Consider the following 72089-nt stretch of genomic DNA (forward strand, 5'->3'; position numbering starts at 1 on the left):
CAGAAACTTCCAGTTAAATCTGCTGGATTCTTATGGACATCTTTTACCTCAGGAACTTCTTAGCCAGTTCCATCAACAGGCATATGTTTCCAGGTATTATTTCTTCAGCCTCACCTTGCTACTGACAGGGTCAGACTGCTGTCAAATTCATTGCACTTTATTTTGTTAGGAAATGGGGATCAGCAAGCCTCATCAGGCATGCACTTGCATGGGCCAGGTTACTGAAAGGATGGAGGAAGTCACTTGGCAATGAGAAGATTAGGGAAGGCTGGGCACCCAGGCCTGGTGATTCTTGAGGGCAAGGCTTATTACTTAGTATGCTGCCACTCTAAATGTGGTTATGGCTGCAGTAGCAGCAGTACCACCCCCACCCTGGAGCTCATTAGAAAGTCAGAACCTGAAGCCCAGCCCAGTGGTGCACACCTGTAATCCCAGCAACTTGGGAAAGCTGAGGCAGGGGGATTCCAATTTGAGGCCAGCCTCAGCAACTTAGTGAGATCCTATCTCAAAATAAAAAATAAGAAGAGCTGGGAATGTAGGTTAGTGGTAGAGTGCCCTGGGTTCAACACACACACACACACACACAGAGAGAGAGAGAGAGAGAGAGAGAGAGAGCGAGCAGAAAAGAGGGGTTGAGGTTAAAAAAAAAAATCAGAGCTTGAGCTCCAGTGCTGAATCAGAATCTGCATTTTAACAAGACACCCAAGTAATCCACATGCCCATGAAAGTTTGACAAGTTCCTTCTCCTAAGTAGCCCTTTCTTTTGTATCTCTGGATAGAAATACAGTATCGTGCCCATTGTTATTTTTGGTAGAAGGTAGTATTAATAACAGATACCACTTATTGCGTGCCTGTCACATGCCAGGTGTATTTTACACAGGAGGAAATTGAGGTTCTGGGTCATGTCCAAGGACCAAACAACTAGTGAATGATGGAGATGAGGCACCAAGCCAGATCCCTTATGCCCCCACAAAACCTCAAAATTTCCTTCATACAGTACTCCTATACAGTTGGTAAAAGTCAACCTAGACTTCCCTATGAGGTCCACAGGGAAGAGAGGAGAAGGGGCCTCCAGACGTGATTTCCCCAGAGAGGAAAGGGCCTAGCATACTTTTTGTCCTGAGGGAGTTTGCGTAAGCCCTCTCAGGAGCCAGAAATTACTGGAATTGGGGCTAGAGGCCAAGGGAAATGGGAGTAGGATCAGAAACATTATGAAGGGAAAACCCTAACTCTAAATTCTCAAGAGAAATTAAATTCTGATGCCTTAGCCTGGATTAAAGGGTGCAATAAACCCATGTGAAGCACTCTGAGTTGTGGCTAGTGTATTGGTCAATGAGAACATAATTTGGAGCCCCAGGCTGGGGCTCAGGACTACTGCATCATCGTATGCTGTAGCTGAAAGGGTCATTTGTGATGATTAAGTTCAATGTTTTATTTTTCAGAGAGGAAACAGAAGCCCAGAGAAGGGGGAGTAAGTTGCCAGAGGTCAGAGTAAATTTATGGCAGGTCCACAAATACTGACCCCAAATGCCACTATTTCAGCATTGCTAATGGGCACCTTTTCTGGACCTGGAGTCTCTGGTGTGAAATTGAGGTTTTGTTTTGTTTTGTTTTGTTTTGTTTCGGGTCTATTCATACAGAAATGCAGACCCTGTAAATAAGACCCAGAATGATCATAAGGCTTTATATCTCAGCAAGACCTTCACCTTGGAAAGGTTTTAATTCACTTGCTCCCAGCTTTAGACAATCAGCTGTGGTGCCATTTCTCTGGACCTGGAGGCTGCTCAGCTTGGCTGATCTGAGCTTTCCTTTTCTGGGACCCTGAGGACCTACAGAGATGGCTGGGTGGGGTCAACTCAGTCCAGGAAGCTCAGGAATTCTTTTAAGTGTATGTGTCTGGGGTATTTTTCTCTCTCACTTACGTGTATTTTTAAAAATTCTTTTTAGACACCCGCTTTATCTTTCCCAAACATCATTTCCTTGCTCCTTTCCTGAGTTCTAGCAGTGGCTGGGGGCCCAGCTTCCTTATTGGCCTCTGAGCTGTGGAGGGGGTGGACCAGGGCTCAGAAGAGGTGGGAGTCGGGAACAGGGGGCCTGTTTATGCTGTTGGAACTGCCTTTCATCCTTCCCTTTGCCACCAGGGTTCCTGGCTAGTTCCTGGAGCACTGTCTTCACTCCTATCTAGCTCTTCATACTGCCTTTCGTTCCCTAAGGCTGTGGTCACTTTGAAGCCCAACTAGGCCGATGACCACACATTGCCTTCAGTGCTACTCCTTCCTGTTCTTGCAACTGGGACCTGACTGTGTCTGAGCCCCTTGGATCACACTCAGGATCTTGGGCTGATGACTCCTCATCCCAGGAGGTCTTAACTGGAAGGCAGATGGGTGCCAGTTAAGGAAGGGACGCCGGCTGCGGGGTTTGTCGGTGAGAGTCTGAGCTAGCTGGATACCTCATTCTCTCCTAAGCCATCTCTCCGCTCTGGGCAACTTCATGGTAGGTACAGCCTATAGCCATGGCTGCCAAGGCCGCCACCCCTTTTCTCTTCTGCTTTCTTTCTTTAATGCCCTTTTCTTTTCGCCTCCTTAAGAAAGGTGTTTTGGTGTAATGAATGATAGAGTGTGTGTTCAATGCTAGTGTCTGAGCCAGCCTTAGGGGAAAGAGTTAAGTGCTAGGTCATTGCCCCCACATGTAGATCTGGGCTGCATGGTGGGTGGTTGGAATTGTCTTACCTCTTTGCTCATTTCTCATGATCCCTCCTTCCCCACTGCCCAGGAGGGGGTGGTTTCCAGTCTAGAACTACTGAGACCTCCCTTTTCTGACTGCTTCTTGAGGGAATGGTTTGGGGCATACAAGCTTTCTTAGTCAGACCCCTTTGGGGAGGAGGGGTTGTGTGGTATCTTAGTAGGAGCTAGGGGATCTGACTCTTGATCCCAACTCATCTGGTTACAAGCTGTGTGCTCTTGGCAAAGCACTTCAGTTTTATGCATCTCTGTTTCTTCATCTGTTAAATGGGGTAATAATAGTTCTTACCATATAAGGCTAGCATGAGGAATAATCCAGCTAATGTCTTTGTTGTTCCTAGTGCCTGGTACATCCTAACTGTTCAATAAATGGCCTCTGTGAGTTTTTTTAAGTTTATAAAATATCTATGTCAGGTACTGATTTCACACCCGGGACTACAATTAATTCAGACCATAGCTCATAAGAAGGAGATGGTCACTTTCCCCATTTTAGGGATAAAGAATCTGTCACTCAGGGACTGGGGTTGTGGTTCAGTGGTAGAGTGCTTGCCTGGCATGTGTGAGGCACTGGGTTTGATTCTCAGCACCACATATAAGTAAATAAAATAAAGGTCCATTGACAACTGAAAAATATATAAAAAAAGAATATCATTCAAGTGGTTAAGGATATGACTTGGTGGTAAAGTGTTTGCGTAGCATGCATGAGGTCCTGGCTGCACTCCTTGAATCCCCTCCCTCAAAAAGAAGAATCTGCACCTCAGAGAAATGACTTGCCCAAGGTCACATAGCTAGGATTTGAATATAAGCATGGACTAATTCTAAGCCTCATCAAATCGGGAATGATAAGTCAAAACCTGACAAAGTTTTCTCTCCTCTCCCAAACTAAGGTTAGAAGGCTCCAATTCCCTTTGTTAAAATTTTCCTTCTCTGAGCGGTTCATTTTCTCCTAGTGTCTCCAAAGCCCCTACTATTCCTACTTCTGAAGAAATCCCGAGGTTCCTTTTGTAAGCTACCTTTCAAAGTGTGGCAAGGGAGTGTCATAGCAAAAACTTAGTAGATGATTAAATCGAGGTGCCCTTTGTGGGAGTTCTCCTGAGCTAACAAACAGGACAAATTTGAGCTAATAACCATTATTATAGTACCTAGTACTTGCTGACCATTTGCCATGGACCAGATTGTTTCTCAGATGCTTGGAGAATACTTTCTCTAATCCCTCCAGTCACCTATCCAGGTAAGAACTATTTTTCCCTTTCTTAGATCAGAGAACTAAAGCTCAGATGATTCAAGTGATTCACGTAGAATCACACATCTCAAATTCTAGAGGTAGGATTTGAATCTAGATCCTTCTCACTTGTTTTTGTCTCATTGCCTACTAGCTAGATTACTCAGGACAAGCTCCCAGGAAGACATGACACTTGAGCAGTACCTTGAAGAACAGGTAGGATTTAGGTTAACAAAAGGGAGGGGACACTCTAGGCAGGGGAACGGTCATAGTGATAACTATTATTGTTTGAAGGGCTGGCCAGACCCAGTTCTAAGCACTTGACATACATTTTCTTACTTGATCTTTCAACAACCCCAGCGGGTAGATACTCGTATTTCTACTTTACTGCCAAGTAAACAAGGATTCTGAGAAGTGAAGAAACTTGCTTAATGCCTCAGAAGCTAATCAGTTGGGATTCAAATCAAGGTGGTCCAACTCCTGAATCTGTACTAGATTTTACTAGAAAATTAATGCTAAAGGCACAGAATCAGAAAGAGAGAGAGCTGGATACATGGTGTGATTGGAGCAAACATGAAAGGTTGAGCTGGGTGAGTAAAATAGCCTTTGAAAAACTAGTCCAGTTTAAATGTGAGGCAGGATGGTAGGAAATAGGGAGCCAGGGAAGATTCTTGAGTAGGAGAATGCCCTTGATTCAGTTGATGTTCAGTGTGGCATGATCATAAAGCAGCGACCAGAGGTGGAACAAGAAGAGACTGGCTGGCAAGCGGATGCAGTAGTTTGAACACAAAATCCTAAGGGCCTGAACTGGAACAGGATGTGGTGGTGGTGGATTCTGGAAGGAGTGGTGCAATTCTGTGTAAGGGTCACAGTGAGAATGGAGAGGGAGAGAGGGAAAAGGAGGGGGGGATGGGAGGGGCATTAGAGATACATCATAAAAGAAGACACAGTAGAACTCAGTACGAGGGGTGGACAGTTAGGGAAAAGGAGGTAGCAAGGCTGACTATCCACATATCCTGGACCCAGAGAAATTTCAGGAATCTAGGATGTGGAAAAAGGGCCCCAAATGGGACAGGTACCCTGGCCACTACAGCCTTAGTATCTAGAAGCATAGCCCAGAGACCTAGTAGTACACAGGAACATTACTGGGAGATGCTTGATGAATTTTTATTGACCATCTGACTACAGGATAGTCAAGGTCACTGCTGCTGACTGGTGGCTCTCATCTTTGTCAACCAACTTTCTCTGCCCTTCCTCCTGTACCACCTTCTCTGTTTCTGGCCTGTTAGCACTCAATCCATGTGCCCCCAGTAAGCCCATGCTCCCAGGACTCCCTCTCCAGGCCTTAGCCTTACACTACTTGGATCTTCTGTTTTTCTGCTGTGAGGAGGGACATTTGTAGCTAGGTTTGCAATCTTCCACTGCCCTATAAAGTAGAGAGCTGATTTATCCCACTCTATAACAAAGTTGATGAAAACAGGAATGTATATCTTATTTAAATCTGTAACATGAGTGCCTTGTATGGAGCCCAGCACAGTGAATGTGAATAAATTAGTAAATAGTGAGTGAATAACTTATCAAATAATCTATCATCCTCCCCCTCTCTCTGGTACCTCCTTATTTAACACCTAGTTCTCTTTGTAGTATTCTCTCTACTATGTATTTTCTCTACATTCTTTCTCAGAGTTTTCTCCCTTTCTGACAATGGTTTTCCCTCTCTCCCCCTTATCTGAAGTGTCTTCCTGACCCTTGCTCTATCATTTACTCTTGTGGACTGTCTGTCTGCCTCAGCATTAACCACACCCCATATATTTTCTTCCCCACTTTCAAGAATGGCATCTATTCATGTGAAGTATGCCAGGAGACAGGGACAGGTCCTGAATAAGCCAGTCAGTGCGAGATTTGTGGCTGTAGCCTCTGGTACCTGGCAAACCCCAGGCTGCACCTGGGGCCTCCGCCTCAGACCTGTTTTCCTTTATTCACTCCTGACAGCTGGGTAGCCAGTCTCCTCTGCCAGCCTAGTGCTGTGCTGTTCACCCCTTTGTCCTCCATCCCCTGGCAGGAGTTGGGATTCCCTGCCACCACTTTCCCTACAAATTCAAGTGTCTCAGCTCCATGCACATCTCATCTTTCACTCTCTCAGTGTCTTTACCATGTTTTATTTGACTGAGGTCTGTGTGTCTCACAAATCTATAAGTTCTCTAGGATAAAGAGAACTTTTGTTCATATCTGTACCCTTAGAGCAACATACATGCCACACAGTAAGTAAACAAGCAACAAGGCTTATTAAATGAATGAGTAAAAATTGGAGAATCCACAGCGCAGTGTTGATCCATTCAGTTAACTCAGTCACTTGACTCTTCCTTTCTCAGAGAAAAAGGGAAAGATTGGCCAGACTGATGTTTCCCCTCAAAAAGAAGTGGAGTTTGGCTCACTGTTCATTGGTCATTGGCTCTCATTTAGTCCACAAGAATTTATTGAGCATCTACTATATGCCCAGCACTATGAGAAACACTTAGGATATTCCTATAAAGAAAACAGCCCTGTGAAGCTGCCATGCTGTTTCTCCAGGGGTCACCCACTGGATAAAGGAGATTTCGGTACTGAGGGCTGACACGGGCCACTCAGATTCCCACACCAGCTCCTTGCAAGATGTTCTACCTCACTGAAGGGAAAGAGGGGGTGGGGTGAAAGCTGCCTGGGAAGTGATTTCAGCCCTGGTTCCCTTAGCCAACTTCCTGTCCCTTTCTCACTGCAGGAGAAACGCCCCTGTTAGTAGGCCGCACTCATGGCATGTGGCCAAGCTGCTGGAAGGATGCCCTGAAGTGGCCACCACCATGCATTTCCCTTCTGAAGCCTTCAGCTTGTCCTGGCATTCTGGTTGCAGCACAAGGTGAGTCTAGAGCCCTCCCCTCAAGGTTAACTGGAGTGTGGACAGCCTGGCCACTCCCCCTCCTTTGACCTGGTCCCTTTTGGATGTTTCAGAACTAAGAGCAGTAAAATGGGAAAAGGCATGGGAGTCCAGAATACCTGGCTTCTTTTCCCAGTGTTCTGCTAAGTCTCTGTGGCTTTGGGTTCTCCCTTTCCTTCTGGATAGAATTTCCTTGAAATACCTCATTTAGCTTGGGAGACACCACACTGTCCCTTTTCTCACCCTATTCACTAGCTGCGCTTTCTCAGTCCCTCTCTCTGATTCCTTCCATCCCCCTGCTCTCTTAATGTAGAAGGACCCCACAGTTCTGTTCTGGTGGTCTTCTCTATCTATGATGATGCACTTGGGCTTCTACCTAGTCCATCAGCTGATCATGGGGCCAAAGTCTCCAAAACAGGGACCTTCCTGATAACAGGGCCTACCTGCCTGGAATATCACTCGATACAGGCACCTCAATGTTATCTGTTGTTATTGAAACAGCCACTCAGGACACAGCCAACTTTTTGACCAGCTCAGAGCCAAAGTGTTGCTTTCAACTACTTCTTCCTTTCTGCAACTAAATCTTCCCTCCAAGAAGGAATTTCTGTTGAGGAGGCTCAGAGAAACTAACAGTTTTCTCCGACTCAGTGAGTTTATTTGGCATTGGAAGTCAGGGGCTCAGGGCAGAGGCAGGTTTGTTCTAGAATATACCGAAACATATTCTGAGCTTGGCTCCTGTTGGAGTAGGGGTGTGGTTTTGTTCAGCAGGAAGGGTGGTGCGGTGGGCAGCAAGTTCTCTTGCCAACAAGACATTGATGGATTCCTAGCCCAGAGTACAAGTGAGCAGAGTGACTAAGGGGCAGGCAGAAAGCAAGAATTAAGAGACACTGATGGAGGCTCCTCGTGTGCTGCTGCTCAGCTGTGGCTTTCTGGGCAACAGCATTTCTGAAATCAGCCTGCAACCCCTGGGTTCTAGTCAAAGGAGTTACTGGCATGACTTGGCTCTGTTTGGCTCTGTGTTTGGGAAATGGCACTCAAAATTCAAGATCGTGCTGCTCCTTGATCCCCCTGGTTTGGCTCTGCTGTAAGGGATGAGGGAGTAATGTTTGGGCAGAGGCCACCCTGGTATCAATACTGGTAGTAAAGAGGATGCTGATAATAATAACAACAATTGAGGCAGTGACTACTGCCTTGTAGCAAACCCTTGCTAGGCACCTGAGCTGTATTTATTATCTGATTTCATCTATACAGCAACCCACTGATATAGATATTACTCTTATTCCTGTCTAAAAGAGGTTATCAGAGAAGATCTCAGACATTGAACTCACAGATGCCTGGATTCAAATTGCAGCTCTGATTCTTTAAGAGCTTAGTGAACCTCTCTAAGCTTCTGCATTCTCAGTTGTAAAGAAGAGGATAGCAATCTCTTCCATTGGTCTTAAATGGACTATTGTAAAGTACCTGGCATATTGTAAAAGTCCTCAGAAAAGAATGGAGTAGGGCTGTCATTATAGCTTGGTGATAGAGTACTTGCCTAGCATGTGCTAGGCCTTGGATTTCATCCTTAGCACCTAATAAAATAATAATAATAATAATAGAATAGGGGAATGCCTAATTCCTTCCTGTCTATTCCACTAGTTAGAGCTAGGTGATCCTGGCAAAATCACCTCTTCAATAGTACTTTCTTTTGCAGTGCTTGCTTTATAGACATCAGTGCTTCTCAAAAGCATAGGTCTTATACCAGCAGCACCTGAGAAATTCTTAGCTCAGAATCTAGCCAGACCTAAAACTCAAGGATGAAGCCCAGTGGCTGGTGTGGTAATAATACCCATCAGGTGATGCTGGTACACACTCAAGTTTGAGAACTGATGATTTATGAAATGGTCTGACTGAAATTGAATCAGCCCTTTAGGGCCCTTTTTTAATGCTGATATTCCATGAGTGTGTCTCCTGGCAGAGAGCCATATACTGATTCCACAGGGACAGGGACAGCCCAGACGCAACTCCAAACTTACTCATGGCAAAGAAATAGTGCATAGCCCCCATGTTTTTCTCCCACTTTTAGTCTTAAGGATGTTTGCTCATCTTTCTTCTATATGTCATTTTGTCCCCCCAGTTTACCATGTCCCTATGGCACTCCACTGTCCATCTTCTTTTGCATTTCACTTTTTGCCTTATTGCCCTTTCATTTGTGACATGGGTAGCTCTGGGATGCCTGCCTTCTTCAATGGCAGGGCTGATCAAGGTGGGAAAGGGATCTGGTGGCTCGGCTAACTAACCAGTGTACCCTGTGTCTTACAGTGACGTGTGTGTGCAGTGGTGTCCCCTCTCCCGGCACTGTAGCACCGAGAAAAGCAGCTCTATTGGCAGCATGGAAAGCCTGGAGCAACCAGGCCAAGCCACCTATGAGGGCCACCTCTTGCCCATTGACCAGAACATGTACCCCAATCAACGTGACTCAGCCTATAGCTCCTTCTCGGCCAGCTCAAATGCATCTGACTGTGCTCTTTCCCTCAGGCCAGAGGAGCCAACCTCCACAGACTGCATCACACAAGGCCCAGGGCCAAGTAAGGTCCCCAATGTCCGGCCTAATGTGGCTGAAACCTCAGGAGGTAGCCAGCGCACCAACGGGGGCCATTTGACATCATCTCGCTCACAGGAAGGCCACCACCCAGGGTCTGCCAAGGGGGTAAGGGGCCCACCACAACCTCCAGTGAGGCGGGACAGTCTTCAGGCCTCCAGAGCCCAACTCCTCAATGGAGAGCAGAGCAGGGCTTCTGAGCCTGTGGACTCCTTGCAACAGAAGGAGAAAGGGAGTTTAGAGACAATGATGGTTCCCAGGAACCCTAACAGGTTCTGCTGCCTCAGTGGACAAGAGCAAATGACAAAGGAGGGCCATCAGAACTGTGAACTCAGCCAGTCTCCCGAAGCCAGCCAGCAGGGCTCTGAACATCTACTGACAGAGGCTTCAGCCAATGTTCTTGGTTCTCCCAAAGCCTGTGAGAAAGCTTCCACCAGAGTTTCTAGCCCACTCAGTGAGGCTTCAGCAGAGCTACCTAAGACTTCCTCCTTTGGCCGCTTTCCACACCTCACAGGACCCACAGGGCATCGCCACAGTGCCCCTGAACAGCTTCTGGCATCCCACCTGCAGCATGTGCACCTCGATTCTAGGGACAGCAAAGGGACAGAGCTTCCTACTGGGCAGGATGGACACCAGTGGACTTTGTCCCCTTTGCACAATAGCCACAAAGGGAAGAAAATTCCATGTTCCCCTCCAGGAGGAACCCAGGACCAGCCCAGCAAAGAAAGAAAGACCAGGCCAATGGACGATAGGCCTTTGGGTTCAGGACACCAGAGCCAAAGCAGTTCTACACATGGAGAGACTGATGGACACCCTCCAGAACAAGGTTTCCTAGACCCAAGCAGAGCAAGCAAAGCAGGCAGTGAATTGGCCAGCCAGCAGCCCTCTGCCTCTGGCTCTCTCATTCAAACCAGAGATTGTTCTTCAAGCACTAAAGTAGCTGGCAGCACAGAGACAACTGAAGAAGGGGACAGTGAGTCCAAAGAATGTGGCCGGGTGGGCGGTAGGCGAAGTGGAGGTCCCCGGGGTCGCTCAATCCAAAATCGGCGGAAAAGTGAGCGCTTCGCTACCAATCTGCGCAATGAAATTCAGAGGAGGAAGGCCCAGCTTCAGAAGAGCAAAGGCCCCTTGTCACAGCTGTGTGACACTAAGGAGCAAGTGGAAGAGACCCAGGAGCCTCCCGAAAGTCCTCCACTCCCTGCCTCTAACTCAGCTCTTTTATCTTCATATAAAAAACCTCCTAGCCCCAGAGATAAGCTCTTCAACAAAAGCATGATACTCAGGGCTCGGTCTTCAGAGTGCCTCAGCCAAGCTCCTGAGAGTCACGAATCTAGGATAGGCCCAGAGGGACAAAAAAGCCCTGGCCAGAGGTCTGGCCAGTCCTCTTTGGGCCTAAACTCCTGGTGGAAAGCCTCTGACACATCCTCAGACTCTGAGAAAGCAAATGCTCATCATGGAGTCCGTGGAGGTCATTGGAGATGGTCTCCAGAGCATAACCTGCAGCCACATGTGGCACTAGCCATGGAAGGCCCTTCCAGCCCAGGTGACAACAAGGAATTGAAGACTTCTCCTGTCCAAGCTGGGGAGGAAGCCATCCTTTTGCCCTTTGCAGACAGAAGAAGGTTCTTTGAAGAGAGCAGCAAATCCTTATCCACATCTCATTTGCCAGGTTTAACCACTCAGACCAACAAGACTTTTAGCCAGAGACCAAAACCTATAGACCCCAACTTTCAGTCAATGAGCTCCAGCTATCGGGAATTGAGGCGCCATCCCATGGACCAGTCATATCACTCCACAGACCAACCGTATCATGCCACAGACCAACCATTTCATTCCATGTCACCCCTTCAATCAGAAACTCCTACTTACTCAGAATGCTTTGCAAGCAAAGGTCTAGAAAATTCCATGTGTTGTAAGCCACTGCACTGTGGTGATTTTGATTACCACAGGACCTGCTCTTACTCCTGCAGTGTTCAGGGAGCTGTAGTCCATGACCCTTGCATTTATTGTTCTGGGGAAATCTGTCCTGCCTTGCTAAAGAGAAATATGATGTCCAACTGCTACAACTGCAGGTGCCACCACCACCAGTGTATCCGGTGTTCAGCTTGCTATCATAATCCTCAGCATAGTACTCTTGAGGACAGCAGCTTGGCACCTGGCAACACTTGGAATCCCAGGAAGCCACCAGTGCAGGTGAGGACCTGATTCTAGAGTGGGTGAACTTCATTATTGTCTGTGTGAAGAGCAAACTAGAACCTTTTGAAAATATGATAGTTGTAATTCCTGGTAATGAGATAGCCGTTGTTTCCACCAGATGGTTGCTTAGTAACCTTGGGCAAGACCCTTAGCCACCAACATCTTAACACACCTGTGCATCTTGAGAGTTAGATACAGTAACTTTTGGTTCACAAAATGAACAGGACTGGGATTCTATCCTGTGAAATTGGAATCTGGATGACCTTAAGTGAGTCATTCAGCTACCACAATTTGAAGTTGTTGTTTCTCCTCCTCCTCCTCCTCCTCCTCCTCCTCCTCCTCCTCCTCCTCCTCCTCCTTCTTCTCCTCCTTCTCCTTCTCCTTCTCCTCCTCCTCCTGGGGTCACACCTAGGGGTGCTTAACCACTAAGTCACATCCCTAGACTTTTAAAAAAAATTTTTTTTTAATTTTGAGACAGGGTCTTGCCAAGTTGCTCAAGCCTCACTAAGTTGCTGAGGCTGGTCTTAAACCTCTTATCCCCTTGCCTCAGCCTTCTGAGCCACTGGGATTACAGGTGTGCACCACAGAACCTGGGTAAGTTTCATGATTTTTTTAAAAGGGAAAATAATGTTTATTTCCAGTAGTAAGAAAAATCTTATCACCTCATCTCCAATGCAGAAGAAAATCATGGCTGCCTCATGGATCCATTTTGAGGAGAACCCAAGAGCAGTTTATAGAGTGCTAGGCCCAGGGCATGATACAGAGCAGCACTAACTGCCTTTAATTTCCTATTTTAAAATTATTTGATGCAGCAAAATTGGAGACCCAGGTCTAAACTGTGTCTATCGGAGACCCATGTCTAAACTGGCTGCTGTTCTGCCCTGGTCATGACCTATCACTCTAACACAAGGCCTTACCATCCCCCAGGGTTCTTCTGGGAGGACCTCCTAAGTCCTTACCACCCACTCACTGCCAGATTCCTTCCCCCATGACATCCCTAGTGACACATTTTGGCTGTTAAACCAGAAGTCCATTCCTGTGTCAAATTGTTGTTCATAGCAGATCTTTCAAATGACTTTTAATGTTTGAAAATGCTTAATATGTATTATTTGAAAAAAGGAACTTCAGGAAAGAAAGAAGCCTTATACAAAAGAGTACAGACCCTACAATTTCTTTTATATGAAGTTCTCTGATAGCTGTTCCTAAGGGGAAAATTTCATAGCAGGGCTTAGAAATGGGATATGGCTCACCAATGGGCTGAAAAAGGGTATGGGAACATGTTCTATCTATAACTAGATAAAGTTTAGAGTTACACAGGTGTATTCACCAAAACTCAACAAATGTACACTTAATATCTGTGCCTGTCATGGGAAGTAAGTTTTACCTAAAAATATTATAAGTGACTATCAAACTTTAATAACTATGCTGAAGTGCTTTTGAAGTATAGTGATATATACAAGTCTTTTTATAGCTTTGAAATCTTAGATATTTTGTTATACCTGTCCTTAAGATGTCATGGGTTTCGATGCTACTGTAAACAGTATTGCTTTATTCATGTCAATTGAAAATTCTTTGTCACTACCCTATAGAAATACAATTATTGGTCTTGTGTCCTGCAACCTTGCCAAAATCACTGATTAATTGTAGTTGCTTTTTGGTAGGTTATAAAATATTTTGTACATAAGCAATCATGTTATCTGTGAATGGAAAGAATGTTAGATCGTCCTTTCCAGTGTGTGCCCTTTCATAGGGGAGAAGGGAGCCTTATTGCACTGTCAAGACCTCCAATGCAGTGTTTAGAGGAAGTGGCTAGGGCAGACATTGTTGCTTTGTTCTTAATCTTTCATTGTTAAGTTTAATGTTAGTTATATGCTTTTGTTGTAGATACCTTTATCAGGTTGAGAAAATACCCTTTGATTCTTGGTTTTAGAGGGTCTTTATCAGGAGCAGATGTTGGATATTTTTCAAATGCTTTTTCTGTATCTATTGAGATGACCATATATTTTTTCCCGTTTTGTATACTGGTATGGGTGAATTATGTTGATTGGTTTTTAAAATAGGAACTAATGTAGCATTGCCAGGATAAAATCCACTTGGTCATGATGTAGTATCCTTTTTATATGTCACTAGATTTGATTTGTAGGTATTTTGTTAAAGATTTTTCTGTGTTTATCAGGGATTTTAGACTGATAAACCTTTGTCTGGTCTCTGTATCAAAGTAATGCTGGCCTTAAAGAATGAGCTGGGTAGTATTATTTTCCCTTATATTTTCAGAAAGAGTTCATATAAAATTGGTATTATTTCTTCCAGAAATGTCTGGTAGAATTCATCATCAAAGCCATCAGGGCCTGGTGTTGTCTTTGTGGGAAGGTTTTAAGTGACAAATTTAATTTCCTTCATGGATAGAATAGGATCAATTAGGTTATTTATTTCTTCTTCAGTGTGCTTTGGTAGTTTGTGGCTTTTAAGGAGTGTGTCCATTTCATTTAAGTTTTCAAATTTGGGGGGAATGAAATTGTTGTAACTTACTTTGAAATGTATCAAGAAGTTAAGATGGACTGGTGGATGGATAGAAGAATAAACAGATACAATAAGGCAATTGTAGCAAAATGCTAATTGGAAAATCGAAATGATGAGCATATGGGTGCTTGCTATACACTATAAACTCCTTTCAACTTTTCAAAATATTCACAATGTTGAAAAAAGGAGAAGAGGAACTAGAAGGGTCCTGAAGCTAGAACCGGATTTCCTGGATTCAAATTCCCTCCCCAGAATTCACAGTGCCTAAATATTCCCATCTCAAAATGGAGTCCATAGCAGCATCTACTTCAGAAGTTGGTGGTGAGGCTTAAATGATGTCATGTGTGTAAGGCATTTAGAACAGTGACTGCCAGACAGTGATTAACCTATAAGGCAGCTATTAAGGTAAAGAGAGAGTTTGGATTAGCTTGAGAGATTTTGGCTGAAAGAAGGACTCACAAGTTGATGATAGAGAACAGAGGCCAAGGACAAGCAGGAAGTGAGGAGATGGTGGCTGTAGAGATGTCAGCTCAAGACCAGCGACTCTTTAAGAAAAGGAGGTATAATTGGCAGGTACAGAATTGGCAGCAGCAATGTAGGTGAGCCTGTGCCTATACCATGCTTTTCCTTTTGTCCTTGGGGGTGAGGGACACATTGGGTTCCTAGTGCCTGTTAGACTGGTCAAGCAGGTCTGCTTAGACATTAGCCTTTCAAACACATGGTTGGCTATCTAGGAGTCACTCTGTGCCTATTTCTATCCCTGCCACCTAAACCTTCTACCCCAACCATGCAGGACCTGGGGAGAACTTGCAGCATGAGTTCAGATACTCCAGCTCTGGTGACAAAAGTAGTTGTGGTGGCTCTCTGAAGTTGGATATGACAACCTGCTCCTTCTGTCCCTGGAGAAGATCAGGGTGCTAATCAGCTCTTATTCAGTGTTATTAGGAGAACTGCAAACAGCACACATTCACATCCCACGTCTCATGCCAATTAGTTTTGCATGCATTGTTAGATGATTTCACTTAATACTAGTATGAGATAATTTATAATAGGATCTTCATTTTATGGGAAAGGAAACTGAGGCTCAGAGAGGTCACACATCTCAGAAGTGGCAGAGATGGGATTTGAATGACATAGTACTAAGTGATATTTGAGAGTCCACTGGGCACCAGATATATCATTCTAGGTGCCCTGGATGTATCAACTCATTGAGACCTCAAGCAATTAAGAAATAGGTTCTCTTTTGCTACTAGATAGCTGGGGAAATGCAGAGAGAAGTTGAAGTTACCTGGTTAGTGAAGGGCAGGTGTGGGATCTGAAGCCATGCTATCTAGCGTCAGAGGCCAAGTTCCTAAGTATGCCACACTGCCCCTCCATAATCTGATCACATATTACAGGATATGGACAGGAGGCCCTGCCTCCCACTGTGGCTGAACAAATTATGGTATCTATTGGCATCTATATGGTATGTATATGGGCATCTCACAAGGTTGTTGAGGCACAGTCTGAGGTACAAGTGATTAGAGATTCTCTGATATCCCAGATATGGGTAAGGACTGCTTTGGTCTTTTAAAAAGCCAGAACCAGGAAACAAACCTCACCTTTATCTGTGGCTACTAACATCCAAAACCTTCTACATGCCAACCACTGTGCTAGGTATTCTCTGTGCTTCTCATTTAATTCTCACTTCTGGCAACCCAGCAAGACTAGATAACAGAATCCCTATTTGTCAGATAGGAAACTGAGTTCCAGAGAGGTGGCAGAACTTCCCTCAAATAACACTGCTAATAAGTGTATTAGCCAGTAGGTCTGACACCAAAGAACTATGTTTGCTCTACTTCACCAGGCATGTGAACCCCAAAAGTAATAAAATTTTCAATGGGACTAATAATGATAATGTTGGGAAAAAGGAATTTGGAAGATCAGTGATGTTTAGGGAAAACTGTGCATTCCCATTGAGTCTAGGCCCTGGGTCCTGGATACAAAATTTGGACAGGCCTGAAAGGCAATTTTGCATTCTGTTAGAATAGGACAATAAGGACATTTTTTTTTTTAATGAATGGAACCTTATGACTTGGCCTGGGAGGAAAAGAGCTGCTTGGTCATAACCCTTAAGAAAAAAAAGTCCAGCGTAGAAACTACTCCTGTAGAGTTGGGACTGTGGCATCTGACATTTATATTCCCCACAGATGAGCCAACCTTAGTTCCTGCCATTGGATGAGCAGAGGAAGAAGAGCCCCTGCAGGACAGGGGTGTACTGGCATGCCTGCCTCCCTCTGCCCACCCTGGGGGAGGGTTGGTGCAGCAGGAGCTCCCACCCTCAAAGCCCACTCAAGGCCAGAGCTTCCAAGAAGATGCTTTCAGTATTGGAAGAGGCAGGAGGAGCAAGCAGGTTCATCTAGGAGAATAAACAAAAAGACCTCCATCCCTCAATGCTGGCAAGAGCCAGAGCAAACAGCAAACATGCTAAACTGGTTTTTAAGGTGGTTTGGGAGGGAGTGCAGAAAGAGGGAAATGCAGTATTTCTAGACTACAGCGTCCAGGTCCCTGAGTGCTCTCTGAGTCTCTGCATGCCTGCAGCAGCTCAGCAGGCCTCCTGATAGAAAGGTAGCCTTTCAGGTACATATTTCGGTAGCCTGCCTAGGACTGTAGATGGTACCAACTGTGGTGACCTGGCCAGGGACAGGGTCCTGACCACCTCACTGTTTTGAAACCATCTAGCTACCTGGCTGTTCAGAGTTCCTTTACTTATCAGAATTTTGCTTTGCAGGAATTTCCTGGGGACAAATGGAAATCAATAACAGGAAACAGAAAGACCAGCCAGTCAGGGAGGTAAGTGACCTCTCAGGGATTTGGGATGAGTTAGTGCCTCTGAGGCTTCAATAGAAATTGCTAAGATCTTCATTCATTGTGCTTAGTTTCCTTTGAGGAAACTGGTCTGGTATCCACACCAAGGACTTGGTGCCAGAGATGTAATCCAGCCTGCACCCCGGCCCCCTGGATACAGAACCGATTGTGTGCTAGAACATTTTGGAATACAGAGGAGTCCGGTAGTATATTGTGAGGCATTATGCCCATTAGCTTAAAGGCCTGAGGCAGCCCTCACCATGTCCAAGGACATTTGGGACAAAACTGCTGAAAGAAATGTGAAGGCATAAATTGTGCCTGCCTTGCCATTGGCCATGGGGCAGTTGGAACAGGCAGGGAGGAGGGAGGACTGTCTAGGTACTGTGGTGCCTTTGCCCCAGAGTTGTTTGGGGCACCTGTTTCTTGGGTTCTGCCACCTTTCTTTTAATGGGACTCATTGAAAACTTAAGGTCTGCTCATTAAAAGTCTGGGGCCAGATCATGTGGACTGTAGATTATAATTCGTGGAGGAAGACAGGGATATTTTTTATGAATGGTGCATGTGGTTTGGGATAAAGAGAAAAGAGCTGCTTTCCCTTAAGGAAAAAAAATGCCCAGTGTGGAAAGTCTACCACTGTAACATGGGGCTCATGGCACCAGCCACTCATGTTCCTTAGAGATGAGGTGCCCTAAGTGACTGCCCTAAGTCACAATGAGATACAGACAGTTGGCATCTCCTGGCTAAAGCTCTTTTAGGTAAAAATCTCACATATTCTTTCAGCCAGTTTTTTCTCAACTGAAATGATACAAAGGGCACTTAAATTGTATTGATTCTTAACTCAAACTCCAAAATAAACAAGAATAAAAGCTGTGCTCTGTTCTCCAAGGTGAAGGTACCAAGAGAGAGGACTAGAATCTAAGGCTTCTGATCTCTGAAGAGTCTAGAGTTCATTCTGGGTGTCTGTATTATTCCCTGTGATTTGATGGCATGACCAGAAATTATTTTGCCTTTTCTTTGACTCCAAAGTCTGGAAAACCTGTTCATTTTCTGGTTGGCAATGGGAAATTGGGGAACCCAATATATGTGGATCATCTACTAAGCACAAAGCATTGGACTGAATCTTTTGACAACCATAGTTTCTTTTGTTGCCCATTTTGTAGGTGAGATCCAGAGAAAAGTCATATAACTTAGCTGAGGTTATAGAGCTAGCAAGTGATGGAACTAGATTTCGAACAAATGTTTGTATGGCCCCAAACTCATGATTTTTTCCATTCTGCCTGCTTCAATTAGGACCCCTAAGAAAACCTTTCAAACAGATCTCTGGTATCACATCTCAGGGGTCTAGGTCTTCGGTGGGGATTCTATGGGATTTGGGGGGATACCCTTGATTCCCCAGCTCTAGGCTGACTTGTACCATGTCCTTGTGGAAATCACTTCAATCTAGCAAGCCTGCCAAGATTCCTATATTAGACTGAGACCCTTGAGAGGGAAGACCATGTCTTAGATATGGACATAACCACATTCTCTGTGTCTGACAATAATGCTAACATTTCTTAAATTCAGTTCTTTGTTCTAGGCACCATTCAAAGCATTTTACCAGTATTTATCACTCTGACCTTATGGGGTAGGTACTTAGTAGTTTCTCCTTTCGACATAACAAAGTAAGTCCCACAGCTAGTAAGTTGACTAGATCCAGTCAGTCTAGCTTCAGAGACACTATAGTGCATGACAGTAATTCTCTGAAATGGTTCTCTTGCTGCCTAGTGAAATGAAGTAAGAGGACTTTATTTAAAACCTGCCGTATGTACTGAATTTTGGTAGGCAAGGTGGGAAATACTAGTGAAAGAGCAACAAGACACACAGGACCTGCTCACAGCTTCAGCAAGGAAGACCAATCCACTGAAAGTTCAACAGCAATGATAATAATATATTACCACTTGCAAAACGACCTATGTGCCATGAACTGAGTTACACATGTTATGTAATGTTTTATGCTCCCTACAATTCTTCCAGGTAGGTATTATTACACTATGACAGCGAGCCCCAGACTTCAGACTGTGAGACAGAAAACACCTGGGGAGTTTGATGAATAATGATGGGGAGCTGGGCTGGGGTTGTGACTTACTGGTAGAGTGCTTGCTTAGCACATGTGAGACACTGGGTTTGATCCTCAGCACCACATGAAATAAATAAGTAAAGGTATTATATCCATCTACAACTAAAAATATTTTTTTAAAAAAACAAAAACAGGGAGCTAGTTGGACATCACCCTCAGGGAGTTTGATTCAGCAGGTGGGGAGTTAGGCTCAATATTTCCTTTTCTAACAAGCTCTCTGGGTGATGCTGATGCAGCTGGTCTTGGGATCACACTTTGAGAAATACTAACTCAGATGAAGAAGCTGAAGTTCAGGGAGGCTAAGTAATCTACTCAATGTCTCACAGGCAGGAAAGAGGCAAGCCCATACTTAAGCCCAGATTTTACTTACACAATTGACAGAAGATGAAGCCTTGTAAAATACAGGGTTTCAACAAGATGTTCCTGGCACATGTTAAAGGGTCAGTACATTATAAGTATTATTGTGCCTTGTGTAAATTCACTGTAAGGCCAAGAAACTGAAGGTTGGGAACTACAGGATGAAAGGCCCATAGAGAAGACTAAAACAGAGTATGTTGGAAGAATCAACATCACTGGTTGAGTTTTGGCCTTCAGTTAGTCCTACCTGAGTTCAAATCCAAGTTCTTCTAATTACTAGCCATGTGGCCTTGACAAGTGCCTCCCCTTCCCTCCCAGTCTCTTTTCTCCCTCCTTCCCTCCCTCCTTCTTCTCTCTATGTATCTCTTTCTCCCCTCATTTGCAAAATGGGGTAAGAGTACCTATAATCAAATGATTGTTGAGTCTTAAATGAGTTTATATATGTAAATTCTTGAGAACAAAACCTGGCACTAGAGACCCTCAGCAAGTTTTAGTTGTGATACTAAGGAGAAGGAAGAGGAACTTCAGCAGCAATAAGATAAGAAAGGTGACTAGTAAAGCCTTGGACCAGGACGGGTAGGCCTTCAGAACTAGATAGGATCACAAACATGGCCACAATTAAAGATCACCGATCAACAAATAGTGCTAAGGTAGAGTTAGATAGGAGTAAGAAACTCTGGGGTACTATTGCACCACATGGTGATTACAGATAAACATAATGAATTGTGCATTTCAAGAAGCTACAAGAAAGGATTTGGAAGGTTTTCATTATAAAGAACTGATAAATGTTTGAGGAAATAGCTACGTTTAACATGATTTCAACAGTATGCAATGTGTATGTGCATCAAACATTGCATGTTGCACATTAATATGTACTTTTATGTTTTTATGTATCAGATTAAAAATAATTTGAGAGACTGAGATTGTAGCTCAGTAGTAGAGCACTTGCCTATCCCACAAGAGGCCCTGGGTTTGATCCTCATCACTAGAAAAAATTTAATGAATTAAAATTAATTAGAAGATCAACCATCAGGTAAGTGACTTCATAAATGTGGTACTTTAGGGAACTTGGCAGTATTTGCAGCCTAGATGACTTGAAGTGAGATCAGTTGTGGCAGTGATACAGGCATGGAAGAGTGTGGCATAGCCTAGACTGGGGAAGTACAGATACAATAGAAACGGAACAGAAGACATAGATAAATATGTGAGATATTTGGGGAGAAAAAGTTTGTTTTGATGAAAACAATATTACAGGAAATTAAAAACAGAAGAATAAGGAGACTTGTTCCTACCACCTTAGCACTCTGATTATTTTCATTTCCCTGCCTGCATCATCTATAGGTATGGAGATTATTTTTGGCATGGTTATAATAACTATGTAGATGTTTTTTCCTGTGTCCTGATTTCCCCGACCAAACTGCATTATGCAGTATGGCAAACAATTTTTCATGCTGCTATCCAGACTCCCTCAATATTAGTGGCTATATAATATTTCACCAGCTTAATGTGTTCTAATTTGCTTAATCATTCCTAAATTGTTGGGTAATTAGGTTGTTTCCAATTTCTTGCTATTATAATGTAATACTGCAGAAACATTTTGAATAGCAATAGCCTTTTTCTCATTTTGAATTATCTCATTAAAAACAATTATCTGGAGTTGGGATTACTAGTTCAAAGAATATGAACATTCTTATAGTTCTTTGTAGATTTCACCAAATTGCTTTCCCCGGGAAGGGTTTTTACACTGCCATTAGCAATATATGAGGATAAGTTTACCCTAAATTTTGCCATCATTGAAAATTTTCTTTTTGTAATGCAATAGGTGTAAATGGTACCTATTACTATTTTAATTTACTTACTTTGATCATTCTACTTTGAACATTTTTCATGTGTTTAATATTAGTATTGCTTTTCCTGTGCATTGTCTGTTCAGATTACTTACTCACAAATGTGTAACATCTTTTGAGAGATAAATAGAGAAAAACTTGGTGAATAGAGCTTGGGAGGAAAGAGGAGATAAGTCCAAAATAACTCTGACCTTTGGTGACTTAGAGAAAGTTGCTAACATATATGGGGCAATCAAGAAATGGGAGCTAGTTTGGTGGGGAAAATAAGTTAGAAATGGCATATGTTGTAGTTGAAGTTAGTAAGATATACAAGTGAGTTCTTTTTTGGGGGGAGGGGTAGTCAGCAGGTAGGATGAGGGAGATAAGCCAGACAAGGAAACTGAAGGGTCAAGCAGTAGAAGTAGTAGAAAGAGAAATCTGTGAATGTACTACCATCATAGAACATAGAGATGATCATTAATAATTTTGACAGTATGAAATCACAAGTGATTTTCTTTAATTTTTTTTAAAAATTTTAATTTGTTATATATGACAACAGGATGCATTAAAATTCATATTACACATGTAGAGCACAATTTTTCATATCTCTGGTTGTACACAAAGTAGAGTCACATCTTTCGTGTCTTCATGCATGTACTAAGGGTAATGATGACCATTGCATTCCATGGTCTTTCCTACCCCTCCAACCCCTCCCTTCCCTCCCTCTCCTTTTCCCCTTTGCCTTATCTAGAGTTCATTTAATCCCCTCCCCCATTCAGCATACTATGGATCAGCATCCTGAAATCAGAGAAAACATTCAGCATTTGATTTTGGGGGATTGGCTAATGCTGATGGCACAGTTGTCTATAAGGGGGAAGCATAAAGAAGAAATGCAAACAGCTCTACATATCATAATTTCACCTGTTTTCAGTGTTCAATTATATCATTTGCTGGTGAATGGACAGAACTGGAGACCATCACGCTAAGTGAAATAAGCCAGACTCAGAAAGTCAAGGGTCAAATGTTTTCTCTCAGATGCAGAAGCTAAAGAGAAAAAATAATAATTTAAAAAGAGGAGGAGGGACCTTATGAAAATACAAGAGAGAACAGTGGAATTGAGGAAAGGGAATAAAGGGGAAGGAAGAGGGATAGGAAAGGGGAGAAACAGCAGAATGAAATTAAACTATACCATGTGCGTATATGAACATCTCACAGTAAATTCCACTTTTACATATAAGTATAATGCACCAATTAAAAAATAAATCAATTAAAAATAAAAAGACTTCTGGTAAATTTACAGTGACATGCAGTCATCACCACAATCCAATTTTAGACCATTTCTATCAGTGTAAAACAGATCCCTTATACCCATTTGAAGCCACTCACCATTTAAACCATTAACCTCAAGCAATCACTAATTTGCTTTCTATACCTATAGATGATGCAGGCAGGGAAATGAAAAAAAATATATAGATTTGCCTTTATTTGCTTTTGCAAATATAGATTTGCCTTTTCAGTTCAGTTCCCATAAATGGAATCATACAAAATGTGGGCTTTGTTTTCTGATGTCTTTCATTTGGCATGATGCTGTAGCAGGTCATCCATGTTATAGAATGTTTCAGTATTTATTCTTTTTTATTGCCAACTAATATTTCATTGCATGGTTAGACAGCCTTTTGTTCATCCATTCATCCATTAAGAGACATCTGGGCTGTTTCCTCCTTTTGGCTATTGTGAATATTACTATTACAGGCATTCATACACAGGATTCTGTGTACACATGTTTTCAACTCTTTGGTGTACACTCAGGAGTTGAATTTCTGGGCTGTATAGTAATTTTGCATTTAACTTTTTGAGGAACTAACTGTTTTCCAAAGCAGCTGAACCATTTATTTCCCACCCACAATGTAGGAGGGACCTCATTTCTTTTCTCTGATTTTAATAATATGATGTTATACTGTGTAGTTTTTTTTAAATGTTTAAAATGAAGAATGTTTAAAAAGACACTTATGGGCTGGGGTTGTGGCTCAGTGGTAGAGCACTTGCCTATCATGTGTGAGGCACTGGATTTGAGCCTTGGCAAATAATAATAATAATAATAATAATAATAATAATAATAATAATATATTTAAACATTAAAAAATGCTTCAAAAGAAATTGACTAGAGAGCTCGGGATGTAGCTCAGTGATAGAGCACTTGCCTAACTAGCATGGGTGATGCACTGGGTTCAATCCTCAGTATCACATAAAAGTAAATAAACAAAATAAAGGTGTTGGGTCCATCTACAACTAAAAAAAAATTAAAAATAAAGAAGTTGACTAGAGAAAGAAAGGGAAAACTGGGGACATGTGAGTTTAACTTAGTGGTTTTTAAAATGTGGTTCCAGGCTCAGTGACCTCAATATTACCCAAGAACTTGTTAAAAAATTAAGAATTGTAATGCAAAAATAAATAAATAAATAAATAAATAACTATTACCAAAAAAAAAAAAAAGAGTTCTAATTCAGTCTTTAATAAAGAGCTGTTTTGAGGGAAAAAAAAATAATGAAAACTCTTAGGCCCTGCTCAGACCTACTGAATCAGAAAATGGGGATGTGAGCAGCAATCTGTGTTTTCTTAAGCCCTCTAGACAATTCTGATACAATCTGAGTTTGAGAAGCACTAGTTTAAGAGAAGGTTTGGTCAGAATCTTCAAAACTGCATTAAGTTTAAAAACAGAAAGGAAAGATCAAAAGAAAGGGGAAAAGTATTGCTACCTAACATAGAAGAAGCAGATGACAGTACAAGATCTCAGGCAAGACAAGATGGACTTGGAATGGTCCAGGCAAGAGATGACATTTTTGAGAAAAAATTCTAAGGAATTTTCCCTCACGCTTTCTCCCCACCACACACAAGCATTTTAACAATTATTATGTCATTTCCATCACAACTGGAATGATGGGTGTAGGTGGGAAAATCAAATGTATAATCTTGAGCCACTCTCTCTGCCTAGAAGCCTGCAATGAATTGATAATTCCAGGTAGTTACACTCTTGGTTGTCTCTCTCCACTGTTATTTGGTTTGTGTGCAGAGAATGCAAAATCATTTTGATATTAGCAGGAGGGGAAAAAGTGGTGAGTAGATTTACTGGGAGAAAAAGTTATATAAGTATATGTGTTTAAAAGCCAAAAGACATTATTCTTTGGATTACCTCTCTTGGTTTTCTCTACCTATGATTGCCTGCTGTGATTCTTTCCATTTCCTTTTTTTTCACACTTTGCAAAGAACATTAAAACGTGTAGGGTGTTTTTTATATTCGTAGGACACAGTTAATCCTTACAGCATTGTGAAGTTAAGCCTTATTTTTCCCATTGTACTTATGAGGAAACTCAGTCTTGGGAAAGATATTATTATATTATTAACAACAAGAACAAATATAATAGCTAACATTTATGGAGTGTTTGTTATGTGTCAGACACTGTCATATACATTTTATATGAATTATTTATTATTTATCCCCATGAGATAGTTACTGTTTATTGATCCAGTATTTCAGATGAGAATACTGACTCACAAATAGATAATTATCACTTTCCCAAGGTCAATCAGGCATCTGACTCCACAGTCCATTACTTTTGGGTTTATACAGCAAGTACGTGACAAAACTAGAACTCTGCCTAGTTTTCTTTTCAATTCTCGGACTAGGGTTCTCTTTGTCCCTTTTGTCATACTAAATCATGAGTAAGTGTGAAATATAGAGTACATATTTCTTATTTACTGATTGATTAAAATAAAATGGATAATTCAGATTTGAATCCGATTTCATTAGGAAGAGTACACTTCCCAGGATTCCTTTATCACCTGAGAAGAAGGTAACCAACCTATAGAAGCACAAAAAACATCACAAATATGACAAAGTGAATTTAAATACTTGGGTATTAATATAACATTGGGCACACAAAACTTATTCAAGGAAAATTATGAAAATCTAATGTTCAGGCTGGGGCTGTAGCTCAGTGGCAGAGTGCTTGCCTAGCATGTGTGAGGCACTGGGTTCCATCCTTAGCACCACATAAAAATAAATAAAATAAAAGCATTCTGTCCATTTACAACTACAAAAGAATTTTTTAAAAAAAATCTAATTGGATAAATAACAATATAAGTAAACACATAACTATACTTCATTTTGGGAAGACTAAATATAGTAATGATATAATCATCCCTATATTAATATATAGATGTAATGCACTAACATTAGAATCACCATGTGATACTTTATAGATTTGTCAAACTCATAGTGCCATTTATCTGGACGGAGTGGGCCAGAATACCAAAGGTAATGATGGTAGACTTACCATCTCAAGTTTTAAATCCTATCATAAAGTGACAGTGGTCAAAAAACATATTGTAATGGGTTAAAAAGTCAAATAGTAAAATAAAAAGATAATTCTAGTAATAGATTTGAGCTATTTTAAGAATATAAAACACAGTGGATGCAATGCTAAATGTGAGAAAGCAATCACTCTTTCTTTCATAAATTTTGGAAATTTTATAGATCAATATGGAGAATAAATAATTTACATAGCACTTGCCTTAGTTAGATCCATAGCACATACTGTCCAGAAGGTCTACCAGTGGAATAGCTATTTATTCCAGCTGTGGATGGAAGTTAACTTTGTGTCTGTTAAATGAAGGATATCATCAGAGACAAGATGGATGGGTTCAAATATATAAAAGCTCAAAAAAAATCTTTGAACAACAAAATATAATAAAAAGCTAACCAGCAGAATGAGGAAAATGTCTGAGATCAATGTCACTGATAACAATTGCCTGTCCCCAAAGCATAAAGAATGGCTATAGATATAGAAGGTTGGGTTGAAGATTTGGATTCATTAGTGGGCAAGAAAAATAAACAGGCAATTGACATGTGAAATAAAGGCAGTACAATCATTGCTTGGAAAAGTACAACCCCTGTAGCAATTAAAGTAATGCAAATACAAAGCAATTTCAAGGTATCATGACCTTCTCATTAAGCAATCAACAATTAATAGAAATGATAAATAGAAATTATAAAACCCTTCCTTGGCAAGGCTGTGAGGAAACAGGTTGTGCTTTCCTATAGAGTGATCTGGAAACATGTGACAAGTGTTAAAACATTTTCCCCCTACTTTTACCCTTAAAGAAATCAATTAAAAGGGAAAATAATTTCTTTAAAGATGTTCTTAGCAGTGCTATATTTTGATCATAGAAAAGGCTTGCCAATCTAATATGCTATCATGATGCCACTAATAGCATCATGATAGAAGAGCCATTAATAGTAGTGTTTATATAAATATTGGGTCTTACACAGAAATAGATATTTGTAATCATATTTACCCCCCAAAAGCTAAATCCTAAAGTACATGTTGAATCTGATAGTAGCTTCAGGAAAGAATCTGATAAAATATAAATAGCTGGCCTGGAATGCACATGGTGTTCTCTGGGCACATGTCAAGATGCTGAGAATCCTAATAAAAAAGAAAATCTGAAAAAGAGCAGTCTTCCTTGGTTCAATTTAGGCCTGGGAAGTTAGAGATTAAGGGCTTTGTAAAAAAAATCCCCATACCAATGATAGACAGTGTTACTTACCAGACATGCTTGATCTCACTGCTAGCAAGAGTGCACTTTGCTAGAATTCTCCCATCAATCAGCACCTCTACTTATCTAAATCCACGTGAACTTTGACATTTCTGAGGTGGTACCTCACCAGACCTTTGTGAAACTCCTAATTTGTCACCACCGCTTTGATATGGTACCCTCCATCCCCACACACCAATAACCATTTTATTCTCTGGCTCAGAACCATCACTTTCTTCAACTTTTCCATTTTTCTTTACTTCCATCATCAGCAGTAGTTTGCAGATATTTTGCTTTTTCGTACCATTATTCACAAAGAAGCATGTTTACTCTCTATCCTAGTAACTTTATCTGTATGGATACTTTGATGACAAATAGTGATGAGGGTCACTGGGGAATGGGGAGCTAATCTTCACCTGGAAAACGTCCAATAAAGCAAAGACCTCTGTGGTCTCTTAAAGAGCACTTTGCACCAATCTCTTGAGGACAGGAAAATGCTCAGGGAGAATCCTGCCACTTGTATTTATTGTTGCCAGACTCATCATTCCTTACTGGAAGTTCTGTGAACCCAGGGGTGAAGAGAGATGACAGCAATAAGCTCTCTGGGTCCTCCTCCCCTCTTTGTGTAGCCTCCTTGTGTCTCACTTCCTGAATCTTACAAATATTTCCTTCAGCATTAACCTGGGAGTGGCTGTTTCTCTTGGAGCAGTCTTATCTTTGGACCACTGAGAGAAGGGAAAGGCAAGAGGGACTGGCCCTGTGTGCTCTTGCTACTGAAATCCAGGAATGCCAAGCTATTGTGGTGAGTTTAAAAATAAAATTTCCAAACAAGAAAACTTCAAAGGGGGCAAGGAAGAGACAAGAGGAGATTTTTTTTTAGTCTCTGCAAATATTGGTTTTCGTTTTCAATTACTATTAGGCCAAAAAAATATTTTAACAGAAGGGGAAAATCTATTCATCAGAAGAAAATGAAGCCTGTGCCAAGAGGAAGAGAACAGCCCAGGCCTTGGCAGGCAACCTGCTTTTGTTTTTGAGATGTAGACTCTTTGCTGGTGTCAACAAAGCCCTTTCTCCTATTTATCTTTCATGCTTCTTCCCCTTTGTTCAGGGAGGAGCTGAAGTCTTCATGGACACCTGGGGATTAATGGAGCAAGTACCTTTTTGCTCCACCCCAGGAGTCCTTGCTTCAGTGGGATTTTCCCTCAGAGCCAGACAAGGCAAGTTCCAGTCTGGAAACTACTGCTTCTTACCTACTGAGAAAATGATTTACCCTTTCTGAGCCTAACAATTCTCATCTGCAAACCAGCAATAATGGCACCTACTGGAGTACCCCGATCGTGGAACCTACTTCAATGGGTTGTTGTAAAGATTAATTGAAATACATGCATGGAAGTGTCTAACACAGTTTTCAACACATCGTAAGAAGGAAGAAACCACAGTGCCTGCCTTTCAATGAAACTCTCTATCTTCAATTCCAGGGAGAATATCCTTATTTAGTTCCAAAGTGTTGTCAATTTGTCAATTTTTGTGTATTTAGGAGTCCTTGGCATTTCAAAGTGGAACCTCCATAGGCTGATGCCCTTGGCTTGAACCTAATGCATGCCAATGGAAGCCTGTGGGTCAAAGTCCTGCAGAAAGGACACAGTGTCAGAATGACTGGAGTTTGAATTCCAGTAGAATTTTAAAATCTGGTTCCATAACTCAAAAGCTGCATGACCTTGAGCAAGGTAGTTATTTCTGTTTCAGTAAAATACAGAACTGCCTTGAGGATTAACTCTATAAAAAGACCTCGAAATGATGCTGGGTACATAGCAAGGTGCCTAATAAATGACAGTACAATCTTTATTATTAGAGGGAAGTCCATGGCCTATGGTTGTGCAAATTGTAATCTTTACAGCTCTATGCTTCAAGCCCACTCCTTGCTTCTGTTAAGGAAGTTGTAATGCACTGCTCCCTGGTTAATGTTCAACCCTGCTCAACATTTAAGAAACCGGGAGACCTCAGCTCCCAGTTCTGCCTAGTCAGGAGGCCCACATTAGCAAGGATTTTATCCATGAACTCATTTGTTCACTCTTCTTACCTACTAAAAAGAGAGAGATAATAAAAATCAAGTTTCAGCTTAAGAATGGTGTGAAGATCCATTGGGCTAGAGATTCAAAGGTGTCTTGTTTAGGTAGTTACCACTATGTCAATGGTATATAAAACTGACCCATTTCAAAGTCAGTTGAAAGAAAACAATGTGCCCTTCTAGGGACATCTGATACCCCGATTTATGGCAGTGTGATGTTTTTGGAGACACTGGGCTCTAATAAGGCAACCTGGAAATTACTATAATCAGTGTCAATCCTAAAGTTAAAAGCAACGCTCTCCCTTTCACTTGTCTGAGTAGGGCCAGCCTCAACATTGCAGAGACATGCAGAACAGGATGGCAGAAGAAAGTAGGATTCCAGGAAGGGGAAGGACCACCCTAATGAGATCATCTGGGCCAGATCAACATGTATTTCCAGAATATGGTCCCTGAATCACTTATGTTAGAATCCTATGTGTTAATTCTCTAAAATGCAGAATTCTAGGGCCCACCACAGAGGTTTAAAAATCCCAATTTCAAGGGATGGGGCCCATTTATTTTCATTTTAAACAATCTCTCTAGGCAAATGATCAGGAGCCACTTAGATTAAGAACTGCTGACCCAGACCAATAGTTTCCAACTTTTGGAACATGCTCTGATCCCAGAAAGAATTTTCTGAACATGGACCTCAACATATGATGGTAGTTTATTTATAAATTTCTTATAGGTAAAAATATCCCAATGTATTTAAATGCAAGAAATATGAGAAGAGTAATTATTAAAATTCTGTAAAAACTTGCTATAGATTAGAAAATCAAGAACCTGGCAAAACAAACAAACAACACAACAACAACAACAAAAACAGTGGTTGGGGCCTAGTTTGAAAAATAAGGCTGGAGGTGATTTAGAGCTGGAGTAGGGTGGAAAGATGTTTTCATTTTTATGTAAATCCAGAAGAAATCTTTGGCCTCTTAGGCCCTATTTTTTCACATTAATTGGCCTTTCCCATGGATGGATGGATGGCTCCATCAAATGTTCCCACATCAACCATCTTCCCAAAGCTCTTTATTTTCCTGATAGAAGGGGCATTGGAAGAATGCTAAGGAAAAGATTAAACCCTTGGTAACCCAGGGGTGCACCATCAGAAAGGTCAGATGACCACAGCGTGGGGGAATGCCCAGTATGCCTATTACCACCAGATTCTCTTTTCCAAGAGCAACATCTGGGGGCAGCACTCCTAAAATTAGCTGCACATTCATACCACACATTGTTTTCTCTGCTACATGTTTTTTGTTTGTTGGTTGGTTGGTTTTTTTAAAAAAAAATTTTAAAAATTTGTTTTAATAGTTACACCAGACAATACAATGATCTTGATATATCTCTGCTGCATATTGCTTTTTCATTTTGGTGATAGCTCTGTAGATGGTTCCATAAGTCACATATAGATCCAGTGCCTTAACAGCTATGTAGCATTTCATATTCAGGTATTCCCTATATTATTTAACTAGTCCTTTTTTCTTTTTATTTGTTCTTTTGAGATACACATGACAGTAGTGTTTATTTTGTCATATTACATACACAAGAAGTATAAATTATGCTAACTAGGATCCCATTCTTGTGGTTGTACCTGATGCAGTTACCCTGGTCATGTATTCAGATACAAGGCTAGGAAAATTCTGTCTGATTCACTTGACTGTCTTTCCTATTCCCCTGCCTCTCCCTTCCCTTCATTCCTCTTTGTCTAATCCAATGGACACCTATAATATAATGCATACGGGGCATTCCCCCACCCTGACGTGGGGTCACCTGAGCTTTCTGATGGTGCACTCCTGGATTACCAAGGGTTTAATCTTTTCCTTGGCTTTCTTCCAGTGCCCCTTCTATCAGGGAGGTCAGATGTAGCCCTCCCTTTTAGAAAGGCATTTTGAATGTTTCTAGTCTCTTGTGATCACACAGAAAGTTACAGTGAATATCCTTATGAATATCTCTCTGTGTTCATGTTAAAATACATCTGTAGGATAAATCCTTCGTGGTTGAATTGCTGGTTGAAAGGCTACACACATTTTGCCTACCAAAGTGTGCTTCATAGAGACTACACCAGTTTAGACTCCCAAGGGTGATGTAGGAGATCACCTGTTTCCTTATCAATTCTTTATTTTTTATAGCTTTATTTTGTTTATTTATTTTTATGTGGTGCTAAGGATCGAACCCAGTGCCTCACACATGCAAGGCAAGTGCTCTACAGCTGAGCCATAACCCCAGCCCTCAATTCTTTATTTTTTATTAAAAATGTTTCATTCTTGTTTGTATTTGTATTTCTTGAAGTGAAATTGAATACCTTTGATATGTTGATAAGTCGTCCACATTTTTCCATGAACTATTTCCCTACTGAGTTGTTGGTTCCTTTTATGTATTGTTAAGTGTGTTTCACACTGTAAGGGCACTTCCTCTTGTATATGTTATAAATATTTTCCCCAGTGTATCATCACCTTTTCAGTTTGTTCATGATACTTTTCTGAACATCAATTTTTAATTTTTAAGAGGTCTAATTTATCAACTTTCCCTTATTGCCTCTTTATTTGGTGTCTCACAGCTTATCCTGCCAAGATAATTTTAAAGTTTTCCCATGGTTTCTCTTTTCTTCTAGAAACTTCATGGTGACTTTTTTTTTTTTTAACATTTGAGACTCAATGATCTGAACTCTATTTTGTTGTAAAGAGTAATAACAGGATTCCACCTTATTTTGGGTCCCAATGGCTACCCAGTTGTTTCAAAATAATATTGCCTAATCCATCTTTCCCCCACTATTTGAAGTGCTTCCTTTATCACAAGTTTTATTGAGAAGTTTCTCTAACTTCCCCAATATATCTGGGTTTACTTCCAAGTTCTGGGGTCTATGTGTTGTTCCATGGCTATATCTTTCTATTTATGAGACTGCCTTATTCACTGTAACATTAGAACGTATTTTAGGTAGGGCTTGTTCTCTCCATCACTATTTTTTCAACTGTTTCTGGCTGTTCTCACAACTTTATTTTCCCATATGAAATTTAGAATGATGTTCCAAAATGTAATCTGTTGACAATTTTATTGGGTTTCTCTTAAGTTTATAGATTATTAGGTAGAGGTAACATCTTTACAATATCAAATCATATTGCTAGGAAAGGGTATGTTATTTCATTTATGTACATCTTATTTTAAGTCCCTCCACAGAGATGTAGAGTTTTCTGCATATAGTTCCCATATATTTCTTGTTTAGGTTTATTACTAGGCATTTTATCTTTTCAATTGCTATAGTAAATGTGATCTTTCCCTCTAGTATATTTTCTGATTGCTACACATATAGGAAAATTTTTGATTTCTATAGATTAATTTTATACCCTGACACCTTACTGAATTTTCTTATTGTTGGTATTGGTATTGAAATTGTTTCTCATGAAACTTCCAGGTAAACAATCTTATCATTTATACATAATAATAACATAGACCTTCTTCCAATGTTTACTTATTTATTATTTTATATTGCATATCTAGTACTTTCAGAATAATATAAATACTTGTGGAAAAGTGGGAACTTTGGCCTTGTTCCCCATTTTAATGGGAGTGCATCTAGTAGTTTGCCATTAAGCACAATGTTGACTTTTGTCTTTAAAAAATGTATAAAGAGGGGCTAGAGTTTTGGCTCAGTGGTAGAGTGCTTGCCTCACACATGTGAGGCACTGGGTTCGATCCTCAGCACCGTATAAAAATAAATAAATAAAATCAAGGTAATGTGTCCAATTACAACTAAAAAAAATTTACAAAAAAATGTATAATGATAATGATGGTGTTAAGGAAATAGCCTTATTTCCCTATTAGGTTTTTTTTTTTTTCTCAATCTGGAAGGGTATTGAATTGTCCTGAAATATATTTTTGGATTAGGGAGAGATTGTCTTATGTCTTTTATCCTTTGATTTATCAATGTTATCATTTATATGAATAGGTTTTCTAGTACAGAAGCAGTCTTTTATTTCTAGGATGAGCTTTACATTTTATGATACATTATATTCTTAACATCCTCCTGCAATCTCTGCTGTATTTTAAGAATTTTACATCAGTGTTCTCAGATGAGATTGGTCTTTAGTTTTCCTTTATATATTTTGTAGTTGTTGGGTTTGGCTATGTTAAACCAGGAATATTATACAGGAACCTGTCTCCTTTGTTCTCAAGATTCCAGGGTTTAGAAAGTATATAATTTTTATATTGTGTGTGTTCCGGGGAGATTGGTAGAATTAATGCAAGACTATGTGATTGTGCTCTTTTTTGGGGGTGAGTCAAATTTATCAATATTTTCTACAATAACTGATGGGTTTAGATATTCTTTTCTTCTATCAGTATTGGTAATTTTTGTTTGTCTAGAAACTCAATCTAAGTTTTTATAAAATATTCACTTATTCTTTTCATTTACTCTATAATTGTGGTAATTTCTCCATTTTACATGTTTGGTGTTTGGGTTTCTTAAAATTAGATTAACAATTTTTTTTCCTGTTTTATATTTTCTTTTGAAGAACTGGCTTTGGGCTTTCATTATTAGTTCATGTGTTTTGCTGTGTATTATTTCTGCCATTAGTTTTATTATCTTTCTGCTTGATTTAGCTTTATTTTTGAGATTTTCCTAACTACTTTTGTTGAATACTTAATTCATTTATTTTGTTATTATGTATTAATATAAGTATTGAAGGCTACAGATTTTCCTTAGACTACCGTTTAGTTCATCATATCCTTCAGCTTTAGATATTTTTGTTAATGTTACCTTATAAGCATTTTGCAATTTCATATTACATTTCCTCTTTGATTGAAGTAGAAGGTTTTTTTTTCTTATTTACTTTCTATACGTTGGAGATTTTTTTTACTTTCATATGTGTCGTGTTAGTAATTTCCAGTGTTACTGTATTGTGATTAGAGAACATGACCTGTACTACTTCCACCTTCTCACTCAATATACATCAATTTTTAAAGTATTCCATGGGCCTTTGGAAAAAACTTATAGTCTGTTTTTAGCATATGAAGAAATTTAGATTTTTCCATTATCTTGATTTTTGACTGTTGTGGTCTGTTTTAAATTGAACCATCTTACATTTTGTTTCTGCTTTTTAATATTTTAGCATTTTATATAGATTTTACTTTATGATTTTTTTTTTGTCTGTGAGGTGCTGGGGATGCTACCCAGAGCCTTGCACATGTTAGGCAAGTGCTTTACCACTGAGCTACACCCCAGCCCTGCTTTATAAATTTTGACGCTATTTTTAGTCTTTCTTCTCTCTTTAAAAAGAAAAATAATCTTTTTTTTTAAAGATTCAGAATATTGCCATGCACAGAGGTGCACACCTGTAATCCCAGCAACTTGGAAGGCAGGAGGATTCCAAGTTCAAGGTCAGCCTTGGCAAATTAGTGAGACCCTGTATCAAAATTAAAAACAAACAAAAAAAAGGGCTGGTATGTAACTCAGTGGTAGAACACCCCTGCATTATTCAATTTTCAGTACTACAATAATGGAAAAGAAAGAAGGACAAGAAAAAAAAGAAAACGAAAAGAAGATTCAGGGTACTTAGATCTTCATCATATATTACATGTGTTATAGTCATTAACATTATAGTGTCCTTCTTTGTCTTATTCATTTCTTTTTCCTTTAATTCAACTTTTTATGATATGAATATCATGACTTGCATTTTAAAGTTTTGGAATTAATTAATTTATTAAACAAATGTTTATTGAACACCTACTATGTGTCAGGCACTAGAGACCAGATGAATGAGACAGACAAGATCTCTTACCTCATGGCTCTTATATTTCAGTTTGAGAGTGGAATACCAAAATAAACAAGTAAAAATAAGTATGTAATATAATATCAGTAGGCTGTGATAAATGCTCTGAGAAAGAACAAAGTAGAATAAGGATGATTAAGGATTAGTCATCTCTATTTTAGATCAGCTAATCAAGAAAGGCCTCTCTGCTTGATATTCATTTGTCATCATTTACTTTCTACTCACTACTTTTGGTTTTTATTTTTCTGGGAGATGTGCCCAAATGAGAACAGTAGGGATGTCTGGATATGAATTTCTGATCCAAGTGAACAAACACCTAGCCAGGATGGGGGCTGGAGATAAGGGGAATGAAGGCCATTTTACTTTCTATTCTGTCTGAGCTTGGCTACCATTATGTGTATTATCTTTTTATTTTGTATTATTAGTATTATTATTTTGGTACCAGGGATTGAGCTCAGGGGCACTTAACCACTGAGCCACATCCCCAGCTCTTATTTATTTATTTATTTTTTTATTTTGTGACAGGATATTGCTAAGTTGCTTAGGGCCTCGCTAAGTTGCTGAGGCTGGCCTCAAACTTGCAATTCTCCTGCCTCAGCCTCCCAAGCCCCTGGGATTACAGATGTGTACCACTGCATGTGGCTGTATTATTATTTTTAAAAAGAAATATTCCTAGTCTTCATTATGATCATTGAATGGATATTCTGTCTGATGACAGAATTTCCTGTCACTGGGCAAGACTTAGAATGATGGCTGTTTTCTCATAGGCTGAAGCAGAAAATCAGATCTGTAGTTTAGAGGGCTTAACTCTTTATACCCGGAAGTCAAAAAGATGTCTTTTTAACATTGGTCACTCTTTATTTTAAAGAAGTTTGGCATTTGACACCCTCTCAAATAAACCTGGACTTTTTTTCCTTAGAGATTTTCTTCTATCACTTATGAGAATTTTATTTCACCTCACAAGGGACAGTCTTTAATTTTCTTATAGTTTTTCCTTATAAGTATATTATACATATATACCTATAATATTTATACATGTATATACATACATCAGATATGTAGTACATTAAATTTATATAAACCCACACATCCTTAACTCTTTTTTTTTTAAAGAGAGAGGAGAGAGAGAGAGAGAGAGAGAGAGAGAGAGAGAGAGAGAGAGAGAGAATTTTAATATTTATTTTTTAGTTTTTTTTTGGCGGACACAACATTTTTGTTTTTGTATGTGGTGCTGAGGATTGAACCCGGGCTGCACACATGCCAGGTGAGCGCGCTACCGCTTGAGCCAATCCCCAGCCCACATCCTTAACTCTTGAGCTTGAATTTATTTTGGTGTCTAATAAGTGGTCTAGCTCCAAATAGCACCATTCTGCAGTTTTCTCAAAGACATTTATTAAATAGTCTTTCTTTATCTCCTTGTTTTGGAAGATTACACATATATGATGATTTGATAGATGGTCTTGTTTGTTTCTGGTCTTTCTATACTGTTCTGTTTGTCAAGAACACACTTTCAATCATGGTTGTCTTGTAAAATGCTTGATAACTTACTTATCCTCTTTCCCATTTCTTCTATAGCAGAACATTCTTTAACATCCTTCCCTTTTTGCAAGTTTATATTTAAAAAAAAAATAGACGGGCATGATGATGTGCACCTGAAATTCCAGCAACTTGGGAGCCTGAGGCAGGAAGATCACAAGTTCAAATCTAGCCTCAGCAACTTAGTGAGGCCCTAAACAACTTATGGAGACCCTGTCTCTAAATAAAACATAACAAAAGGGCTGGGGATGTAGCTCAGTGGTAAAATGCCCCTGGGTTCAATCCCCAATGGTTAAAAAAAAAAAAAAAAAAAAAAAAGTTGAAGTAAAAAGAAAATTAGAAGTTTAGAATTTTCTATATTAGAAAATTACTTTGAAAATTCTGATTGGAACTGCAGTAGGATATATTATTAAACTCATTGAGCTCAGAGATGATTAACCACTGAGCCACAAACGTATGAATGAACAGAAATGTATGAATGGCCTGCTTGTGTTTTTTGTTACAAATATAAGAACATGGAAAGTATGCACATCCCATTTATGCTATAGGTTGCATCTGGAGGGGCAGGGGACTGGACACAAAACATATTATTTCTATTTGTGGAGAAAAATGCACAAAGCATGCATAAAAATATTAAATGTGCTAATTCTGGGTGGTACTTGGAAATGTGGCTATTATAGCAATCTCTGTACATTTCTAAATATTTGAAATCTTCATAATGTAAAATCAACAAAAACAACAGATAAGACAGGATAAATAGACTTGTAAGTCCCAGAACACAGCCTATCCAATCTAAGTGGTATAAACAAACTGAGGTAGTATGTGTGTATCTCGACTTTGGAGCTAGACAGTTTAAGTTCAGATTGTAGCTCTGCCACTAATTAACTTTATGGTCACAGGAAAGTGACTTGACCTGTCCATGTCTCAGTTTTCCCATCTGTAAAATCATGATAATAATAGCTATCACCTAGGCTGATCATGAGGGTTAATTAAATTAAGATAAGAAACACACTTAAAATATTACCTGATACTTAGTATATGCACAATAAATGTTAGAAGTTATTATTAGTAGTATGATTATTATATTTCTTACACATATTGCAGTGTTTTGTGGCCATTTAAGATTTAATGTAAATAGGGGCTGGGGTTGTGGCTCAGTGGTAGAGCACTTGCCTGGCATGTGTGAGGCCCTGGGTTGGATCCTCAGCCCCATATATAAATAAATAAAATAAAGGTCCATTGACAACTAAAAGAATATTTTTTAAAAATTTACATAAGTAATGGCATCCAAACTGTGGACCTGTCCACCACATGCTTATGTTACTTAACCTTCATCTGCTGTTTTGCAGGGAAATGGCTCATTCCAAGACTAGCTTCCCATGGGCAACCCCCTTCCATCCTTGCCTCGAGAACCCATCACTGGATTTATCAAGTCATCGAGCAGTTTCTTCTCTTGATCTCCTTGGAGACTTCAAACAGGCCTTGAAAAAAACGGAGGAAACTTCCGTTTATGAGGAGGGGAGCTCCCTTGCCGCCATGGCCCGCCCACTGCGCAGCCGGGCCTTCTCAGAGAGTCACATCAGCTTGGAGCCCCAGAGTACCCGGGCCTGGGGACAGCCTCGCAGGGAGCTCTTTAGCAAAGGGGATGAGACTCAGCCAGATCTTCTGGGAGCCAGGAAGAAGGCCTTTCCTCCTCCTCGCCCTCCTCCTCCAAACTGGGAGAAGTACAGGCTCTTCCGAGCAGCCCAGCAGCAGAAGCAACAGCAGCTGCAGCAGCAGCAGCAACAGCAGCAGCAGCAACAGCAGCAGCAGCAGCAGCAGCAGCAACAGGAGGAGGAAGAAGAGGAGGAGGAAGAGGAAGAAGAAGAGGAAGAGGGAGAAGAAGAGGAGGAAGAGCTGCCACCCCAGTATTTCAGCTCAGAAACCACTGGTTCCTGTGCTCCCAATCCTGAGGAGGTCCTAGAACAACCACAACCCCTTGGTCACCCGGAGGCTTCAAGGCAGGGTTCACAAAGCCTCCCAGATCAAGAGGCCTTTGCTCTCCATTCCAGTAATTTCCTGCCTCCAATAAGAGGCCACCCGGGTTCTCAACCTGAGCAGGCTCAGCCCCCTTGCTATTATGGTGTTGGTGGACTTTGGAGGACATCAGAGCAGGAGGCCACTGGTTCCCCCAAGTAAGTGTTTGTGAAAGGTATTGGGTCCCTGAAGAAGTAGGCAGCATTAGTTTGAATTCGGTCTCTGCCATTCTCCAACTGGGCAGGTCAATGAAACTACTACTAGCCCCAGTTTTCTTACCTGGAAAATGGGTATGATAATGCCTGCTCCTTATGGTTGTTGTGAATATTGAGATAATTTATGTGAAGGACACAGATACGTGCTTAGCACATAGTAGATGCTCAGTAAAAGAGAGTTGTTGATATTCTTATCCCTAACATCATTATTAAAATACTGTTTTATTTCTCAGTTTTTCTTTAAAATATACATCAGTATCTGGCCCCTGATCCTGAAGCCATGAAACCCTTCTTGCCTTTACTAGGCCCTTCTCAGACATCTGGTTCAGGGTTTTTTTTTTTTTTTTTTTTTTTTTTCTGTCTTTTTTTTTTTTCTTTTTCACTTGCTCTCCAGAACAAGAGGCCAGCTTCTGGCAATCTGACCTGCCTCTACTTTAGGATAAATAGCCTGCACCTATAAGTTCTCCCCCAACCCTATCATCAAAGGTATTCCTAGGGCTGGGCACTTGTCACCAGCCCCTTATGTCAACTAAGTACATTGTCCTTATGACAGCTAAGTACATTCTTTGTCCTACTTTCTCTCCTTTCTGTTTCCCTATCTCCTCATATTTGCTCTGGTGGGCAACAGGTGGTAATTAGGTTGACTGGGCAGGGAGGTCAAAGTAGGAATGTGGTCTGAGAGCAGGACTTCCAGTGTCTGCTAACTCCACTGTGACATTGCTCGTTTGCATACCCCACAGTGCCTGGTTATCCTTTAAGCAGCAAAGCAAAACCCCAGGACCACCATTGCTCAGTGCTTTGGCTCTCATGTCTTCCTGCCCTCCTGAGGGGAGACATGCGCACTCTTGCGAGAGGTGGGTGCCAGGAGGTAGATATCTTATGAGTGCTTTCCTTAAATCCTTTATAGCAGGAACTTGCCAGGGACATGTTGTTATTGGAAGTACCTTGTTATTGTGTCTTTGATTGACAGACAAATCTTGTTACTTGGTGTTTTAGTCAGCTTTTTCACTGCTGTGACCAAAGGACCTGACAAGAACAATTTTTTTTTGTTAAATAATTTTTAGTTGTCAGTGGACCTTTATTTTATTTATTCATATGTGGTGCTGAGAATTGAACCCAGTGCCTCACACATGCCAGGCAAGCACTCTACTACTGAGCTACAGCTGCAGCCCCTGACAAGAACAATTTTAAGGAGGAAAAGTTTATTTTGGGGTTCATGGTTTCAGAGGTCTTAGCCCATAGATAATTGACTCCATTCCTCAAGGCCCAAAGTGAGGTAGAATATTATGGCGGGAGGGTATGGTAGAGTAAAGCAGGTCTGGACATGGGCACCAAGAAGCAGAAAGAAAATAAACTCAGCTCACCAAATACACACCCCAAAGGCACGCCCTCAATGACACACACCCTCCAGCCACACCCTCCCTGCTTTCAGTTACCCTCAGTTAATCCCTATCAAGGGATGAATTCACTGATTGGGTTAAGATTCTCATAATCCAATCATTTCACCTCTAAGCCTTCTTTCATTGACTCACACATAAGCCATTGGGGGACACCTCATATCTAAAGCATAACACTTGGCTATCTGGAGGTTTTGGAGCAATTTTCCAGTCCAAGGTGCCACACACAGAGCATGTACAGGGCCTGGCTCCCAGGCACTGAGAATCCCTTATCAGGTCCCAATGTGGCTGCTTCTCAAACTGTCTGTCTAGTTGGGCAGCATACTTATTGCAGCTAGAAAACACTTTGTAGAAAGTTACTGTAATGGTTACTCATCAGAGCTGGGAGAAGGGAAAGTAGCTCAGCATATAATAGGTGCTGGTTAAGCATTTCAGAAGAAATGAGTAAATGAATGACTAAATGAATGATTGAACATTCGTTAAGCATTTGTTATGTGCTAGACACTGCTAGGCATTTTCTGTCCATTATTTCATGTAATCTACCCTATAGCCCTATTGTCCATTATTATCCCAATTTGACAAATAAGAAAACAAAAGCTTAGCAAATGAAGGACTAACTAATTTGGTGTTATACAGCAAAGATTCAAAGTTAGATCTATGTGATTCTAAAACCTGTATTTTATCTTCTTCAACAACCTCTTTAGGGAGGACTTTTTGTTCCAGTCATCTAGGTCTTCAGGAGACCCTCTTCCCTCCTGTAGAGCAGTACTTGTGGGACCTCCATCATCCTCTTTTATGTACCTTCATTCACCTTGGCACTTTGGACCCAGAGATGTTACTACAGATTTTCTAAACTGGTCCAGAGATTCTGGGGGTGGGGTGTTCTAGGGATTGAACTCAGGGGCACTGGACCACTGAGCCACATCCCCAGCCCCATTTGTATTTTATTTAGAGACAGGGTCTCACTGAGTTGCTTAGGGCCTCGTTATTGCTGAGGCTGGCTTTGAACTCGTGATCATCCTGCCTCAGCCTCCCAAGCCACTGGGATTGCAGGTGTGCAAAGTGTGTGCCACTGCACCTGGCTGGAGACTTTTCTTTACTGACTGTGGGATACAAGGGGGGAAAATATATATATATTTGCTTATAATCCTGGCTTTGGCTGCAAAAAATAAACTCTTGATGATTCTTTGAGTAATGGAAATTTAAGGAAGAGCGTCATTCCCAAGATAGCTAACATTTTTTGCCTGTTTACTATGTGCCCAGCAGTATGGACAGATAGTCATGGACAGATAGTCCCTGACTTAGGATGACTTGACTTAGGATAATTTGGCTTTATGATGGTGCAAATAAAAATATGCATTCAATAGAAACTGTATTTCCTATTTTACATTTTGATTTTCTTTTCCCGGGCTAGCAAGATGCAGTATAATACTGTTCCAATGCTGGGCAGCAGCAGCATCTGCAGTTCCCAGTCAGCCATGTGATTACATGGGGAACAAACAAGACTATGCTGTACTGCATGGATAGGCTCTGATGTTCCGTAGATTAGGTGTATTCAAGACACTTTCAACTTATGATATTTTCAATGTACCATGACTTTATCAAGATGTAACCTCACCATATTGATTGATTTGATCTCCAGAATGATCCTAGGGAATAGTGACAGTGAGTCTCCTCCATTTATTAGACAAGAAAAGTGAGGCCCAGGGAAATGATAGAACTTCATGACAAGATCACAGGTAACCAGACTCCCTGGGTTCTTCATCCCAGGATCTCTGGGCTCTTGAAGGAGATTCTGTTCCAGACTCTAGGATGGCAGAGAGTGCTAACCAGAAGGAAGCAGCTTTACAATTTTGTAAAGAAGCATAGTATTAAAGGCAAGTCAATGTAGACTATTTTATTCTGAAATGCAAACAAACACATGGACATTTCAGCCAAGCTAAGCCACTATGTCTCTGTAACCCATGTACCATTCAACTAAAAATATCAGTGACACACGTAGAAGCAAATTAGCAGAATTATCAAATATTGGTAACGTCTAATGGCTCTGAGTCAAGGGTAGGTATATCTTGCTTTAGGGACTCTCTGCACTTCCTTCCAGGACTCTGTGGAAGGACTCTGATTTTTGCTTTGATGTTCACTTTCGAATTCTGAATATGTTCTCACACACCTCTTGTAACTCCTTCCCTATTCGTGGAGATGCTGAGGAGCGCTGCCCTAGAGCACAGTGTGAAACACGATCTACTCTAATATGATGCAGGGCTGTGTCTGCTGAGGGACCGTGTCCCCAATTAGCGCATCCTTTCTTTTCTTTTATAATTTCTGATTCAGAATTTTCACACATGCCCTAATTTTTTTTTTCACAGATAGGACTTCCCTAAGTTCATATTTTCATTATTCCTCCCAGAATGTTCTCTTTTCTCTGTTAACAAAGATAAAATCCAATTAGAAAATTCCTTACATATACGGTTTTATAAGATGTCAAGTTGTCCCTTTGCCTGTATAGTATAATAGCTAAAAGCACAGATTTTAGATTCAAGTTGCCTGGGCAAACCCAGTTCTGCTGTTTACTGGCTGGTGACCTTGAGAAAAATTACTTTACCTCTTGGTGCCTCATGTTTCTCATCTATGAAATGGTTATGATGAGCATTCAGTTATATATCTATATGTGCAAATGTGTGTGTGCATGTGTATACGCATACACACATGTGTACATATATGCGCTATCTATCTTAGGACCATTTCTGGCGCATGGTAAACACTGTGTGACTATTAGCTAGCATTGTTCTTATATCAGTGTTATAAGCTTGAAACCCTACATGTAAAATGAATTTCCCTAGGATGAGGAATATTGGCATGCCAAAGTTTCTTTTGTGCAATAAATTAGGAGACAGCATAGCATGAATCAGTAAATAGCTGTGGAGCCTTTTAGCCATTATTTTTGACCTTTATCTAAGAACTGCAAATAGCTGCAAAAATGACTAATGAGTTTCTCCTATGTTTCCCTTTCAAACAGCTAGAGGTTAGCAAAGGGGTAGTGACATAGACAGGTGGTGGGAGAGAGTGGCTGGTAGGCAAAGAGAATATATATGATGGGGGTGGGCCTCCCCCTTGTAGAAATCCTGGGCAGAATTATTTACTGCTACATCAGTGAAACCCGACATTGTAGCATTTCTCTTTTGTTCTTCCCACCAGACCAGAAGTCTCGATGGCAGAAGAGTCCAAACCCAATCCAGCATGGAATCAGCGCTACTTCTTTCCTGAGGAGAAATTTGCTTTCATGGCCTGGGGCTCTGAGAAGCAGCACCCCAGCCCTGCAGGCTTTGGTGAACCGAAAACAACAGGGTCTGCTCCTCTACTTAAGTTCCTGGGTGTTACTGGTTCCATTTTCTCCCCATTGCACTCTACAGCCATGCAGGAGGCTGGGGCCATTGAGGATATGGTAGAAGTGGAGAGATACTGTTTCTTTTTAGGCCAAAGGGCTGCTCTATAGCAGGCAGTCTCAGAAGAGCTCATGAGAGATAGTTGGCCATGATAAGTCACTTGCAGGGGTGTTAACCCCAGCCTTGAAGATAGTGAGCACTGCCAAGGTCATAGGTGACCTCTTTGCTGTGAGAGATTTGCAATGGAGGGGCTCTTTCAAACAGGAGTGGCATCAGGAAAGGAGAAATGATGAGAGTATCCAGGAAAGCCATAAGACACCCTTGTAAGAAAGTCGATTAGACAGAGCCCCAGAGTGGGTGGGAATCCATGAATAGGTAATACAGAGGCCAACAGACTTGGAGGACCCATAGCTAAGGTCTCAGGTACTTCTCCACCATCTCTCCCCTCCACTGGGGCCATGAACCAATAGGAATCATGATCAGAAGCCCACAGCTTCTGGGGCCTGCCATTTTTTTTCTAGATTTTAGTAGGGTGCTAATGATCAAACCAAATTATCTCTAAAGTCCTCCTAATTGCTAAAATGATGGTTATAGAAATAGCCTTCTAAGAATATTCTTAAAGTATGCCTTTACTTGGCTTCCAGAGAGCCCTTGTGTGGCCTATTTACATGTGAACAGTGCATTTTATTCCTTTTTTTTTTTCAACTCTTTGCTGAAGCAGGGTCTCATTTTACAGATGGGTAAATTAAGGAAGAAGGAAGATCAGCAGTCTTTTTCAACAGAGATGCTTAAATGGTTTCTCTTTGTTTCCACAGACAAGAGTTTCAGCACTTCTCACCTCCTCCAGGCACCTCAGGAATCCCTACCTCTTACTCAGCTTATTACAATATTTCTGTGGCCAAAGCAGAGCTGCTGAACAAGTTGAAAGACCAGCCAGAGATGGCAGAAATTGGCCTGGGAGAGGAGGAAGTGGATCACGAACTGGCTCAAAAAAAGGTAAAGTTTCTTAGTATGCCTTAGAGATTGTTAACATTTGTATCTGGAGGGTAACCAGCTTCTCTATACCCTCTAAAACTCTTTCGTTCCTGTATTTTCAGTATGGAAATCAAACAGTCTCTCTGGGTTTCTCATGGATCCAACTCCAGCTTCTTTTTGATTCAAGAAATAGTAGCAGTCATAGTAATCAAATCAGTCTCCCCGATCCTCAAGACCATCAGACCATCATATAAGATAGGAATTGCTATCTTTTTTTTTCAACCAGCTAGGGGATTGATTTTCCCAAGGGTTATATTCTAAATGATAGATACAGGACTTCAAGTCAAGACTCCGGATTTGTGCTCTACCAAGCTACCCCTCTGAGTTAAGTCAGTCTTGTAGATAACTCAACGCCCAGGGCACATAAGGGCTTCTGCCAGTGAGTTCTAGCCAATGGCAGTGTCATTGATTTTTATTCTCTGTGTAACTTTCTGGGAGAGAGAACAGACTTGACTAAGGAAAATAAGGAGAAATTATAGGCTGGCAGACTTTGGTATTTATTTGCAATGATGGTCAATTATCTCTTAGAAATACAAAATAGATAAATGGAGATGATGTTGTTGTTGTTCCAAAACCTCCTTTTCTTCCTCTAAATACCACTAGCCTAGTTTTTAAATCAAGTTCCTGGAATCACTTTGCCCTCCCTGCACTTACCCATTTTATTTCATAAGCAAATAGGGTTGCCATGGCAACCTCAAAAGCCCAATTTACCATTTTGTGGACATGTGAACTCAATGTAAATTGCTCTTCTGCCCATATTTCCCTTTAAGGACATGACCTGTAGGAAGGTACAGGGCCATTTGCAAAAGTCCTCCTTCCAATTTCCCATCTGAAGCAAAATGTCAGAGAAAGAATTGGAAGCATGGTGGTATCGAAGTTTGATTGCTCCTTTGATTCCATGTTCCCTGAGCATGGCAGGGCTGCTCCACGCTTACTCAGGACCTGGCCTGTCAAGGGGCAAACCTAATAAAAGTCTAGCCAGGAGAAGATAGCGATGATCAGAAATGGCAAAGCACAGAACAACAGACAGTGATTTGAAGTGACTGTGGGTGGGCTAGGACAGTTTTTTTGTTTCTGAGGAAGAAAGGTGAGGAAGGTCACCAATTTGCAATATCACAGAGAAAAACAGCCATCTATGGCTGGGTCTGTATAACTCCATAGCTGTACATACTGCATTTTCCCTAGGGCTGAGGTTCAGGCTGCAGAGTCCTGGTGCTGAGAAACAAAAGGCTCTTCTACTTCATTCTTCCACCCATCAGAGCCTGTCAGCAGGGATGGGTAGGTGATTTTCTAAGTGTCCCTGGCATTGTGTTTTGTGTGGAGGTGCAGACAATGGTACAATACCTGGGAATCTTTTGATATCTACATATGTTGCCTCATTCACATCACCAATCCCCAGTTCCTGGTGGGTTTTAGAATTTCCCCCCAATGCACACTTATAATACTTCTGATGAAATCATGATCTCCTGCCTTTTGAACACTTCTAAAATATAACAACAGGCTCTAGAACCCAGAGAAAACTCTCTTAGTCTTGGTCACCTTGGACCTCTCTAAATAAATGACTAGTGAGGAACACATTCTAGAAAACTGTAAGCCAATGGTGCAAGAATACCTGAGCTGGAATAATACTAAAAAGAAGCACTGAAGCATGCTTCCTACATGCAAGATACTATTCCAAGCAGGTAACATGTTAAATCATTTAATCCTCATAACCACTCTAGGAGATGAGTACTATGGTTAGCATATTTTTAGATGGGGAAATCAAGGCACAGAAAGATTGAGTAACTTGTTTCAGATTCAAACCATTACTTTGTGGCAAAGCTGAGGTTCAAACACAAGTAGTATGGCACTCAAGTGCATACTCCTAACTGCTTGCAATACTGTCTAAAAAAGCTATGGGTGACCTGAGTTGCCTACATGCCTGTCAGAAGCTTGCAGCTAGGTGAGTCTCCTTTAGTTTAGGGGATCTTATAGTAGTAGTGATGCTACTACTGCTGATGGTGGTGGTGGTGGCGGCAATGACAGCAGCATCAATTAGCATGCATTGAGCACTTCATGTTCCAGACACAATAGTAAATATTTTACCCCTGTTATCTCAACAGCTATCACAACAACCAGGTGCAGGGAGTACTTATTCAGTTTGTAGATGTGGAAATAGAAGTTTTAGTGGGATTAGGTATCTTGCTCAAGGTCAGAAAGTTGGAGGAGGTAGAATTGGAATACGAGTGTCTCTAACTCTAAAATTCCATATTGCCTTCCTATGGTCCCAGAACTGGTTATGCCTTGAATGCACACAAATTGGAAGACACAGGCAGTACTTTGCTTGAAAGAAGGACATTTGGTGGTAGGCAAGGGATCACACTCACACATGACATACCACAGGAACAACTTCAAATTATTCTGAATTGTGTAATTCTAGAAAACTTGAGAGTTCTGGATAAAAAATAAGAAAGAGAGGAAGATAATTGAAAGAATCCTTCCAGAGCTTCCAGAGAAGGGCTTTCCATAATGAAGGTGGGAGAAAAGCTGGGCCCTAAAAAAAGAATCATAATACCCAAAGGGAAGAATGAGTGGGTAGAACTGTAGAAGCATCAAAGGAACACAGGGGTAAATATGGGGAATATAGAGGACAGTGAGGAGCTAATCCTGAAAGATTTTGAGAAGTGAAATTAGAATGATAGGGTGGGACAAGATTGAATAATTATAATATTAATAATAGCAGCCTAGATTTTATTGAGTACTTACTCTGTGCTAATCCCTTTGCATGTATTATCTCACTGAATCATTACCACCCAATGAAATGGGTGCTGAAAATACCCTCACAACTTCTACAGATAAAGAGAAGCTCATAAACATCAACTCATCCAAGGTTCCAGTTAGGACGTGGCAGAACTAGAAGTCAAACCCAGTCATGGTGACTCCAGAATGTACACTCCTATTCAAAGGCCTTGAAAGCCAAGCTAAAGGGCTGGGAGTGTAGCTCAGTGGCAGAGCACTTGCCTAGCATGCTCAAGGCCCTGGATTTTGTCCCTAGCACATAATAAATAAATAACCAACCAATATAAGAAGGATCTTAGGCTGAGGATGTAGCTCAGTGGTAGAGCAATTGCCTAGTATACACAAGACCCTTGTTCCAATCCCAGCACCACCACAAAAGCCAAGCTGTGGGGGCAAGGACCTAGCACAGTGCTATAAACAGAGAGATACTTCAGTGGAATGAAGGAGAATGAAGTGATAAAAAATGATGACACATACTTTTCCAACCTAGGATCTCACAGACATCTCACTCCTATGTATCAAACAGTCTCAACAAATGTTCAATTGCATTGAGCAAATAAGGCTTAGCCCTTGGGTAGCACTTGTCTAATGCCAAGAAATCTGATGATGACATGGAGATACCTACCAGACAGGGACAGCAGATGCCTGTCCAGAGCACCAGAATTGCTCACCATTTGCTCTGATTTTCTTGGTTTCCAATGACTGGGGTAGAGCTTACCATCCGTTACGTTGATCCCAATACAAGAGTGACAGGCACTGATTAGTTTCTGTTGGTACCCATGCTCATCATTGGTCTTCTCCTGTTTAACTCCCCTAGATACAGCTTATTGAAAGCATTGGTCGAAAACTTTCTGTCCTGCGAGAGGCACAGCGAGGGCTGCTGGAGGATGTGAATGCCAATTCTGCCCTTGGGGAGGAAGTGGAGGCTAACTTAAAAGCTGTCTGCAAATCCAATGAGTTTGAAAAATACCGCTTGTTTATTGGGGACCTGGACAAAGTGGTCAACCTGTTGCTGTCACTTTCTGGAAGACTGGCCCGGGTGGAGAATGCTCTGAACAGCATTGATTCAGAGGCCAATCAAGAGAAGGTAGAATTGGGGTCCTTGGGGATGTGGATGGAGAGAAATGCCAGGTGTTTCTCCTTAGGACTCTCTCTTTCATGTTTGGCTATTATGAGAGGCAGAAGAGTAGAATGTTAGCAGTGTGAGCACTGGCTTTCAAGTGTCCCCCAATTCTAACTCTACCACTTACTAGCTCTGTAACTGTGGACAGTGTACTTAACCTCACTGTCTCTCAATCTCTTCATTTGTACAATGAGGTAAACACACTACCTGCCACATTGGGTTGTTGTGAAGATGAAGTTAGGTAATCCATGTTAAATACTGAGGCAATCCAGGGTAAATACTGAGTCAGTGCTAGCTGCCAGTAGTAGTGATGGTGGTAATGGCAGGAGCAGCAGCAGCAATTTTGCCTCACTCTCTCTAGAGTTGGAAAGGGAGTTTTCATCAAGCAGTTGAGATGGAGAGACTGTCAGTTTCACAGGTTGGCACACACTGTGTCCATACCTGAATCAAACTGAAGCACCTTTCTCTATATAAATGGCTTTGAAATCACCACAATAAGGGATGCCTATACATGTGCACATCCACTCAAATGGAGGCACATGCCATAGAGAAAGCATTAACACAGTGATGGTTCATGAGGCTGCTCTGTTAGAGTCTTCCCCGATCGCCAAACCCAGTGACAGTTCACAGATTAAAGACAGCCTTAGAGAAGGAAAGCGGTTCTAGCACATCCCCCTCTCCAGAGTGGCTGTGACGTCTGTGCTCCTCCAGCTACAGGAGAGAAAGGCATTTCTATGGCGGTGGCCTTTACATTGGGAAATCTAGGAGTGATCAATTAGCAGAACGGGTAGCTGCTTGGTGGTGCCTCCCTGGTGAGCACTGCTAGGCAGATGCCTGATAATTAGGAGAGCACTTAATTGGTCCTCTGCTTCCCCAGTTGGTGCTGATAGAGAAGAAGCAGCAGCTGACGGGCCAGTTAGCAGATGCCAAGGAGCTGAAGGAGCACGTGGACCGCCGGGAGAAGTTGGTGTTTGGAATGGTCTCCCGCTACCTGCCTCAGGATCAGCTCCAAGATTACCAGCACTTTGTCAAGATGAAATCTGCTCTTATCATTGAACAGCGAGAGCTGGAAGAGAAGATCAAGCTTGGGGAAGAGCAGCTGAAATGTCTCAGGGAGAGCCTACTCCTGGGGCCCAGCAATTTCTAATTCTCTCAGCAGACTGCCACAGCATCCCTGCCTGGCCACAGTGGGAAGTGCTTTCGATCTTCAGTAGTGGTTTGTTAACAAGTAAACAGCAACAAGTTAGTGATTCATCCCAGCCCTCTACCATGGCTCTGTCTCACTGCTTCTTCCCTAGCAGTGGTCCCAACCAGTGAGGGGACCCTAGGGGGTCACCAAGCTTCTGCAGGGAGCTGCAGCAAGGTGTGATCATACAACCACATTCTCCTTCCCACAGTGTAGGTGGGCAAGCATTCACTGCCCACAGAATCACCAAAGTGCCTTTATTGTCTCTGTACCCGGACACCAAAGACCAAGAACTCCCTACCCATCTGTGCAGCTCCGTTGTGCTCCAGGGCTTAGGGCCCAGACATCTCCCACAGAGAACTGCCTGACTTGAGGGCATTCATGTACCACCATTTTCAGAGCCTCACTCAAGCTTTGTAGTGGGAGGCATAGAAGGAGGGATTGTATGTGACAGAAGATGGGCAAAGGTAGAGCATCCTTAGGTGCCCCTCAGGAAAAAGCCAGGCTTAAACCAGTTGGCTCCACTTCTATCTTTCCTAGAAGCTAGTTGAGGGGAAGAGGCCTACTCTCAGCCTTGACTAGTGAGGCCTTCTTCCTGTCCTCAGACCTTAGGCCTATCACCTCATATTTGATCTTGCCCTTGTATCACTGGGAGTTCCAGATGCCTATTCCAGGACTTCACACTATGAGCTTTGATTAGCTACTCCAGTTGACTTCTAGATATAGGTTTCATTATTGGGGAGAGGGTTCTTGTTATATTTTCAATGACCTTTTGATTGTATTTATTTTCATGTTTTGATTGTTTTTTTTTCATTTTTGAATTAATAAGGTGAGGAGAGGGAAGTTAGGGGGAAGAAAAAGAGAGGGGAAGAAGAGCATTTTCTGCAGATCAGACTGAGTCTAGGTAAGCAAGTACTGAGGCACTGAATTCTTCCCCACATAGCTACAAGTGTCTAAGAATGGGGTTCTTCCTTTGAACTCATAGCCACCCTACCATGGCCTGCCCATGTTCTTCCTTTGATATCTGGATGACCATGAGCTTAGCATACCCCAGCACAGCTCAACTTTTTTGTGCTAATATTTGAAACCAAAGAAATTTCCCCAAACTAACAATAATTGCCCATTTCTCTAGCATCTCCAAATCATGGGATTGGTGGAGGCACTCCTCTAACAACTTTTTTCTCAGCCTGTGACCTGGCCCAGGGAACCCAGACTACAATAGCTGGGAACAAATTATGATCCAGCCAGGATTTCAGGCAAAGGTAATCCATCCTTATCTTTGCAGGCTGTGTGCCAAGAACCCCAGCGGGTGCCTGAAGCTATGGGTAGTAACCAAAACTTATATGTACTGTTTTTTCCTATACCTCCTACAGCATTGCCATATAGTACCAGAGTTAATCTATCTTCCTTGTTTTATGCCCTGGTGTCTCCTTTGCTTTACTACTCTTGCACTTTGGAACCATTTTTAAATAAAAAAGGGGTTACTTGAATAGAAACACTGCAGTCCTGCAACAGTCAATCTGATAACTGAAATGGCTCCTAAGTAATTAAAGGGAGGGTAGCCCATATCGTGTGGATATGTTGGACAAAGGTATGTCCCAGGTAGGATGTAGCAGGATTGCATCATTCTGCTCAGAATGATACACAAATGAAAGCTTATGAATTTCTTATTTCTGGAATTTCCCACTTAATATTTTTAGGCCATGGTTGATCACAGAAAGTAAAACTGCAGATAAGGGGGGACTACTATACAAAGAACTGAAGTTGCTGCTATTGCCAAGGCCCTGAGACTTGTAGCCAGCTTCTATCCTGGAAAAGTTAGCCATTGGGCAATGGCAGAAAGGGAATTATAACCAAACTGTGTCCTATTACCCAGCTCATTGTCCCCATTGCTTGCTAACTAGGGTCAATCCTTGGCATTACACAGCCCATCTAATCCCATCCCAGCCGAGCCCTGGCATCTTGTTACTGCTGAGTTCCTCAGAGCCCTTGCAACTTAACTGCAGCAGCAGGGGTACCTCACTCAACCAAAGAATTTACCAAGGAACTTTGCTGCTGCTACAAATACTGGTTACTAATTTCCGTTTCCTCTACATTGTGTCTGAAAACAATAGGAAAATCTTGGCCAGGAGGGTATCCTGGGGTGGTGGTAACCCTTTATGTGGGGACCTGGGTATGCTCTTAGTACTGCTGCCAATGCCAAGACCACTGTTAGAATGTCAACCTTGTCATTCTCCCCTCTGGTGGAAGATTCTACTCTATTCAGGAGGGTTGATGGCTTTTAAAGGGCTGGGTTTACCCAAGTGAAACTTGAGAAATTTGGGAGAGTGCTTTGAATACAGGCCATTATTGCCACCTCTCAAAATGAAACAGAAGCCCTAGGTAAATAGTAAGCCCGGTTGAAATGTCTTTTATTAGGAGATGATGCCAATATGTTCCATCACTACAAGATTTTTTGGCTGGAATAGATTTTGTTGGGGTGGGGGTACTGGGGATCAAACTCAGGGGCACTCTACCACTGAGCCACATCCCCAGTCCTATTTTGTATTTTATTTAGAGACAGGGTCTCACTGAGTTGCTTAGCACCTTGCTTTTGCTGAGGCTGGCTTTGAACTTGTGATCCTCCTGTCTCAGCCTCCGGAGTCACAGGGATTACAGGTGTGCGCTACCATGCCCATCTGGAATAGATATTTGAAGTATGTACCCAGGGAAAAAAGTGGTCAACTTAACTGGTCGCCATGGCATAGCTAGTGTGTTTGTGTGTGTGTGTGTGTGTGTGAGAGTGTGTGTGTATGTGTGTGTGTGTGTGTGTGTTTTATTTTTTTTAGCCATCATTACATTGGTTTTACCTTAATTTTTGTGATACCAAAAATATTAAGTCTGTTTTTTTGTTGTTGTTTGTTTGTTTTGTTTTTGTGGTGCTGGGAATTAAAACCAGGACCTCACACATGCTAGGTAAGCACTCTACCACTGAGCTACATCCCCAACCTTAACACTGTTATTTTTGTACCACATCCCACCTCAAATTAGTTTCTAGAGTTGGAATGAGAACACAAGGATGCTCATTTTCACATAGAACCATAGGTCCCAAAGTACTTAAAAAGTAACCCCCAAACTCTACTGAGCAGTAGAAGTTTAGTAGATAAAGGTACTAACTTTATCTACACTGGCATATAGCACCTGCCTGCCATGGCAGTCCCCTTGTGAGAGATAGTGCTACAAAGCTGCCAGTATTATCTAAGATGTAATAGTTCTCCCATATTCTCAGTGTAAGGGGCTCAGCCTTCTTCCAAGGCCTTTGAGGGAGTAGCAGTTTGGAAGACAGGCCAGATGGTATCCCCAAAGACAGTTATTGGTCTTGACTTCTGCTCTTTCCCTTCAAATATTTACATTGCCCCCCCTGGGGAAAAAGGAAAGCTGATGGTGGATTGATAGCAAGGAGTCCAGTATAAGAGTTACTATTAGTTGTCCCCTCTACTTCCCTCATCCCCAGGGCTCTGGATAGTTGAATCTCCCACAGTGAATCCCACTGTTGTCTCACAGCTGGACACTCATCCAGGATATAGAAGTAAATGCCAAAGTGGAGTCCAAGAGAATGAGACAGAGATACTTAAAATAAAGCCCTAGCGTGGGAGAGAATAGGAGAGGGAAGGAAGGACAGAGGGTGAAAGGATGAAATGGCTCTTTCAAGGCTGGGTTCAGATTCTGTTTTCCATTTAACTTCATGTGCCAAAAAGCTTCCCTGGGTCATCAGAGCCACATCCTGAACCCCAGCCTCCCTGAGGGTGCTGCTTTGCCAGTAGCAGGCCCCAGACAGAGGAAGCTGGGCACATTTCTGGCTACTTCCACCCATCTGGAGCTTGGCAACTCCTGCTGTCTTGGCCAGAGGAGTTGCCTATGCCAATAATATTTCTGTAACAGCATATTGTACTATTGAAGATTAGTAGATCTTTAGGGGGTGGGTGGGTCACGGGCCATTTGTATAGATAAAGAATCAGTGTTTGTTGTACAACTGTGGGGGGGGGGGAATCAATCCCAGGTGAAGCTTATTTTTTTGAATCTTACTGTCTCTATATTTGTGTCCTCCACCACTCCCTTCTTGGCTGACATAGATATGCCTGCCAGATCGTCATCAAGGGTCATATTTTAATAAAAGGTGCTAAGGACAAAAAATAATTGTCTCGTGTGTTTTGACTCAGGTTATGAAAATTCCTTAATATTCTGCTGAGAAGTATCTCAAAGGAATTTGATCACCTATCTATTGTCTGTCATAGAGAGCTTTGACAAGCATAGCCCTCCTACATTCCTAAACCTCTACTTTGAGCTCTTAGGGATGATATTGATGCTGTACCATATATTATCCCTAGTAAAATTGCAGGATCTGACATAGCCTTTTAAAGGGAACAGCTTTTAGACATCTATTCTGAGAACAACTTGACTAGGAGACACAGAGTTTATGCCATTGGTCAATTTCTCTCGTTACAACAAGATTGAAGCAAGGCATTTTTCAACTTAGAAGAAATTCAGGACCACAAGCTCTGTCCTTTGGTTCACTGATATATTTCTTGCTCTGTGGGTAGTTATATTGGTCCATTTTTCCATTATTATAACAACATACATGAGCATAGGTAACTTTACAAATTAAAGAGGTTTATTCAGGTCACAGTTCAGAAGGTTCAAAGGCATGATATTTGCATCAGTTTAACTCTGGTGAAGACTTCATGGTGGATGGTGCCATGTAACAGAGAACACATGTAACAGAGAGATCACATCACATCAGGATGCCAAAGAGTGAATCAGGGGTCAGCCTCCTGTTTTTGTTTTTGTTTTCTTGTACTAAGGATTGAACTCAGGGATGCTTAACCACTGAGCCACATCCCCAGCCCTTTTTGATATTTTATTTAGAGACAGGGTCTCGCTGAATTTCTTCGGGCCTCACTAAGTTGCTGAGGCTGTCTTTGACTTGTGGTCCTCCTGTCTCAGCCTCTCCAGCCACTAGGATTACAAGCATGCACCACTATGCCTGGCTAAGGCTCATGTTTTTATAATGTGCTCTCATGATCAGGTGTCCCATAAAAGCTAATGTAATTCCTTATGAGGGCAGGATCCCAATGACCAAAGGATCTCCAACTAGGCCCCACCTCTGTTGCCACACACAAAGAACCAAGCTCTAAACACATGAACCCTTAGGGGACAAGCTGAAACTATATTCAAACTATAGCATTAGTCAATGACACCATTATAATTAATATAACCTAACACTCAGTATTCAATATTGAAGATTCAATAATAACAGTAATCTCAGGTATAGACCTCAGCAGTATACACATTCCAGTTCTAGAGTCTAGCCTGATCAGAAGTAAACCACCCTCAAGACTTCTTCCAATCTTGAGTTCTGTCTGCTAGTATCATCTTACTGCTAGCTGATTGTCTAGTCTAACAACTTCACCTGAGCTCCCTGGAGAGCAAAGGATCTGATCAGCTCTCCAGAATACCTGAAAGTACATTTAGACCTAAATGTATTCTAGGCAGCAGCTCTGATGTTAAAAACTTATTTTTTTTCCTAACCCACACTCTGTTCATTTCTCAACTGTCCTTCTCATTCTCTAGCTATCCAGTGTGATAGAGGAAAGAATCCAGCATTAGCATTAGAAGGAACCATATTCAAATAATTATTCTGCCTATTTTATGAACCTGGGTTACTTGCTCAGCTTCCAATATAATTTTCTTATCAGTAAAAAGGAAACATTAATATCTGCATAGCAAGGTTGTTTAAACTTGAAAATAATAAAAGCTAGTATCTACTGAGGAGTTGTTATAAAGGCAGAATCCCTGGCCCTACCCCAAACTCAGTGATAACAGTCTCAATTTTAACTAAATTCCCAGGAGATTAATTTGCATATTGATGGTAGAGAAACACTGACCTATCACAAGCATATTCAGTACATGGTAACTATTACCACAGTCTTCTTTGCTTAATCCAGACACATTCTTGATTTTCTCATATTGCTCGAAACTACCTGCCTAAATAAATTCAGGACAAAGTTGCAGGACACAAGGTTAATATATGTCTTAGTCCATTTTGTGGTGCTGTAGCAGAATACCTAAGACTGGATAATTTATAATGAAGAAAAATACATGACCTCATGGTTCTGAGGCTGAGAAATTCAAGTTTGAGGGGCCAGCATCTGCTGAGTGGCTTCTTGCTATGTGACGCCATGACAGAAGAGCAAAGAGTGGGCTAGAGAAAGCAAGAAATTGAACTTACCACCTCAAGCCCTTTTATAATAACTATTAATTCATTCATGATGGTAGGGCCCTCATTATCTAAACACCTACCACTAGTCCCAACCTTCCATTACTGTTGCATTGAGGATTAAACTTCCAACTCACACTTTCTGGTGGACACGATCAAACCATAGCAATATACAAAATCAAAACAAAATCCCTGGATGTTCCCACCACAAAAGAAATGATAAATATTTGAAGGGATAGCTATACCAATTACCTTCATCTGATCATTATACATTGTATACATGTTGCTTTTTTTCTACTATAATCAAAATAGAGGAGGAAAAGTTTATTTCAGGGCTTATGGTTTCAGAAGTCTCAGTCCATTCGATGGCTGACTACATTCCCCAGGGCCTAAAGTAAGGCAGGCCTTCATGGTGGAAGAGTGTGGTGGAGGAAAACAGCTAGGAACATGGCACCAGGAAGCAAAGAGAGAGCCTCCCTCACTGTGGACAAAATACATACCCCAAAGGCATGCCACCAATGACCTACCACGTTTAGCCACATCCTACCTGCCTACAGTTACCACCTAGTTAATGCCTATCAGGGTATTAATTCTCAGGTTAGGCTAAGGCTTTCAAATTTCAATCATTTCCCCTCCAAACTTTCTTGCATTTTCTCACATATGAGTGTTTAGAAGATACCTCATACCTAAACCATAACGTATGTCATTGATGCATTACATTGTACACATTATATATGTCACACTTTATGTATATGTACCATAAATATGTACAACTCTTGTGTGTCAATTAAAAATAAAAGTAAAATGCAAAGCTTAAAAAGAAAGCAATTCAATTTATCATAGCATCAAAAAATACTTAGAAATGAATTTAAAAGAATGTAAAACTTTTACACTGCTAACCACAAAGTATTGCTAAATTAGTTCTAAATATTGAAAAGACATCCCATGTTCATGGATCAGAAGACTTAATATTGTTAAGATAATAATATACCCCAAAGTGATCTACAGATTCAATCCAATCTTTATTAGAATACCAGCAGACTTCTTTGCATAAATTGACAAGCTCATCCTAAAACTCATATGAAATTGCAAGAGACCCAGAATAGCCAAAACAATGTTTGAAACGAACAAAATTGGAGAGCTCACAATTCTCAATTTCAAAACTTACTGCAAAACTACAGTAATCAAGACAATGTTGTATAGGCACAAGAATAAGACATGGAAATTAATAGAGAGTCCAGAAATAAACCCTCACATTTATGGTCTGTTAATTTTCAACAAGGGTGCTGAAACAATAAAACATGGAAGAAATACTTTTTGAACAAATGGTGCTGAGACAACTGGGTATATACTTGCAAAAAATGAAGTTGGATCCTTTCCATATTACACACACAAAAATAAACTCAAAATGAATCCATAAACCTAAATGTAAAAGTTAAAATTAAAGAATTTTAAAAAAGAATACAGGAGTAAATCTTCCTGACATTCAGTCAAGCAATGTTGCATAAGTAACAAAAGGCTATAAATAAATTGGAGTGGGTGGGATTGTATCTCAGTGATAGAGCACTTGCCTAGCATGTGTGAGGCACTGGGTTCGATTCTCAGCACCACATATAAATAAATAAAGGTCCATCAACAACAAAAAATATTTGTAAATAAATAAATAATAAATTGGAGTACATACAGATTAAAAATATTCATGTTCAAATGACACTATTAAGAAAATGAGAAGATCACATAGTGAAAATATATCCATATCATATGTCTAATAATGGAGTTGTTTTCAGAAGCTATTGTAAGCTCTTACAACTCAATAATAAAAAAGAAGATAACCAAATAAAAAAAGGCAATGGGTTGCAATAGACATCTCTGCAAATAATGTATATGTTTTAGTCTGCTTGTGTCGTCATAACATACCATAGATTGGGTGGCTTAAACAACAAACATTTGTTTTTCAAAGTTCTGGAGGCTGGGAAGTCCAAGATCAAGGTGCTACCAGATTCATGTCTGGTAAGGACCTGAATCCTTCTTCCAGATGGCCACCTTCTTGCTATGTCCTCATATAGCAGAGAGAATGGAAGGCTCTAATCGTTTCCTCTTCTTATAAGGGCACCAATCCCATTATAAGGACCTCACCCTTGTAATTCATCTTAACCTAAGTACCTCACCTCCCAAAGGCCATATCTCTAAATATCGCATTTGGGGTTAGGGCTTTAACATATGAATTTGAGGAGGCCACAGACATTCTTTTTAAGTAATAGGCATGGAAAAGTGTTCATAGTGAAATTCAAATGAGATGCCAGTTCACATAAACTCAGGTGGCTAAAAACATAGACAATAACAAGTGTCAGTGAGGACAAAGAGAAATTGGAGCACTCACACATCGCTGATAGGGATGTAAATTATTACAGCCACATTGGAAAATAGTTTGGCAGTCTCTCAAAATGTTAAGTTTCCATATGACTCAGCAATTCAACTTCTAGAAATATTCCCAAAAGAACTGAAGACCAGTGTTCAAAAAATATTCATGAATGTTCAAATCAGCATTATTCATAATAGCCAGAAAGTGGGAACAAACCCAAAGTCCATCAACTGAGGAATGGATGAACACACTTTGATATGTCCCAGTAGAATATTATTCAGCCATAATATGGATCTTTATCCATACTGGTGCATGGTATAATATGGGTAAGCCTTGAAAGATATTATTCTAAGTAAAAGGAGTCAATTACAAAACACTGCATAGTATATGATTCAATTTATATGAAATATCCCGAATAGGAAAATCTATAAAGAGAAAATAGATTAGTGGTTGTCAAGGGCTAGGGGTATAGGACAATGAGGTGTAACTGCTAATGGGCATGGGGTCTCTTTTGAAGGTGATGAAAACATTCAAATATTAGATTGTCATCATAGTTGCCCAATTCTGTGAATGTATTAAAAATCACTGGATTACACACTTTAATTATTTATTTTAAATAATTTTAGTTGCTAATTGACTTTTATTTTATTTATTTTTATGTGGTGCTGAGAATCAAACCCAGTGCCTTACACATGCTAGGCAAGTGCTCTACCACTGAGCCACCACCCCAGTCTGGATTACATACTTTAAATGGGCATGCTAAATGTTGTGTGAATTGTTTCTCATTTTTTTTTTCTGAGATTGTCTTATGGTATTATTCAGGCTGGCCTCAAACTCCAGCCTCAGCCTTCTGAGTAGCTAGGATGATAGGCATGCACCACTGCTTCTGGCTTTTAATGTTTTTTTTTTTAAAGCATTGCTTGTTTCTATGAATCTCATTCTTATTTTTAAAAATCTGAATTGATGGTGAACATGTAGTTCATTCCTGAGCCCGAAATCTACAATTTTCATAGCATTTTAATTTGGGGGGTGAGCTTGTCACTATCTCCCTCCCCTTGCAGACCTAGCAAGCTCAACAACACAAGAAGGAAGAAGAGTTTCAGCACTTTCTCATGATTATGGCAGGAATAGGAAGTATGGAACCTATTGGGGAGGAGGGACGGTTTTTCTAGTCAGGTATTGTCATAGAGTGGTTAAGAACTTCAGCTTATTAGGCAAATAAGCCAGAGTTTGAATCCTGATCCCACCAACTTGCCTTACTAAGTATGTCACCTTAGTAAGTTACTTGGTTCCTCTCTAATTTCTTTATCCATAAAAGGAGGCCAATAAAAACATTACCTCAAAGTGTTACTATGAAGTTTAAATGACATTATCCATATGAACCACTTAATGCCTTCCATATAGTATCTGATAAATGTTAGCTGCCAGATATATTGTTTTTTTTTACCATACGATTTATTTTTATTTTTTTAGTCATACATGACAGCAAAATGTATTTTGACATATAATACATACATGGAATGTACATACATCAATCATATTGTCTATTCTATTATTGAGGTGAGATTGAAGCAAAACAATATAAGGAAAAGTAAAGCATCCTCACCTTTGAAGTCAGACAATTCTGTTAATGTGACCTTTGGAGGTTATTTATAGAGCCTTAGATCCTCTGTAATAATGAGGATACTAATCCTTCTCTTATAGAGTCAGTTCCAAGTCTGGACACTGCAACCTGCACCACCTAGGTTTGTTTGCATACATGATCCAACACTCATGAGTTGTATTACATGGAGCATATTATGTCAGTTCCCGGTACCCATCAACTTTTTTGTCAGTTGATGAAAAAAATACTTCCTTGGATTTGTTTGGGAATTATTGAGTTAATCCATGACAAAGCCTATGCAAGGACAGTACCTAGCACAAAGTACTCAGTGAATGCTAACTGTTGTCATAAAAGTGAAGTAGTGGGGCTAGGGTTGTAGCTCAGTGGTAGTGCATTTTCCTTGCATGTGTGAGGCACTGGGGTCAATTCTCGGCACCACATACAAATGAATAAAATAAAGATCCATCAATAACTAATTTTTTAAAAAGTGAAGTAGGAATCAAATGAGGTCCTTGGTAGGGCTGGACATGTCCCAGGTCCTCAGCAGATGATAGTTCCCTTCCTTTCCCACCCTTTATCTGTACACCAAACCAAGATATCCTTGAGCTTGCAAATAAAATGTTTTAAATTACATAGTTCCCCATAGTAAGAATTTTCTGGCAGTTTAATACTGCCATCATCAATATGCCCATCTGAGAACAATGCAAACTGTTAGCTGCCTGCAAGATGACTGCCTACACTGAAAACACGCCATTCAGAGAAATAGGGGGAAAAATAACTACCTACTTTATATGTGGGTCCCAATTTGAGGATAGTTCAAGAAAGCTCTCTCTTCCTCCTCAATCTCATCTTCACATTTCTAGTCAACTTAAGTCCTATTGAGTTTCCTACCCTGGGTTATGTGTTTTCACACATCTTTTCTTCTACTATTTTTCTGTCTAAATATACATTTTTTAAAACCAAAATCTTCATTTGATCTTTAAAACAGCAATTGTTCTCTATTGAAAAAGGTATTTTTAAAGAAAAACCCCCATTTAATCTTTACAACAGTGACTTTTAAATGCTTTAATTTATTAAATAGAAATTTAAAATTATGGCATCATGTTTGCTGTTTGTAAGTGAAACAAAGAGAATGTAAATATGTAATGCCATTCATTCATTCATTCATCTGCCAAGCATTGTTTTATGGTTCAGATATTCAGAAGTGGACAAGATAGAAAAAGACCCACTCTCATGGAATTTCCATCCTAATGAAAGTGATAGAGAAGCATAAATATGCAATTATATAACACTTTATATAAAAAAATACATTCACTGTATTTTTACTCCAGTACAGCAGTTAAATATTTAAAATTTGATTTCCACAGCTATTAGGAACAGACTAAATTCATGAATCTCCTACCTACCTCTCTTTTTGATGCTGGGAAAGTGCTTTGCCACTGAGCTACACATTCAATCCCTTCATAAATCTCTTTGTTACTATAATAACGAAATATTTTACATTAATATTCACCAGAGAATAATACTGCAATGAACATGGATGTGTGATATCTCCTCAAAATACTGATTTCCTTTCTTTGAGTTATCTAGCCAGAAGTGGGATTTCTGGTTCATATGGTAGATTTTTTAGAAATATTTTTTAATTGTCAATGGACCTTTATTTTATTTATTTGTATGTGGTGCTGAGAATTGAACCTAGTGTCTCACACATGCTAGGCAAGTGCTCTACCATTGAGCTACAACCCTAGCCCCAGTAGTTCCACTTTTAATTTATTGAAGAACCTCCATATTGTTTTCTGAAGTGTCAGTACTGAATTACATTCTCTCCAACAGTGTATAAGGGTTCTCTTTTCTTTATACCATTGCCAACATCATTTGTTTGTTTGTTTCTTTCTTTCTTTCTCTCTCTCTCTCTCTCTTTCTCTCTTTCTTTCTCTCTCTCTCTCTCTCTCTCTCTCTCTCTCTCTCTCTCTTTCTTTCTCTCTCTCTCTCTCTCTTTCTTTCTTTCTTTGTACGAGAGATTGAACCCAGGGGTGCTTAACCACTGAGCACATCCCCAGCCCTTTTTGTATTTTATTTAGAGACAGGGTCTCACTGAGTGGCTTACCGCCTCACTAAATTGTTAAGGCTGGCTTTGAACTTGGGATCCTTCTGCCTCAGCTTCCTGAGCCACCGGAGTTACAGGCATGAGCCACCGTGCCTGGCTTTTCCTTGTCTCTTTGAAAATAGCCTGCCATTTATGACAATATGGATGCAATTGGAGGCCATTTTGCTGAGTAAAATAAGTCAGACATGGAAAGAAAAATTCTGCATGATCTCACTTATATCTGAAATCTTAAAAAGTTGAATATATCAAAACAAAGTAGAATGGTAGGTACCAGGATGAGGAGGTGGGTAAAACAGGGGGATCTTATTCAAAGGATGTTTCATTTATATAAGATGAATAAGTCCAGAGATCTAATGTAAGTAGGGAGAACTATAGTTAATAATGCTGTATTGTATACTGGAACTGTGCTAAGAAGGTAGATTTCAGATGCTCTCGCAACAAAATAAAAAAGATAAGCAAGGTGCACTGGCCCACGCCTGTAATCCCAATGGCTCAAGAGGCTGAGGTAGGAGGATCACAAGTTCAAAGTCAGCTTCAGTAAAAGTGAGACCCTAAGCAACTCAGTGAGAACCTTTCTCCAAATAAAATACAAAATAGGGCTGGGGATGTGGCTCAGTGGTCAAGTGTCCCTAAGTGAAATCCCCAGTACCAAAAAAAAAAGGTAGCTATGTGAGGAAATGGATATTTAATTTGCATGACGGTAGTAATCATTTCACTATAGATATGTGTAACAAAATGTCATGTTGTGGAGATGGAGTTGTGTCAGTGGTAGAGTGCTCACCTAGCACACATGAGGCACTGGGTTTGAACCTCAGCACCACATAAAAATGAAATAAAGATACTGTGTCCACCTACAACTAAAAAATAAATATTTTTTAAAAACATCATGTTGTACACCTCAAATCTATACAATAAAAATTTCACCACAGTCATTCTTATTTCTAACTCAATGGAATTCATACTGAGATTTTTAAGAAATGTCTAACTATGGGATGACAAACTATCACTAAAGAAGTCCAACTCGAAGACAGTTTAGACAGCTTGAATTCCACTCTTGATACAGGAAACCAATTTTCATCACGTGGAAATCCTGCCATCCTGCATATGGATGAAACATAGCCAATGGCTAAAAGATCTGAAAAAGCTCCTCCCCTACTGGGCAATGTAAACCTCAGGACATAACATCATAAATGTAAGACCTCTAATAACAGGATTTGTGTCATGTATTTTGAAATTTGTTTATAAACTGCTAATTTAAGTCTCTTAAATATGGCCTTCATCCTGGAGTTGCACACTGCTGTTAACTGAGTAAAATAGCATGGCTTTGAATTCCCATTTTCTTCCCAGCTACTGGTTTTCTATCTAAAGGGGATAATTAATGGAAATTGCCTCTTCGGGTACTGAGTTGATTATAATTTTTGCAGAGGAAATAATTTGGGAAAAGGCCATGAATGAAAAATTTTTCCAACTTGGAAATGCATTAGGTTAAATGTGAATAAATCAAAGTGCTAAAACAATATATAACAATTTGTACGTTGGTTTCTCATTTTTCAGTTTGATAAAGGCGAAGCAGCAGACTCAACTCATTAGCGGAGACAACAAATGATAACTTCTAATTGGGAGAAATCTCTTATGTGGGCTAAGCTTAAAGAGCTACTGCTTAAAAGTCACATAAATGACTATATATTTAAGCACCTTTTACAGATATGGAACCCTTATCTTTTAGAAAAATGGTCAGTAGTAAAAGGGAAGAGAGGCAAACAGAGAAGACTAATGAGATTGTGAATAAATTGAACAACACTGTATTTGGAACATAATTTTGGTCACTTTCCCACATGCTGGTAGCTATTTTATTTTATCAAGTGAGCCTGTCATAAGAGTTAGAGAGTTAATAAAAGCGTTTATGAACAAATACTGATTTGACAAAATCTAACCTAAATCCTTCCTGGTATGGAAACAATTTCAGAATGAGGAAGACCCTGTGTCTTCTGGACCTTGCTGGAAAGGCACTCAAAACCCCTTAGACCTGAAACCAACTCTGCTCTTACTCTGTGACTGGTGTTCTTTTATCAGTTCTGTTTTGAGGATATTTGGGTGGTTATTAAAGTGAAATAACACCCTGCTTGGTTCCAAGCTGTGGATACAAGGGACACAAGATGCTATGCTCCAACTGGCTCCCCAAATGGCACACCAGTGTGGCTCCTTCTAATTAGCCTTGCTGTTGACTGAATGAAGTCCCTACTCTTTCCATCAGGCCCTTAGTGGTTTGCCTCCTGTACTTCTCCAGCTACTACTCCTGACACCTTCTCACACTTACCCTTAGCTCTAGCTGGTTCTACAAACATGTCATGCAGCCTCATCCCTGTGTACTTTCTCAAAGGCTGATCTCTGCCTGAGAATCATCCCACCTTCACTGATTTCCCAATGATTTCCCCATTGAGCTATTTCCAGCTTATACTATGGTGTCAACTCAGAATCTAACCCCTTCATAAATATCCCTTTATTATACTATAGCAGTATATAATATTCAGGTATGATCATTGCTTATACTTTCTGTCTTGCTTTTTAGACTGAAAACTTCCTCAAGGGAGAAACTAATTTATACCATTAGCACTTAAAACAGTGCCCCTAGCATGTAGGTCACTTCACAAATATAGGCAGAAATATTTTATGAAGATTCTGCTATGGGTTGAAAGTTCTGGAGATAATTTTACACTGACATCCTCCTTAACACAATTATCAAGTGTTATAATGTCTTAAATCTTGGTCCTAGATCCTCTTCTCATTATTCTCTTCTCTGTCTCTCTCTCTCTCAAAATTTATCCATACCCCCATTCCCATGGGTACATTTTATAAAGCTAATTTTCAAATTTATATCTTGTATAAAGCTAATTTTCAAATTTATATCTCCAGTTCAGATTTCTTTTAGCTTCAAAACTTTATATCTGTTTGGATGGTTCAATGATACCTCAAACGTCATGTTATAGTTTGAATCTGAAATGTCCTCCAAAGATCCATATGCTAGATTTGGTTACCAGCCTGTGGCACTACTGGAAGTTGGTGGAACCTTTAAGAGATAGGGTCTAGTGGAAGGAACTTAGGTCATTGAGGACTTGCTTTTTAAAGGCTATTGGGATCCTGGTCCCTTCTCCTTCCTCTCTTCCTTTACTTCTCAGCCACTAAAGTGGCTTTGTTCCATTACATGCTCTCCACCATGATGTTCTGCCTTGCCACAGGCCCAAAAACCACAGAGCAAAGCAACCATGACCTGAAATCTCTGAAACCATGAGCCAAATAAGCTTTTCCTCCTTACAAGATGCTTTTCTCAGGTATTTTATCACAGGATGGAAAGCTGACTATTATATCCCATGTGTCCAAAATTGGACAGTTTATCTTCACTTCTTAAACCTGATTCCTTCTAGTGTGCTTCATATTCCCATGAATGATGCATCTGTTCAATTAACTACAATTCAGAAGTCTTAGAGTGATCCTGGACATCCTCCTCTCTCATTCTTCCCATATAGAATCTATCACAAAGCCCTGCCAATTCTGTCTCCTAAATATGTCTCAAATCAGTTTACTTTTATTTCCACAACTATTATCTTCTGATCTACAGCATTAGCTTGCTATCTATTCTCTCTATGTCATTTCTTGCTTTCTACACTCTATTCTTCATTCTATAACCATGGTGATATTACCAAAAGCCAAATATGGTTATGTCACTCCTTCTCCTACTTAAGTCACTCTAATAGATTCCAGTGTACTTTCCATTTCTATGAGGCTCTGCATGCTCATTTAGGTATAATGACCCACAACTTCAGCTTTAGCCTCATTAGCTGGCCAAATATGCTTGTCAGGTTCAGCTATGTCATCGGCTTTGATGTTTAAGAGCCAAATGACCAATATCTTCTTGAATACCAAATTCCTTAGCTTTTGCTGCAGCAACAAACAACTCTGAAATTTCAGTGGATTACAACCATAAACACTACCTTTACATTTACATGGAAGCTAATGGCTTGCTACAGCTTTTGCTGGACTTGTCTGGGCTCAGGTGGCTCTACAGATCTTCTCCTTCAGTGACTGAAATGGAAAGAACTACTACTTTCCCAAAATGACACACTATTCTCTTGTTGGGAGTCAAAGCCAAACCACAAGAGGATATTTAAAACTTCTGCTCTGATAGGGGATATATCATGATTGCTTTATCAGTTCTCTATTGCTACACTGAAAATTACTTTAAAATTAGTGGCTTACAACACATATTTCTTTCTTTCTTTTTTATTTGTTCTTTTTAGATATACATGACAGCAGAGTGTGTTTTGACAGATTATGCATACATGGAGTATAACTGATTCTAATTAGGATCCCATTCTTATGGAAAAACACCTATTTCTTATCACACAGGTTTGGTGGGTCAAGTTTGGACATGGTTTCACTGGGTCTTCTACTTAAAGCTTTCACAAGGCTGCAATCAAGGTGTCATCCAGGCTGTAGTTTCATATAGAGGATCTACTGGGGAAAAAATCCACTTCCAAGGTCACTCAGGTTGTTGACAGAGATCTTTCTTTGTGGTTGTAGAAATGTGGGTACCGACTACTTGCCAAATGTCAAATCAAGACTCCATTTATGTCACAAAGTCCACCCTCAACGCCTAGCTGTGGCCCAAAATTCCTAGATGCTGTTCATAATTCCTAGAGGCCTCCCCATGGTTCTTTGCAATGTAACAACACAACTGCTTATTTCATCTAGCTTCCAAGGAAAGTCTCTACAGAAAATCTGCTATTAAGATTAGATCTTATAGAACATAATCATGGAAATGACAATGTATCAACTCCATAATGTTCTATCTATTAGAAGAATGTCATAGGTCCCACCTACCTCAAGGGGAGGGAACTGTAGAAGGGTATGAACACCAGGAGATGAGCATCTTGGTAGTCATCCTAGATTCTATATATCATATCTATTTACATTTTATTGATTAGAGCCACTCAATCCAAAGAACAATGGGGCAGTAAATTATGTTCTGCCTATAGAATAGGGTAATAATGAATAACTTTTAACAAAATAACATTTTATTCTACAAAACACATTACTTCTGGCATTTTAAAATGTGTGTGATCGATGATCATGTGCTCACCTAGATCGGTGCCATATTCATGAGCATAACAATGAAAGTAATACTTCTACTGGAAGTCATACTGATAATATTTTAATATTCACTTTCAAACTTAGATAAGTACTGCGAAAATAATTTGCAGAGAAAAATCTAATATGTTCTATATGTTTTAATTCTACCAATCAGTTGAAAAATAAAGATCTCTCCTTTCGAAAGTAAAAGACAAAAATAATGTCCATTTTTAGAACTGTTCATTTTTATCTCCACAAAACTTAACAATGTCCAAATAGTTGGGAGGTAATATAAATTTTGAGAAAGTATACCCACTATATTGCCAGAAAGCATATTATATCAATTTTGAACCAGTAAGTGTTTTAAAAATTTAAATAATAGAAATCCAAGTATAGATGCTCCTCATATTTTGATGGAAAATAAAGAAAATTATGTCTGCATAAATTCATCATAAATTGAAAGTGTTGTAATTCTAAAATACATCCAATACACCTAATTTATTCAGCATCCTAGCTTAACAACACAGCACACTGTAGATATTGGTTGTTTCCCCCTCATGATCACATGGCTGATGGCAGCCCAGCATCATGAGAGAGGATCATAGAGCATATTGCTAACGCAAAGAAAGAGGTAAAATTCAAAGTATGGTTTATTTATTTAATTATTTAAGTACTGGGGATTGAACCCAGGGGTGCTTAACCACCGAGTCACATCTCCAGCCTTTTTAAAAATATTCTATTTTGAGACAGGGTCTCTTTGAGTTTCTTAGGGCCTTGCTAAGTTGCTGAAGCTGGCTTTGAATTTGAGAGTCTCCTGCCTCAGCCTCCTGAGCTGCTGGGATTACAGGTGTGTGCCATCACGCATGGCTCGAAGTATGGTTTTTACTAAAAATACACTTATCACTTTTGCATCACTGCGAAGTTGAAAAATCTAAATCAAACCATCATAAATAAGGAACATTTATAGTTCTTTTTCTAGTGCTCTAAATGAGGTGTGTTCTTGGGAGAATAAGCAATCAACTTTAAGGCAGCTAATAGATGGTAGTATCGAGTCTGTCATAAAATTCTATTTACTTTATCTGTAAGTTGGAAGAGCTCGTGACCTGATGCATAGGGCAATGTGAGTAAGGAAGGGAATCCTTGACTACTGAGGACCTACCATATGCGCAGCTCTACCAAAGATCTCATTTATTACCTACTTTAGTTTGTATAATAGTGGTCAATACATTGAGTGTTTAATCTATTCCAGGCACTGTCTTAAGTACTTTACATGGAAGGACTAAATCAATAATTCCTCACATCAGCCCTAGAGGTATTTTTGTTTCTACTGAATGCACATCACTTTGGCACCATTATAAAGTCGAAAAATCAGAAGTCAAATAATTGTTTAGTATATTGTAATTCTAAACAGTAGACTTGTCTGAGATGTGATATTCCTAACACTCACCAAAATAACCTTTAAATACATATTTAATTTTGAGCTAATAATTCCATTATTATTATTTCAAGAAAAAAATATATTGGGGAATTTTTCACATTTTTGAGGATGGATTAAAACTAGTTTGTCAATTTTGCCACCTCAAATTTTTCAAGGAAGAAAAATCTCCAAAATGAAGGTTAAGGAAATCTTTCTACAGGTGATAAAAATTCAACTAAAACCTGAAGGAGTCAGTTAAGCAAAATTGGAACAAAGAAGGGGAAGGAACATTCCAGGTAGAAGGAGTGGCGTATGAAAGAAGAAGAATGCTGACTACAAGTAAGAGAGACCGAAGTGCTAAGGGAAGATGTTTGTATTTACCATGCTGCCATAACTTAATGATTTAAAGTCTCACACAAGCTGGGTGCAGTGGCACAGGCCAGTAATCCCAGCAACTTGGGAGGCTGAGGCAGGAGGATCCTAAATTGAAGGCCAGAGTCAACAACTTAGCAAGACCTGCAGCTACGTAATGAGACCTTGTCTCAAAATAATATATAAAAGACTGGGCATATGGCTCAGTGGTAGAACACCCCTGAATTCAATCCCCAGTTCCACAAATATAAATAAATGATAAAAAATCAAAACAACACAATTTTATTTTTTTATATTTATTTTTTAGTTGTAGTTGGAAACAATACCTTTATTTTATTTATTTATTTTTATGTGGTGCTGAGGATCAAACCCAAGTCCTCGCACGTGCTAGGCGAGCACTCTACTGCTGAGCCACAATCCCAGCCCCCAAACTACACACATTTATTATCTCACAGTTTCTGTGAGTCAAGACTGCAGACACAGCTTGGACTGGATTCTTGGTGAGGTTTCAATCAAGTCTTGGCCAAGGCTAGACTCTCATCTGAATGTTCTACTAGGGAAGTATTCACTTCAAGGCTACCTTTACCAGTCAGCAGAGTTCCTTCCCTTGTGCTTTAGGACTTATAGCAGGTTACTTCTTTGAAACAGTAGTGGAGAGAAAAAGAGAATTTAAAGTCTGCTAGTAAGAGACTAATATAATCACCAACACAACATCCTACCACCTTTGCTATATAATATTGGTTAGAACGAAGTCACAGATCCTGCTCACACTGAAGGGGAAGGGTATATAGAGGTGTGAATACCAAGACGTGGAAGTCATAAAAGCCACTTCAAAGGTTGCCCTACACGGAGGCATGATGCTACAAGCTAGGTGGTAGAGGTCCACCTAATCTATAGTTTGGCCGAATGCTTAGACAGGTTTCAAAATCAATATTTGGCCAAACTTAAAGCCAAACTCCCAAATCCTCATTATACATTGAATTCTGGTATATGGCCATAAAATTATTAATCATAACAAATTGATTATTCAAATATCAGTAGCCAATTTTTAGAAAATTTAACATAATCTGGGAACGAAATTTCTAAGCATTGTTTCACTGACTACCATATTGTTGACCTTTCATGCATAGCGGTTTACATTTATTTGTATGACTAACCAATGAATATTCAAGTCCTGTGCTAACCTGCTATCTCTAGGAGAATAGAAGCCTATACCTGGTTTTGCTAATAGCAGTACTTTTTGTTAAAATTGGAGTTTTGGCTCCCATTATTCCCGTTGTTCCTGCCCATATCATACCTCATGGGAAAAGAGGCTTTTGGTATCAGAAAACATCATTGAAGTTATTCTATCAGAGGTAATCAGTAAATGGAAAAAGAGGGGCTTATGAAAAAAAGGGGTTAACTTTAAAATATTTAAAATTTGTGAAAATTTGGAAACTACCTAAATATCCAACAGTAGGGAAATTATTAAACAATTGGTATATTTAATCCATGCAGGGAAAATGGATGCCACTCCTTCCTCTATTAAGTGGTCATCCAGTTCAGGAACACAGAAACAAATAAGACTGTTGCCCAAGCAGTAGCACATGCATTTCCCAGTAAAAATGTAGCAAGAACCTAATTCAAACAGATCTATTAGGTTCAAATTCCAATTCTACCACTTGTAGGTGGCCAAATGAAGGTCTACGCATGCTCAAAGAGGGATGTCTAAAGCAGTGGTTCTCAACACACTTGAAGCAATAATGGAAGCATCAATTTGGAACATGTTAAAAATGCTAGTTTTTTTAGTTTCAGCCCACAACTAATAAATCAGAGGCTAAGGAAGTGTATCCCAGCAAACTGTTTTAACAAGCCCTCCCTGCCATTCTGATGCACATTCAAATTTGAGACCCTAAATTCAAGTCACACATTTTTTTAAACAAGACCCATCTTGGGCTATTTTGGCCTACAACCACAAGGTGGCGACCTTTGTCTAAAGTCCTGTGAGTTGACCAGTGATTACAGTAGGTCTATCTGGTCTAGCCACCTAATTGTCCAGAGGTAGTAAGTAATGATGTGATATGGAGAAGCGAGGGAGCAGTAGGAGATGAGATGAAGAAAAGAGATGGAGATGGGAGAAAAAATGGGGGCTGGGGAGCCTCTATCTCTGCTTTGAACCACAGAAAGTTAACTAGTGGTGGTGTGCTGGAGGTACTGGTATCAGATTGTTTACTGCCTAACAATTCAGCTCATTATGGGTACAAAAAAATCTGAGGCCATGTTGTGGAGTTCATGGGCAACCAATACCATCTGTGCTTTTCATCCACATCCATCCAGACAATACCCAAAGTCAAACACCTCCTACACCATCACCTACCCTCTTTATACCCTCATACTCTAATCGTGAATTCCTCCAGTTCTCTTCCAACTCTTATTCCTCTCTTCTTAAACCTTTCCATGGTTCTCCCTATACCACTGTTGCACAGTAAAACAAGCTCAAATCATTCAAATGTAGTAGTTCTTGTAGGCACTCTTATTTGAATGTGTCCTCCACATCTTTCCTTAATTGGGATCTGGTATTTCCCCTGAAGATTCTTCTTCCCATATGGTCTTCTCTGAAGAAATCAATTAATTTGCTTATTTCCCTCAAAACAGAGGGTTTGACACTGAGGGTAGGGAAACCCAGAGACAGAAGTGTCAAAAGAGGATAAGCTTTTCTCACTTTCGGCAATGGATCCATCCAGATATGTGACCCAGTACCTTAACTTAATTCCATTGAATGCCTGAATTCTACTTCGCTTCAGCCAATGATGACATTGTACGGCCATACTCTAGATATTTTGGACACAATTAGGAGAAATAAATATTGGAAATCATTTTTGACTCATTTGTTTTTTATTATTTCCCAATTTTTTCAGATAGATGGAATTACTTTCTCCAGGTTATAAGTGATGCCTTCTATTTTTGTTCTTATTATGATTTTCTTAGTATCCATGTTTATTTAACCATATTATTCCATTACATTTTTCAACACCTCTACTTGTGTCATATCAATGCAAGCCCTTGAAAATTTGCTCGTGTCCTTTGAGTTCTACCATATCTTCCCCATCATTTTGATCATGTTTAAATACATTAAATTGCTTTTTGTTTTTGCTTTTAATGGTGGTAGTGCTGGGAATTGAATCCAGGGTCTTGCACATCCTAAGCACATATTGCTATCACTTAGCTATACCCCAGCCTCATGTTTTAAAATATTAAAATATTCTGGTTACTATGGATGTATACTTTTTCTTTTTTTTTTTCGGCTCAGCATTTTTAAATTTTTAAGTCAATGATAAAACACACACACACACACACACACACACAGAGAGAGAGAGAGAGAGAGAGAGAGTCCAGCTTCCCATGTCTTTTTCAAT

General features: G+C 40.2%; 1 protein-coding gene across 3 annotated transcripts; it reads left to right on the forward strand.

Annotated features, from left to right (window-relative positions):
• Positions 1–2098: 2098 nt before the first annotated feature.
• Positions 2099–53612, forward strand: Shroom4 (shroom family member 4). Of its 3 annotated transcripts, XM_077106299.1 has the most exons (11): positions 2099–2493; positions 3881–3972; positions 4118–4179; positions 6722–6856; positions 9176–11648; positions 16942–17003; positions 37667–38491; positions 43141–43290; positions 44144–44324; positions 47959–48228; positions 49142–53612. In XM_077106299.1, exons 4-11 carry the CDS (start codon positions 6801–6803, stop codon positions 49409–49411), a joined length of 4287 nt encoding a protein of 1428 aa, XP_076962414.1. In that variant the 5' UTR covers positions 2099–2493; positions 3881–3972; positions 4118–4179; positions 6722–6800; the 3' UTR covers positions 49412–53612. The 3 variants fall into 3 exon arrangements, with proteins under 3 accessions (XP_076962414.1, XP_076962413.1, XP_076962412.1); XM_077106298.1 differs by lacking the exon at positions 3881–3972; XM_077106297.1 differs by lacking the exons at positions 3881–3972; positions 4118–4179.
• The last annotated feature ends 18477 nt before the right edge of the window (positions 53613–72089 follow it).

Source organism: Callospermophilus lateralis, chromosome X (assembly GCF_048772815.1).
Source record: "Callospermophilus lateralis isolate mCalLat2 chromosome X, mCalLat2.hap1, whole genome shotgun sequence".
Lineage (NCBI taxonomy): Eukaryota > Metazoa > Chordata > Mammalia > Rodentia > Sciuridae > Callospermophilus > Callospermophilus lateralis.

What these genes read in the sequence shown, in the direction of transcription:
- Shroom4 (XM_077106299.1), top strand. Translation starts at nt 6,801, where the DNA reads ATGCATTTCCCTTCTGAAGCCTTCAGCTTGTCCTGGCATTCTGGTTGC. An exon ending in GAGGCCACTGGTTCCCCCAA is followed by an intron (nt 38,492 to 43,140) that starts GTAAGTGTTTGT and finishes TCTTCCCACCAG; the next exon opens with ACCAGAAGTCTCGATGGCAG. An exon ending in GGTGAACCGAAAACAACAGG is followed by an intron (nt 43,291 to 44,143) that starts GTCTGCTCCTCT and finishes TTGTTTCCACAG; the next exon opens with ACAAGAGTTTCAGCACTTCT.